This window comes from Tachysurus vachellii, chromosome 23 (assembly GCF_030014155.1).
Source record: "Tachysurus vachellii isolate PV-2020 chromosome 23, HZAU_Pvac_v1, whole genome shotgun sequence".
In the NCBI taxonomy this organism is placed as follows: Eukaryota; Metazoa; Chordata; class Actinopteri; order Siluriformes; family Bagridae; genus Tachysurus; species Tachysurus vachellii.
Genome location: NC_083482.1, coordinates 1,772,107 through 1,833,054, shown reverse-complemented (window position 1 = coordinate 1,833,054; position 60,948 = coordinate 1,772,107). Strand labels below are relative to the sequence as shown.

General features: G+C 39.3%; 7 protein-coding genes across 21 annotated transcripts in view; 4 read left to right on the top strand and 3 right to left on the bottom strand.

Moving 5' to 3' along the window:
- The first annotated feature begins 2,826 nt into the window (after positions 1 to 2,826).
- On the top strand, positions 2,827 to 7,325 carry LOC132839058 (CD276 antigen homolog). Its single transcript, XM_060859821.1, has 4 exons — positions 2,827 to 2,952; positions 5,901 to 5,941; positions 6,077 to 6,379; positions 7,285 to 7,325. The coding sequence occupies exons 1-4, from the start codon at positions 2,930 to 2,932 to the stop codon at positions 7,287 to 7,289; spliced, it is 372 nt and encodes a 123-aa protein (XP_060715804.1). The 5' UTR covers positions 2,827 to 2,929; the 3' UTR covers positions 7,290 to 7,325.
- Positions 7,326 to 7,509: 184 nt separating this feature from the next.
- Positions 7,510 to 13,836, top strand: LOC132839051 (uncharacterized). Its single transcript, XM_060859797.1, has 5 exons — positions 7,510 to 10,949; positions 11,055 to 11,405; positions 11,854 to 11,982; positions 12,389 to 12,480; positions 13,237 to 13,836. The coding sequence occupies exons 1-5, from the start codon at positions 10,925 to 10,927 to the stop codon at positions 13,336 to 13,338; spliced, it is 699 nt and encodes a 232-aa protein (XP_060715780.1). The 5' UTR covers positions 7,510 to 10,924; the 3' UTR covers positions 13,339 to 13,836.
- A 769-nt stretch (positions 13,837 to 14,605) lies between these two features.
- On the bottom strand, positions 14,606 to 19,148 carry LOC132839055 (renin receptor-like). 5 transcript variants are annotated; one of them, XM_060859815.1, is made up of 5 exons: positions 19,052 to 19,148; positions 18,472 to 18,525; positions 17,998 to 18,132; positions 17,562 to 17,681; positions 14,606 to 15,458 (listed from the first exon to the last, which is right to left on the bottom strand). In XM_060859815.1, the coding sequence occupies exons 3-5, from the start codon at positions 18,079 to 18,081 to the stop codon at positions 15,264 to 15,266; spliced, it is 399 nt and encodes a 132-aa protein (XP_060715798.1). In that variant the 5' UTR covers positions 18,082 to 18,132; positions 18,472 to 18,525; positions 19,052 to 19,148; the 3' UTR covers positions 14,606 to 15,263. The 5 variants fall into 5 exon arrangements, with proteins under 5 accessions (XP_060715798.1, XP_060715797.1, XP_060715793.1 ...); XM_060859814.1 differs by having other exon boundaries at positions 17,998 to 18,147; positions 19,052 to 19,115; XM_060859810.1 differs by having other exon boundaries at positions 17,998 to 18,147; positions 19,048 to 19,068.
- Positions 19,149 to 19,151: 3 nt separating this feature from the next.
- LOC132839059 (renin receptor-like) lies at positions 19,152 to 27,867 on the bottom strand. 7 transcript variants are annotated; one of them, XM_060859825.1, is made up of 6 exons: positions 27,757 to 27,867; positions 23,119 to 23,198; positions 22,292 to 22,345; positions 22,037 to 22,164; positions 21,613 to 21,732; positions 19,152 to 19,166 (listed from the first exon to the last, which is right to left on the bottom strand). In XM_060859825.1, the coding sequence occupies exons 2-5, from the start codon at positions 23,122 to 23,124 to the stop codon at positions 21,678 to 21,680; spliced, it is 243 nt and encodes an 80-aa protein (XP_060715808.1). In that variant the 5' UTR covers positions 23,125 to 23,198; positions 27,757 to 27,867; the 3' UTR covers positions 19,152 to 19,166; positions 21,613 to 21,677. The 7 variants fall into 7 exon arrangements, 4 of the variants coding, with proteins under 4 accessions (XP_060715808.1, XP_060715806.1, XP_060715807.1 ...); XR_009647694.1 differs by lacking the exon at positions 27,757 to 27,867 and having other exon boundaries at positions 23,123 to 23,817; XR_009647692.1 differs by lacking the exon at positions 27,757 to 27,867 and having other exon boundaries at positions 22,482 to 23,810.
- Positions 27,868 to 39,797: 11,930 nt separating this feature from the next.
- On the top strand, positions 39,798 to 46,717 carry LOC132839057 (butyrophilin-like protein 10). 3 transcript variants are annotated; one of them, XM_060859819.1, is made up of 5 exons: positions 39,798 to 39,844; positions 43,578 to 43,618; positions 43,754 to 44,074; positions 46,047 to 46,153; positions 46,431 to 46,717. In XM_060859819.1, exons 1-4 carry the CDS (start codon positions 39,822 to 39,824, stop codon positions 46,130 to 46,132), a joined length of 471 nt encoding a protein of 156 aa, XP_060715802.1. In that variant the 5' UTR covers positions 39,798 to 39,821; the 3' UTR covers positions 46,133 to 46,153; positions 46,431 to 46,717. The 3 variants fall into 3 exon arrangements, with proteins under 3 accessions (XP_060715802.1, XP_060715800.1, XP_060715801.1); XM_060859817.1 differs by lacking the exon at positions 39,798 to 39,844 and having other exon boundaries at positions 43,103 to 43,618; XM_060859818.1 differs by lacking the exons at positions 39,798 to 39,844; positions 46,431 to 46,717 and having other exon boundaries at positions 43,103 to 43,618; positions 46,047 to 46,169.
- Positions 46,718 to 50,356: 3,639 nt separating this feature from the next.
- On the top strand, positions 50,357 to 53,904 carry LOC132838820 (uncharacterized). 2 transcript variants are annotated; one of them, XM_060859415.1, is made up of 5 exons: positions 50,357 to 50,636; positions 50,759 to 51,109; positions 51,529 to 51,648; positions 52,524 to 52,615; positions 53,121 to 53,904. In XM_060859415.1, the coding sequence occupies exons 1-5, from the start codon at positions 50,612 to 50,614 to the stop codon at positions 53,232 to 53,234; spliced, it is 702 nt and encodes a 233-aa protein (XP_060715398.1). In that variant the 5' UTR covers positions 50,357 to 50,611; the 3' UTR covers positions 53,235 to 53,904. The 2 variants fall into 2 exon arrangements, with proteins under 2 accessions (XP_060715398.1, XP_060715397.1); XM_060859414.1 differs by having other exon boundaries at positions 51,529 to 51,657.
- Positions 53,905 to 57,852: 3,948 nt separating this feature from the next.
- The window catches only part of atp6ap2 (ATPase H+ transporting accessory protein 2), a 7,319-nt gene continuing 4,223 nt past the window's right edge, over positions 57,853 to 60,948 (bottom strand). For both annotated transcript variants that reach the window (XM_060859795.1, XM_060859796.1), the window contains exon 9: positions 57,853 to 58,735. In XM_060859795.1, the coding sequence (XP_060715778.1) occupies positions 58,541 to 58,735 (195 nt within the window). In that variant the 3' untranslated portion in view covers positions 57,853 to 58,540. The remainder of the gene's footprint in view (positions 58,736 to 60,948) is intronic.

The following is a 60,948-nucleotide window of genomic DNA, read 5'->3' as shown; positions in this document are numbered from 1 at the left end:
CCTGGAGAGGATTGTGAAACAAAACCCATTCAAAAATGTGGGGGAGATTCACAGAGTGGACTGCAGCTGAAATATAAGTTTCACTTTTTGAATGTAATTAGTGAAATAAATCTGTGTGTGACAGCACCTGTGTGAGTGTGTGTGTGTATATATATATATATATATATGTGTATATATACACACACACATACAGTCAAGCCCGAAATTATTCATACCCCTGGCAAATTCTGACTTAAAGTTACTTTTATTCAACCAGCAAGTTTTTTCTTGATTAGAAATGACACAGGCGTCTCCCAGAAGATAATAAGACGATGTGCAAGAGGCATCATTGTGGAAAAAATTAATACTCATCTTTTATTTACATTTGAACAAAAAGTGGCATGTCCAAAATTATTCATACCCTTTGCAAACTGTCACAGTCTATGGGAAAATCCAAAGATATATACGATTCCAAACAGTCCAATCTGTTCTAAAGCATCCTAATTACCCTGATTCATTGGGAATAGCTGTTTTAATCAACTCAACAGGTGAAAAACAGAAGCTCTCTGCTGTTGGTTTGTGACAGTCATGGCTAAGACAAAGGGACTCACTGAGGACCTGCGGCTGTGCGTTGTGGCTGCTCACAAGTCAGGAAAGGGCTATAAGACCTTATCTAAATGCTTTGAAGTTCCAATGGCTACAGTGCAAAGTATTATTAAAAAAATTCAAGACGTTCCGCACTGTGAAAAATCTCAGAGGACGTGGTCAAAAGCCAAAAGAGACACCTGTGCTGGCCAGGAGGATAGTGAGAGAACTGAAAAGAATCCAAGGATCACCACCAAGGCCATCCTGATAAATCTGGGCCCTGCTGGTGGTAACATCTCAAGGCAGACAGTCCAACGGACACCGCACACCACTGGGTTCAACGGACGCAGACCAAGGAGGACACCACTTCTCCAGATAAGACACACAAAAGCCCGCTTGGACTTTGCAAATGCTCATCTGGACAAAGAAGACTTCTGGTCTTCTGTTTTATGGTCAGATGAAACAAAAATGTAATTGTTTGGCCACAATGATGTAGCTTTCATTTGGTGTAAAAAAGGAGAAGCCTTCAACCCTAAGAACACACCATTCCCACTGTCAAACATGGTGGTGGAAACCTAATGTTTTGGGGGTGTTTTTCAGCTGGTGGACCAGGGAACCTAATCACAGTAAATGGCACCATGAAAGTTGGAGCTCGTTGCTAAAGATGAATGGGCAAAAATACCCATGGAGACATGTCAAAAGCTGGTCAGCAAGCGTTTGATTGCTGTAATAGCCAATAAAGGCTTTTCTATTGACTTGCTGGTTGAATAAAAGTAAGTTTAAGTCAGAATTTGCCTGGGGTATGAATAATTTCGGCTTGACTATATATATATATACACACACACACACACACACACACACACACACACACACAGCAAGAAGTGGCGGAACTAGAGTTTTATACATGGGGTGGCCAAGGCAGCTTTATGTATATTATGGCTAAACTGGTGAACAAACCGATCTCTCTTGTCTGATTAATCTGTTAATAGCGTCTAAAGTCAATTTATATAGCGACTTAACTTTTGAAATATTTTTCTGGAAAACTAAATCCTGATGTTTCAAAGTAAATCCTGATGTTCTCAAAATTGTAGTGATGGCCAGTTCGTGAACGAATCGTTCTTTTGAACCAGTTCACCAACTCGGACTGATTCTTTCTAAACAGTTCGCGTCTTGAGTCCACAATACTGTTCCACAAGTTACTAAAGTTACTCACTTTCGGTCATGCCTGACAGTCGGTTCGACTCTAAATAAACTAATATCCCGGAGTATATGAAACTCCTGTACACTAAACTGAGACATGTTGGGCTGAGAGAACTGTGAGCTAGAGCTTTGATACTGCGCATGCGTGAATTTCTGAACCGATACAGCAAATCATCAGTACAGAACTGAGAACTGCTTGTTTCGGACGTGTCCGAGAACCGATGAGCTGTTGATACTGCGCATGCTTGAATAACTGATCTGATACAGCGAATCATCAGTACACTGAACTGAGAACTGTTTGTTTCGGACGCGTCCGACATTCTGAGAACCTATTAGCTGTTGATACTGCGCATGCGTGAACCTTCAGCGCAAATTATACATACAATATTGGGATATGCATAGTAACTAGTCATAGGCTATTAAACATTTTTATTAAAAAAAAATCATACAACTGTTCACTCAATATGTGTCAGTTAATTTTACTATTGACTTGTGCAGGTTAGTCTGTATTTTTATATGCCGCTTTTTGTAAGTTGATGAAGATTAGTTTATTAACTTTATATCTTTAAGACAAGTAAAACATCCACGTTTGCACATCAATGCCTGTACTGGGTGTTTTAGTTGCAAAACTTAAATGTAAGAAACGTATTCAACTAAAGTTATGATTACAAAGAACTTTTCGAATGTGTAAATTTAGATTGTATTAATATCTGCCGGCAGCGGGATGATGGAATTTGCGTCATTACGTCATTACGTCAGGTCGTAAAAGAACTGGTGAACTGGATTTTTGAACTGGTTCATTAAATCGAACTGTCCGAGAGAACTGGTTCGCGGAAAAGAACCGAACTTCCCATCACTACAAAATTGACCGAAATTTGATGTTTTAGTATTCTTATCTACCTCTTAACTCTTTCTTGTCATTGTTTGGTGGATTTGAAATGTTGAGCGGCGCCGCGACCAAACGTCAAACGAAGACTTCTTTTGATAGGTGAAATGAGATGTCAATCATTAAACGTTTCAATGCTATCAAATAAACATTCGCGGTGCCACCTGGGGTGGCCAATCAGATGTCAGGGTTGTTCAGTACTACCCCGGACACCCCTCTGGCTGATTAAAATATTCGCCTTGTTGATTTTGTTCCTGTTTCCTAAAGAACCCTTTAATAATGTTCTACATCATGAACTGGAGGTATGTATAGAATACAAGTGACCGATTTAAGGCGCTCATTTAGTTAACAAACAATTATAAGGCCTTATTCGGGACCGCAAAGGAAGCTAGCTAGTAGCTGGCTAAGTGCTAGCTTTATGCTAGCTAAATGATGTGGCCGTTTATTATCAAAATTATCTCCTTAAAATGGCCTTTTCTGTCAGCGAATTGACGCGTTCCGTCTGTTAAACTTAAAATTAATGAAACTGATGTCCTGGGGTTCAGTCCGTGGTGTTTTACAGACTTACACAAAACAACTTAAATAAATAATTAGCCACCTCGTCAGGCACGTAGCTATGGATATGTGCGTGAGGATTGGACTTGCCTCACAGGTGGAGTTACTCCGGTTTATATTCAACCTCGAACCGCCCACATAAAACAAGAGCTTATCTGCAGAACGAGTCCAAACAGGTCGTTTAAACTCTCTTTTTGCTTTCATAGACTATGGGAAAGGCAGGATGTTAGTGAGAACATTATCATGGGGCAGTTAATAATAAACGACTTAAAGCTGTTTAAGGTGTGGCACATTGTGCTATTGTCACATGGTAAAGCTAACTGAGAGGCTAAAATCTTTACAGACTGTAAGGAAGAACATGTTATGAAGTAAACAGGGTTTAATATGTGCTTGAAATCACTAATGTACAGATTTTTTGAGATGTTCTTGTTTTTAAATTTTAGGATTTCTCACTTCTAAGAAAGTGGAATGTTCCCTTGACTAGTTTTGATCTTGACAAAGTAATTAAACTTTATCATATGTGTGAATACAATTAATTTTGTGGTAAGTTTCCCAAGAGGTTTTAAAATTTGTGTTGTAGTCATTAACCTGAGACAATAATAGAAACACCTGGAACAATTTGCTGATTTATGGTCTGATCTAAAGCTGTGTAACAAAGTAGTGTAGATAAATGCTTGTAATGTTTTTGGCCAAATGCGTCAGATTCCTGGTGACGACTTGATGGCTCTTTGTGACTGCTTTGTCTGCTGTAGCCATTGGAGGGACAACCTTGTCTTGTACATTGGATCACTGTCATGTTGGAACATCTAAGCTGGTTCCATGTGCAGCTTTCAAGCTGTAGAATGCAAATTGTTTGCCAGTATTTTCTGATAACATGCTGCTTTCATCTTGCCTTCAATTCTTCCTAGCTTCCTTGTGCCCCTGGAACTCACAAAGCCTCAAAACATCAACGATCCACCACCATGCTTTACAGTGGGGATGGTGTACTTCTTACTGTAGGCCTTGTTGACTCCTCTCTAAACATAATGTTTATGGTTGTGACTATAAAGTTCAGTTTTGGTCTCATCACTCCACATGACTCTGCACTAGAAGCTGAGAGGTTTGTCTAAGTTCTGTCTGGTGTACTGAAGGTGGGTCTTTTTGTGCCATGGGAGCAACCTTATTGTGCTCCTTGAAACACCCCTTTTCCCAGAGCAGCCTGTATTTCTCTCCAAGGTGTTTGTGGCTTTTTCTTAGTGTGCTGAACAATTCTACTGACAGTAGTGGGTGAAAACTTTCTTGCGCTACCTGACCATGGTATGACTCATGGAACCATGAGTCTGAACAGCACTGACTGGTATTTTCAATTGTTGAGATCTTTTTATATCCTTTTCCTGCTTTATGAAGTTCCTCTACCTTATTACACAGGTCCATTTGCAGTTCATTTGTCTTCCCCATGGTGCAGTATTGAGAAGTCAGTGCATCACCTCACGAGCTGACAAACTATGTACAGACACTAATTACCAAGCATATGTAAACTTTTCATCAGGTAACATTTTCATTGTTTAGGTGATTTCAGTTATCTTTAGGGTTTAAGGGTGCTTTCACACCTGCCTTGTTTAGTTCGGTTGAATCGTACCAGAGTTTGATTGCTCATTTGGTGCGGTTCGTTTGGGCAGGTGAGAATGCAGCAATCGAACTCTGGTGCGCACCAAAAGCGGACCAAACAAGCGGACCGAGACCTCCTTGAAGAGGTGGTCTCGGTACGCTTTCAAACGAACTCTGGAGCGGTTCGTTTGTGGTGAGAACACGATCCGAGATCGAACAGACCTAACTGCAAAAAGGACTTAAACCAGCTGCCATAGTCAGCGGCGCTGTGCATTATGGGATGAGGAAGTGCTTGTTGACAGTTTCTATTGGCAGTATTAGCACAACAATGGCAGGTCGCGGGATGCGTCTTCGCCGTTTGCAGTGCATTAAAATGATATTTTCAAGCCGCATCCGCGCTTCATTCTGAAAATTAAGACTTTGCATAGAGTGCTGTATACAAGCGATGTAGTAGATTACAACCACAAACATAATTGCAGCGCGCAGTCGTCTCTCCATGGTGTATGCTGTACTTTCCTCTTTTTGTTTACTTCCGGAGTTTCGTTGGAATTTCCCGCACGTTTATTCTGACCAATCGAAAAGCAGTTTAGGAAATAAGCTCAAAGACATGTGGCCAATGAGTGATGTGGATGTTATAACATGACTGCATTTTGGTTCGTTTCAACTGGTGCGGAACAGAACGATCAGTGTGGTGTGAAAAGGAACTAAAACTGCTAAAAAGCTACAATGTATCGTTTTTTGCTTTTGGTCCGGACCAAATGAACTGAACTATAAATGTGAAAGCACCCTAAAAAGGAGTCAAACAACTATGTGATAATGACTTCACGTGACCACAATCCTTAAATAAGAAATCATTATTTTACATAACCGGTCTTATTTTTCAAATAAATGGCAATGTTTAACAATTTCCTTCAGGGTATGCAAACATTTGAGCACATTTCATTGGGTCTTTAAAAACTTTATTTGCATTCTTTATGCAAAATTGGTGATTTTCATATTAGTTTCTCAAACTGAATAATACAAACCACTGTATGGAAACAGCTTTAACAGTAGCTTGTGTTATCATAAGATAAATGAATCCTGCCATTTCTCTTTTCCTTTTCCACAGATGTTTATTATTCTTCATGGTCCATCTGCTGATACACAATGGTGAGAGATTAACACACCTCTGAAAAACTGTCTGACTTCATTGATGATACACAATCCAGCAGGAAGTGGAGGGAACTGGTTACTAGTAGATTTCACCTACATTTAATTTCTTGTGTATTTGTGTTGTACTTTCAGTGTTGGTGCAGAGCATTGAGACTCGTGAAGCCATCGTAGGTGATACAGTCATCTTACCATGTTCCACTGTAGCGGGTGGGGATGTGTTTTGGCAAGATGATGAAGAAACAGTGGTGATTAATATCATCAAGAATGAAGAAAACTTTCTAAACCAGGACCCAAAATACAAAGGCAGAGTTCAAACTTTTCAAACTGAGATTGCAAAAGGAAACTTCTCCATCAAGCTGAGTAATGTGAAGCTCTCTGACTCGGGAACTTACACTTGTCACCCCACGGCTCAGCGTGTAGAACTGACTGTTAAAGGTTAGTATCATCTTTTTAATAGCACACATATTTACAGTGTTTTGATTCTTAAAGACAGTGTTAATTTAACCAGATTTTTTAATTTTAATGATTATGATGATGAATTCTATAAGTGTGGAGCTGTGGTAAGTGTAAAAATGGGTTATAATGTGTGAATTGGTTTAAGGCAGAGAAGGTAAACAGACTGTGTGCAAGTTTGTGTGATAAAATTCTGTGTGAGTGCTGCTATTATATTTATCTAAAATTAATCAAAATGAGGATGGCAATAGTTTGGGACAGCTACTAATATAGTAGTGAACAAAAAATGTTTGGTTTATTTTTTAATTTGAAAATAATTTTTTAGCCAGCCTATGTCTGAATTTTCTTAGATACAGAATATCCCACACTGAAGATCACCGATTGGACAAATGAACATTTTCATTTCCATCTTCCAGTCTCAAAGTACAACAGTGTAAAAGAAAATAAGTGTGAGAGTAAAACCCTGTATTTGGTTTGACAATTCACCTTAAAGTTAAAATCACTTGCAGAATGAACTCATCTCACTGACATCTGATAGTACAGAGTTTGAAGTATTAAAAAAAATACTAATGAACACACAAAACATGCTAATCTCCTTTAAAGACGGGCATCATGTCCCACAACAAAGATGTATATTATACCATTTGCCTGGTCATCAGTTACAGAATAAATAAATAACCTGTTCAGTAACAGCTAAAGTCACTGCTTCTTTAACTGCTTTAAATAAGACTCTCTTACTTCCTTGTTTGACTTGTCGTCTCTTGCCCTTGTCTCAGTGCCACATTCCATTCAGTCTATAGTAGTGTATGCTGTGTGTCATGTGTGTACAAATCTGTTAATCCTTCATGTTCAGGATCACTGTTTTTATAAATGTTTTTCCCATCAAGTTTAACGACCCAGTCTCCCACACTGCAGGGTCAATATACAAGTATGTTGTTAAAACCTTATTAACAAATAAAGGTATATTTTATTTTATCTTCTCTTCACTCACTTCTGCTTTTCTCTTTCACTTCCACATGCAGAAAAACCCACTCTAGGAAATGGTGACATCACAATAAGAGCAAGCAGCTTGTTCCTGCTGGGGTTCAGTCTGCTGTACAGTTTGGACTTTTGAAGACATGAAGCTCAACATGTATGTAAACTTATTAGGCAAACCTTTTCTGTTTTCCAGCTTTCACATAACCAACAATGTGGACTGATAGGATGTTAGTGACTGTTGTTCCTTGCAATATGACCTCTATATTTTTTATCTTTAAGTTCAGACAGTCACCCCTGTCCTCTAGAAGTTGATGTTCCTGACTGTTGGGTTTGTTGAGCTAAAGTACATTCTGTCATCAGCTGCTGTTCTTTTCTTTTTTTTTATTGTTTTATTGTTCATGCCCAATACTTTTGCAGTGCCTTTTTTGTTAATTTTTCCACTTTTCTCATCTTCAAAATGACCGGATGATTCTCCTGTCTTCGTTATTTATTTACGTTACAATGAGAGGAGCAAACGTGTTGGATCTTGTTTACACATGCATCCCCCTGCATACTCTCAGCATTCTTCACAAGCATTCCTCAGCATCCCTCAACAACTTCCAGCTTTTCTCCCTCTTCCAGCTCGGGAACACCACCATTCTGAGCACTGGAGCCCCTCAAGGCTGTGTGCCCAGTCCACTGCTGTTCACTGTTTTAAGCTTAAAGAAACAAAGCCATAAAATTAAGTCTTTGGCACCATTACAGATGTACATTAATTGAAATGGTTTCCTGTAACCACTGTCCCTTAGACACATAACATCGTAAACAATTTAACTTGTAATATCCCTTTCCCTATGGCTGAGAAATGTTAGGGTTCAGTACATTCACAACCAAGGCCCTCAGTACTCTTATCACATCCATATCTCCTGATAAAATGCTATTAATGCATGCCTTTCTTCCATTCTTTTATCTGCTTAACCGTCATCAGAAAACCAGATAGCCCATACTGCATTTCTTTAATAAACTAGTTTCAATTATAACCAATAATATCAAAGACATAATTAATCCTTTATTTTAAAGTGAAATAGTAATTTAACGCAAGTTCTGTCTGAGATGTGGATTATGAAAGATTAAAATGCCATCGCAGTTTAGAAATGTTTTTTGCTGTGTATGATGTGAATGGCTATTAGAAAATATGTTCAACTTCCTTGTGTAAAACGGTACAGACAGGGTGCATGCAGCATGAAGATCTGTTTAAAAGTATTATTGTAGGTGTAAACACATGCAATGAAACATCACACAAACTTTGACAATGAAAAGCAAACAAGTCGAATGCTTCAGCATATAACACCATAATCCATATTGTGTGTGAACAATATATACAAAATGTTGATCTTCATTAAGTCCTCATTCACAATTCCATACTGTACCTCTGAGTCTGTGATGGAGACAGACGAGCTCAAACTTAATCAGTACAGCTTTCTCACTAAAATTAGCTTGTTCTTAAGTATTGCTGTTATACAACAGTTTTATAAATGAGAAATTAATAATATAGAGCGACTGACAGTTCTGACACCTTGTGGCCAAATGTAATTTTTGCTCTGAGAACAGAAATAGATCTCAAGGAAGTCACACTCACTGATCGTCCTGTCACCTAGCTGGCTAGCGCACAGTATTTTGTGTATTTCCATTAAAGATCTCTGCTGATACTGGTTTCTCTTCTAACTTTTTATGCTCAGCTAACAGAGTTTTTTACGGTAGTTAGACATTTGTAGAGAGACCACCTGAGGGTTTGATCTTCTATGCATGCTGAGACGCATAGAAAATCCCCTTCCTGACAGTTTAAAGTTGGGGTGCACAATGTTTGAAAGCCAATATTGACGCAACTATTATGGCGGAACCTGCTGGGGCAGCTGGCCGATGGTATATTTTTATCAATAAATGAATTCAATGAGTAATACTATGGTAATACAAATGTGGTTTTGTAGTGCTGTGTATTGTACCGTGAAAGGTTTAGCTCCGTTTAACATGGAAGACGTTCAGTTCTCTCCAGCGCTGGAACGCTGATCCTATATTAACACGGGTCCTACTTCTTGCTTTATAGTCTTTTTTCGCTTTTCATTTTATCTGCCATGTCCATGTTTCAATCGATTTCTGCTAATGTCACACATGCGCACTGAACACTCTCTCTGCCGCATATTGACAAGACATGCCCCTTTAGTTTGTCGGCCCGACTCAGTTTTCTGAAGCATTTCTCAAGCAACGTACACCCCATCCATGTACACCCAAACCAACATGCCTGACCGCTGACCCCTCTTATCAACAAGGTGTTTCCACACACAGAGAGCTATTGCTCGCTAATTTTTTTTTTCATCCCATTCTGTGTAAATTTATAAAAAGAATAAAATTTGCAACTGTTTATTGATTAAGGAACATTATTATATGAGGAACATACTGAATCAGTCATTAATAGTAACTGATTATAATTATTTTGTGTCATTGAGTGTACATTGAGTGTTATTGTGGGAATAATTCTGTCCTCTTTTGCATAACTGAGTCACTGAGCTCTCTGATTCTGAGATGCTGCATATCACACTCAAATTGTGACTAAATGTAAATTAAGTCTTCATTTCAACAATTAAATATTTTTTTTTATATGCACACATACAATATATTGTTGTTAATGTTGTTAGAGTGTTAACCATGTTAATAATGTTGTTAAGAGTGTAACGTTTAAATAGGTTTAATGCCCAGCTCCTCTGTGCTGTTGAAACTCCCTGCTACTGGGAGTAAAATATTTCTGTTAAACTAAGGCTTCAGTCACAGTGTATAGACCGCACACCTGCAACCATTAAACTAAAGTGAATGGATTAATGCAAAGGTTATGTTATTTTTACCACAATAAGTTCTCTGAAATGTTTTACTCTTGTAACACCACAATTTCTCATATCATTCAGATAATAAACAACAAATCTTCTCTGTTTATACTCATGATAAATTTTCATGAAACACAACTTGGTGTTTGAGGAAAAACTCTTCTGTGCTAAGACTTGCCTGTGTCAGTGACTTTTCCCCCTTGTGTATTCACAAAGTATTTACCCCTGTGGTGTATTACATACGTTAGCTTCGTAAGCTTCGGCCCCTACATCTGTAAGCTTCTCCTTACAGAAAAGTTACAATCACACACATTTGTTAATTTGTTTATTATTAGCCTTAGGCTATATGAAGCGTTTACTATACTAGTCCCTGTGAATGAGCTGTTACTGTAGGAATGATTTATATTACAGTGAGGACTTCTGTCTGATCTGCTGCTGTTAGAGAACATGACTGTACACCTTCTGGTCTGGGAATCTAACTGTGATGTCATACATGAATTAATCTGACATTAATGTGACTGATGTTAGAGTGAGTTTTGAAGTGGGGATGAGGAAGGAAAAGAGTAGCTGTGGTTATAACTATATTGTAGACTTCCGCACACTTCTGCATCTGAACTTGAACAGAAGTGTTTCCTGACTTAATCACACTTACTGCAGTGTGTCTCGAGCGTCTGGACATCGTTCATCTGTCAGCATGAGGATCTTAGTGCTTCAGTTTTGTGAGTAGATTCATAAGTTTCTGATTAAATTGTGTAACTTTTCACTGCATAATTTTGTCTTACTGATTTTCTGTAAATTATTTTGTGTTTGTGTTTCCTGATCAGATCTACTTGTGTTCTGTGGAGCTGCTGAATGTTTCACAGAGAAGTCTGTAGATTTGGGACAAAATGTGACTGTAGCATGTGAAGTATCAGTAAATAATGTGTACTGGTTCCTGATGAAGGCGTCAGAACCTCCAGTGTTTATATTACGCTCTTTCTTCAGTATTTCCCTAACAGCAGATTACAGTAACACAACCTTCAACAAGAGATTCTCACTGCAGTATAACAGCAGTTTATTTATACACAATATCAGTACTAATGAATTAGGAGTCTATTATTGTATTTATACTCAAAAAGGTTCATCTCCAAACATCAGCCGTGGAATCAGACTTTACATCCAGAGTCACTCAGCTGGTGAGTTTATTTAAAGTAAAATTCTCTGAATATTCTCTAACTGTGTTGAACAGGATTTGGTTTGAAGTGACTGTTGTTTTATTTTAATGAATAAATGGTTCGTTTGTGTTACACATTTATTCTGAGACATGCCAAGAACTTGAATTTCTTCTATCAGTATGTAGATCTAAAATTCTGGTATGTTTTGTTTTTTGTTTTTTTTGTTGTTGTTTTTTAGATCAATGACACTCGGAATGTGATTTTTTTTTTCTTTACAATTAAACTGTAAATAACTCTGTATTCTCCAAGTTTTTATTATTACTGCTCACTTGAATGAGCTGTTTCCTCATTTACTTCTAAAGTAGTAGATGTGTGTGTACAAAGCTTAGACTTTCAACCATGTCTGATATAAAACATGTGGATAATAAAGTGAGTCGTTTGTTTAATTACCAAACTCTGTCCTTTTCAGAGAATCAGACATGTAACACTGAGTGTCTGCAGAATCAGACAGGCGCCGTATCTACAGGATCCGGGGTCCAGACGAGTCTCATCATCTCAGTAATAATGAACTGTGTTCTGGTCATTACAGGTGTCACAGGTGGGTTTTATTTACAGTGTGTTCTGGTGACATACTAACCAGATATTCAGATATATTTTAGTGGAATTGCGATGTTTAAAATTACATGTTTGTGGTATATTTTTGTGAATAAACCTCATGTACACAGTAACTACAGCTGATATTTGATCTCATTATTGTAAATTAAGTATAGTTTTAAACAGCTAAATACACCCTGAAGTCTAAAGTACCTCAAGATTTATTTACTACAGTTTTGACACTAGCTAAACTAATAATAATAATAAATCACATTAGCATTTCAGATCTAGTATGATTTACTGTTTAATCAATGTTATATTTCCTATCATTTATTATTGTTATTGAAACACAGGCCTCGTTAACGAGCTGCCGATTATCTCTGGGTTCATTCTGTATTTTTCTGTGTTAGTCTTTACAGTTCAGCGCTGCAGAAGATCTCCAAAAACTCAGACACAACCTCCTGGTTCATCACAGCAGCAACAAGACAACAGCAACCTCGTGGTAGGATTATTGCTTTTTAAATACTTTAGATAAACTTTATTTATACAATATTTCCAGTGTAAAACTGTGAGCTCATCCTCACATCATTAGCTCCTAAATTAAAGATCCCTGAGTGTGTCTCCATTTCCATCAGTGGTGTTTATTCAGAGATAAATGTAGTATTTGAGTCAGTGTGGATGTGAGGCATGATGTCGGTTGGTGTCGGAAAGTCCCACGTGCGAAAGTTGCATCGTGCCACAGACATGTTCATATGTGTGAGTGTGTTAAAGTTAAAACGTGTTAAACTCTGTTAAACTTTAACACGTTTGTGTGTGTGTGTTAAAAGTAGCATGTTAAACTCTGTTATAGAAACGCCACTTAATTTTCACTTAAAAAAGCAAATATCTTTATACTGTATACTTATAGACAAAACACACACTAATAAAGTGTATTTGTGCTTTAAAATAGAAAAGAGGCTAAACAAACTGATCTGTTCTACACTTTGACCTTCTAGCTCTCTAGCCAAATTAAACATTTTACACGGTGCCATAAACACCACATATAATGTCACATATGCTTGATCTGTCACTATGCTTATTGTATTTATAAGCAGTTTTGGATAAAAATGATCAATATAACTGTAGAATTGTTGTGTGGTTGTGTACCACTGCAGTGCGGCTGTGTACAACACAAACATGGCTCTGGCATCATCAGAGCAGTGTGACTGTACCAGTCTCTACATAATACCTCACTTTTGTATGTTTTTACACTGCGCAGTACTCTGAGGTGCAGTTCCCCATGACGACCAGACCCACCAGGACGTCTGACCAGGACTGCACGTACGCTCGTGTAAAACCCCGAACACGTGACCCGGCGTGACCCCACAGACTACACATTTCATCACACTGTATCTAGAGAAAAAAGACCCATTTCTGCAGCTACTGATTATATATAGTTGTCATTATCGTCTCTCTGGCTAAGCGATTTCCCATAATGCCCTGACAGTGTTCAGAGGTACAGACGTTTTGATCATTTCTGACCTCAGTGCACTCGAGCTACCAAGTGGTTGGAAACTTCTCTATACCATCTAACCACCATGAGCCCTGTGCATCTATCTACAACCTGCAGAGTCAGTGTTATAGATTTAACAAGTAAATGTAGTGGAACTCGTTTAAACATATGATGATTTTTTTTTTTTGTTGCATTAACTGGTGAAGTTGTGAGCTGAACTCGGTCTCGAGGAGACGGAGATGAAATCCTGAGGCTCTTTGTTTTTCCCCTAGTGAGATATTAGAAATGACACGTTATGACCTTTAGTTCAATGCTACATTTATGTAACTTTTTTTAAGTGCAATAAACTGTTATAAAATACCTTTAGCTCAGCTGTTTGTTTTGTGAGTTTTTACAAACATCACCCTCTTATCATTATTGATCAAAAACAAAAAAAGCTTTAAAAATCTGACTAAAGTTCCTCAAAAAACTTTTCCTTTGGTGTCTGATGGAGCTACATACAGATACTCAGACAATCAGTGACTGAAGAGTACAACGTTATATGAGCGGCCATCTTGGAAGTCAGACTGGTTTCGTTCCAAGCAACTGAAGAGGCGGAGTTTTATAACACGCTTCTGATCCCCTGAAGTCTGAACAGTGAACTGTAGCAGAAAACTGTGATATAGATAACGTATTAGTATTTCAATGGCAGGGAAAAAAAGAAATAAAAAGAGATTTAAATTGGAAAACGATACTTAAGCTGTGTGGATATGGATGTACTTAATGGATGTACCTGGATAAATACGAGAGCGTTCATCATCCCTGAGTCATCAGGAGTCTGTGATACAGATGTTAGTGCTGTCATGAAAGAAATCACACTGTTTTTCTTGTCTGTGGTTTTGCACCTCGAGCATTAGGTGAGAACCGAGTGACACAAAGGTACACAGGAAACAGCAGCAAGAGCTTTTAGTCCATGTGAGATTTGTGGGTAAAACACGTCGAGTCTCATATAAAGTTATTCTTAGACTTTATGAGCCGGAACACAATCGTCTATAGCGAGTGAGAGAGAGTGTGTGTTTGTGTGTGTGTGAGAGAGAGAGAGAGAATTCTCAACATGGCAAAGGTGAAGTTTTTGTGCATTAACACACGGAGCATGTGACTGTGACTGAAGACTTTATTAAGTAATAAGCGAACTGCACAGAGACGACGTCCTCTTTCACATTTCTCATTTCTCACTTTTTTCAGCTAACGTTCAATGGTACGATGGACGGCAGAAAACGAGTTTCAGGTGAACACACAAGAGGATGAAAGAAACTATGTAGAATGTCATTACTCCATTACTCCGTAACACCTCTGTGAAATTTACAACACTTGTACGTCGCCCCACCCTTACACATCAGTACCAGATATTAGGATCCAGTGCATTAGGAATAAAAACAAAACAAAAACCACAATAAATACAGATGATTCAACATGAAGCTCAATCAGGATCATGACACACAGCACCGCACGTGATCACAACACTAACGTGACGATTTCGCACTCGCTCGCCGATAAACACACAGGTTCCCGTTCGTTCGTTCACCCACAGTTTATATACATATATATTCGCTTCGATTTTCCGACAAAACAACAAGCATCAATAAATATTCATCATCCTTGCTACATATTCACAAAGCAACATTTTTGAGCTATATACACAAACTCTGAATGTATGGAATTGAGAAACCTGCACACACACACACACACACACACACACACACACACACACACACACGCAGCAGACAACAGTAACAATGCGTCGGAATGCACGGTTAATCCATGCGGATCTTCTGATTGGTCATCCTGTAGATGATGCTGTCGTAGCCTGGGTCCATGTTCCACAGGTTGTAGGAGATGACGATGACGGCGAGAGCCAACAGGATCATGAGCCACAGCACGATGTTAAACACTACGGCGTACTCGAAGTTGTACTTGTAGGCCAGATTGTAGGGGCTTCCTGGGTTACTCTGTGGGAGACAAAATAGTCTAAATGTTGTGTTTTAACAAACCGACACACAGCTTTATCACCTACAACCATATCAAAAGGGTGCATTTATTTATGAGCAGCTGTAAACAAAATTAGTGTTAAAGCCCAAAAGTGAACAACACAGGTTCTCGTGTCCCTGCACTGAGAACATGTTGGTAAGCGTGTGCATGCATCTGCATGCAGTCAGTACGTCTCTCGCTCAACACGTCTCAGCACGCAAGCTTCTGCAACTTAACATAAAACGGAAACGAGGTCAACTTTAATGTGGGGAAAGTTTAGAGAAACAAAAAGGACCTTCAGCACACTTGTTTGTACATGATGTGAACCACACGCTGTGGGTTAGCAAACTCTGACCATGTGTTTCTTTTTACAGCTAACCATCTACTTAACTGTCTGAAACCGGTAACCGTTTCCAAGCCCTGAACCACGTGAGATGTCACCTGCGTGTCTCCGCACACCTCGACCAGGTAAATCACCTACACTAACACCATGTGTCTGAAACGAGCAGGGAAATGTGGGCGGAGCCACAAAACAGACCAATAGAATCATCACAGATTGATGTCTGTAGTCACTTTTTAATTTACTATTCAGTAGTGCAGAGGTGATATATATGTATATACACACACAAGACAAACACCCTATGTAGTGACCTTGTGCCTTGTACAAACATGTGTGATTCAGCCACAGCAACGCCTGTGTGTGTTTGTATCAAACCCTATTTTCAATGTAGAGTAAAAATTATTGGCACCCTCTACACTGTTTGAGACCCCGAGACATGACCGTTTACTTGACCTGCTTAATTTCAACGCCAGATTAAATCTACGGAGGCGTCTGATCTCAGAACAGCTTACAAACTGTATTTTGTTCTCCCTGATGACCTCCAGAGAAACTCCTCCTGGAGCTAGAACAGGAAAGTGAGACGCACTTGTCCAGGATATGGGTAGTCCTGGGGTCGGGTTTGTCATTGAGGTGCACAGTTTGGTGTAGCAGCGAGAGATGTGTGTATTTGGTGAACGCGTCCCACTAAGACCAAACCACAAATGGTTCCGGAATGGTTACAAAAGTCTGTCCATAGTGGTGAGCGGCGGTCTTATGAACTTTTCAGACATAATCTAAAAGTCTGGCGAGTCACAATCACTAGTCACGTGACAATCAGAGTGAGTTTGAGTTTAAAGTCTTTGTATCTGGTGCATTAAACCACAAACTCCCGGTTCATATAAGCAAGCTAAGAGATTAAAGGTCTAAGAAGCAAAGATTTACAAACACTTACACATATGATGTACACAGGGATAAAAATGATTGTAGAGTTCACAGATTTCAGTATTGTTCAACAGAACTGTGTAGAACTGCAGTTTAGATATAAACTGGAACAAGACCTGCATCTAGGACCAGTGTTTTTAGACTATTAGACTTATTTTAGACTGTGTGTGTGCACGTGTGCACGCGTGTGTGTTTGTGTGCGCATACTGTATGTGTGCGTGTGTTTTTGTGTGCGTGTGTTTGTGTGCACATGTGTGTGCGTGTGTGTGTGCGCATGTGTGTGTGTTTGTGTGCGTGCGCATGTGTGTGTGTTTGTGTGCGTGAGCGCGCGTGTGTGTGTGCGTGTGTGTGTGCGTGCGTGTGTGTGTGCGTGTCTGACTGGTCTTGACAGAGTGAAGCAAAAATAAACTTGCGATACAGATGAGTCACATTGGTTATTGTTCATAACAGAAAAGATGACCGAGGTGTCTAGTGGTTTTGATTTGGACTTTTCAAATATAAAGCGAGATCAATTCTATAATTAAAGTTTCAATAACAATTTAAATGTCAGTTTGTTTGTTTTTTATAAAAACAGGTTTGTTATTTTTAACTAAAGTTAATATAAAAGCATCATTTCCACTTCTACTAGTCCTCTGCTTTAGAAGACAGCGTCCACATAGACTGAATCTAGTGTTTCTATTTAAGCTCACAGTCCACTGACCGTTACACTTCATGTAAAGTTCCACCCACAAACAGAGCTTAAGACCAGCGCGATAACCTTATAAGGTCGTGCAAACGTACTGACTTCAAGATTGTTTACTGTGGTGCACAATATAAAACTCACCATCTGCTTAGCCTCCAGGATGGAGCGCGTCTTCCTGCTCAGCGGCGTCTCGAACGTCTTCACCGTCACCACCTCCACCACTGCATTGCTGCCATAAACGCCGTAGACGTCATCAGCAAACTAGAAGACGTGATGGAGACAAAAGAGAGGTTTAAGGAAGTGTGACAACATGACTGGTCACTATTAATGTTAAATATCTCCTAGTTATAATTAAACGTGAAGACGAACGATTAAATCCCTGTTTCCTTGCGTGTGTGTGTGTGTGTGTGTGTGTGTGTGTGTGTGTGTGAGAGAGTGAGAGAGAGAGAGAGAGAGAGAGAGAGAGGTGTTTGTGGCTTAGTGACGATGTGCACGTGCAGGTTGAGGAAGAGTTTCCTCTCACTCAGCCACATGCAGAAGGATCTGAAAGCTGAACATATTTTCTGTGGTTTGTCACCTTCTGCAGTGCGGCAACCAGAATCTCACGAGCGTCCTTGAACTGAGGGGAATCTGTGCCGTAGCGCCGGGAGAGTTCCTCCATACCGGCAAGCTCCAGGGAGAAGAGATCAGGAGCCTGGTCCTTAGCCAAGTGCTTGTGTCTCATCAGCTAAAGAGAGAGAGAGAGAGAGAGAGAGAGAGAGAGAATATGAGAGAGAGAGAGGATATGAGAGAGAGAGAGAGAGATAGAGAGAGAGAGAATATGAGAGAGAGAGAGGATATGAGAGAGAGAGAGAGAGAGAGAGAGAGAGAGGATATGAGAGAGAGAGAGAGGATATGAGAGAGAGGGGGGGAGAAAGAAAGAAAGAAAGAAAGAAAGAAAGAAAGAAAGAGAGAAAGAAGAGAGAGAGAGGATAAGAGAGAGAGAGAGAGAGGTAAATATCTATTTCCTCACTACAGTAGTTAGTTATTCAGGTCTCTGTTGTTAACTTACCAGAGCAGAAATATCATGCAACACTTGAATCTCAGACAGGAAGAGCAGATCAGCCTGGAAACATACACATGATACTATATAAATAACTCAGTGTAAATGGAATAATAGATATGGAGAATCCAGTCAGATGTTTAAATATTACTCAGAGTTTAAATGTCCGTATTGAGGGACAGAAACTTCAGCCTGTTACCTCGTTGTTACGGCTCAGTGAGTTGAGCGGAAGTGATCATGAGCATTTTTATGCTTGTGACCATCGCCGTGTTTTCTCACGGTCTCTTTTTTGAAATGGTTAGTTCCTGTAATGAAATCCTTTTTCCCTGCTATTTCTTTCTCTGGAACAAAAGTCACAAAACATTTTCCGTGTTTCACGATCATACCTCAGCCATGAAAACTCTTGAATCCAAGAAGCTTTGAAATGTCTTTCGGCACGATGCTCATTGACTGACACGGAAAGATGATCTCCTGTGTCTGTGTCGTTCTCTCCAGCAGCTGGTGGCACAGCTGGAGCCTGCTTTTTTACAAGCAGGTGTGTCATCAGCGTTGGTGCTCGATGAGGATTTGGAGCCCTGCACTTACATACATCTTGAGCTTTATGTTGTCTTCAAAAATCCAGACTGTACAGCAGACTGAACCCCAGCAGGAACATGCTGCTTGCTCTTATTGTGACGTCACCATTTTTTGGAGGGATTTTTTTTCTGTATGTGTAAGTGAAAGAGAAAATCAGAAGTGAGTAAAGGTTTTATTAATATACTTGTATATTGACCCTGCAGTGTGAGAGACTGGGTTATTAAACCTGGTGGGGAAAAACATTCATCCTGAACATAAAGAAGTATTAACAGGAGATTTGTACACACACGACACACAGCATACACTACTATAGACTGGAGGGAACGTGGTACTGAGACAAGGGAAAGAGACGACAAGTCAAACAAGGAAGTAAGAGAGTCTTATTTAAAGCAGTTAAAGGAGCCATGACTTTAGCTGTAACTGAACAGGTCATTTATTTATTCTGTAACTGACAATCTAGACGATCTTACATAGTATATTATACAGCTTTGTGGAATATGTAGCCATAATTTAGGGTGTCTATTTTTTTTATTCTTCAAATTCTGCAATTTTAGGTGAAAGAGTTGAAAATACACTGCTTGTTTGGTGTGTGTATATTTCACAGTGTACATTAGTAGAACAGTTAAATTAGTGTTTATACAGATGTGCAGTTATATGGCAAGAATACAGGATTCTTGGTGCAAATGATTTTGAACTTTTAGGTGGATTGTTAAACCAATTAGTTACACTGTTCTTTTCACTTTTTGAGATGGAAGACATTTCTAGTTGTCCATTTCTAACGTGCCTTGGCAGTGTTCCGTCTTACTAAAAGAAATTCTGGATAGCTAAGATAAAAGATACTTGGATACTTGCTCTTTGTATTTGATGAAACTGAACAGAGGAGCTTTAGTGCACTACTCTACTGTTTGAGCAACAATAATGCTTTAATGTTCCAGTTTGACATAATGCTACTATACACATACATAAGTTGTTCTAAGCATATTAAATTTCTATAATTCCTAGTATTTTGTCTATTTATTTTTTTAACTTTTAAGTTATTTTTTCAATTTTGACAACCACAATAAAAAATTATGGCATGAAATTGACAAATTGGTTCTGCCTCACGCACGTGCTGGAATCTCGCGCACGTATCCATAGCTACTGCCTGACTATTTATTTATTCGGTTTGTTTTGTGTAAGTCTGTAAAACACATACCTGCAAACTCACAAGAGGTGAAAAGGGTGACAAGGTTTTAAATACCCCCCCCCCCCCCCCAAGAAAAATTGAGAACTTAAAATGAAGCACTCTGACAAGAACATAAAGGGAAAAGACAACATTTACTTCAAGTGAAAAAAGCACTTTTATTAATCCTATTTTTACCAAAATATCTTGGAAATAATTTTTCTCTGTACAATTTGAGTGCCTTGGAACCTTAATAAATTGATGAACACAAATATTGCTATGTCTTGAGTTTTTTGGCCGCCACAAGCCTTTCAAGTGCCCGTTTTCGTTGTTTATCAATGTGTCTCTTTATTGCTTTTTGTTCGTCCTCTGCGGCTTGAAGTGAGGGACGAAATAGGTGATTGTCTTATCTTGCTTCTGAATGCTGATTGGTCAAAAGACGCGAGGACGATTGAGACGTGAGGCGTCATCTGCTTACTAGTGCTTCACACTCCAGTCCAGTTGGTGGCAGTGAATGTACCAAAAGTTGGTTTGCCGTCCGCCATAAAAAGTCATTAGAAGTAGAGACGTGAAGCATCAGCTTGATAGATGGTATACTACCCCCCCCCCCCCCCCCAAAATGACACAAATGACATATTTTGATTAAAAACGGCAAATTTCGACTAGTTTGCAGGTATGAAAACACCACGGACTGAACCCCAGGACATTGGTTTCATTCATTTTAAGTTTATCAGACGGTTTAACGCGTCAATTTGCTGATAGAAAAGGCCATTTTAAGGAGATCATTTTGATAATAAACGGCCACATCTTTTAGCTAGCATAAAGCTAGCACTTAGCCAGCTGCTCGCTAGCTTCATTCCGGTCCCGAAAAAGGCCTTATAATTGTTTGTTGTGTGCGTGCGCATGTGTGTGTGTGTTTGTGTGCGTGCGCGCGTGTGTGTGTGCGTGCGTGTGTGTGTGCGTGTCTGACTGGTCTTGACAGAGTGAAGCAAAAATAAACTTGCGATACAGATGAGTCACATTGGTTATTGTTCATAACAGAAAAGATGACCGAGGTGTCTAGTGGTTTTGATTTGGACTTTTCAAATATAAAGCGAGATTAATTCTATAATTAAAGTTTCAATAACAATTTAAATGTCACTGTTTGTTTTTTATAAAAACAGGTTTGTTATTTTTAACTATAGTTAATATAAAAGCATCATTTCCACTTCTACTAGTCCTCTGCTTTAGAAGACAGCGTCCACATAGACTGAATCTAGTGTTTCTATTTAAGCTCACAGTCCACTGACCGTTACACTTCATGTAAAGTTCCACCCACAAACAGAGCTTAAGACCAGCGCGATAACCTTATAAGGTCGTGCAAACGTACTGACTTCAAGATTGTTTACTGTGGTGCACAATATAAAACTCACCATCTGCTTAGCCTCCAGGATGGAGCGCGTCTTCCTGCTCAGCGGCGTCTCGAACGTCTTCACCGTCACCACCTCCACCACTGCATTGCTGCCATAAACGCCGTAGACGTCATCAGCAAACTAGAAGACGTGATGGAGACAAAAGAGAGGTTTAAGGAAGTGTGACAACATGACTGGTCACTATTCATGTTAAATATCTCCTAGTTATAATTAAACGTGAAGACGAACGATTAAATCCCTGTTTCCTTGCGTGTGTGTGTGTGTGTATGAGAGAGAGAGAGAGAGAGAGAGAGAGAGAGAGAGAGAGAGAGGGGTGTTTGTGGCTTAGTGACGGTGTGCACGTGCAGGTTGTGGAAGAGTTTCCTCTCATTCAGCCACATGCAGAAGGATCTGAAAGCTGAACATATTTTCTGTGGTTTGTCACCTTCTGCAGTGCGGCAACCAGAATCTCACGAGCGTCCCGTAGCGCTGGGAGAGTTCCTCCATACCGGCAAGCTCCAGGGAGAAGAGATCAGGAGCCTGGTCCTTAGTCAAGTGCTTGTGTCTCATCAGCTAGAGAGTGAGAGAGTGAGAGAGAGAGGGTGAGAGAGTGAGAGAGAGAGAGAGAGAGAGAGAGAGAGGTAAATATCTATTTCCTCACTACAGTAGTTAGTTATTCAGGTCTCTGTTGTTAACTTACCAGAGCAGAAATATCATGCAACACTTGAATCTCAGACAGGAAGAGCAGATCAGCCTGGAAACATACACATGATACTATATAAATAACTCAGTGTAAATGGAATAATAGATATGGAGAATCCAGTCAGATGTTTAAATATTACTCAGAGTTTAAATGTCCGTATTGAGGGACAGAAACTTCAGCCTGTTACCTCGTTGTTACGGCTCAGTGAGTTGAGCGGAAGTGATCATGAGCATTTTTATGCTTGTGACCATCGCCGTGTTTTCTCACGGTCTCTTTTTTGAAATGGTTAGTTCCTGTAATGAAATCCGTTTTCCCTGCTATTTCTTTGCCCGCTCTGGAACAAAAGTCACAAAACATTTTCCGTGTTTCACGATCATACCTCAGCCATGAAAACTCTTGAATCCAAGAAGCTTTGAAATGTCTTTCGGCACGATGCTCATTGACTGACACGGAAAGATGATCTCCTGTGTCTGTGTCGTTCTCTCCAGCAGCTGGTGGCACAGCTGGAGCCTGCTTTTTTACAAGCAGGTGTGTCATCAGCGTTGGTGCTCGATGAGGATTGTTTAAAAAACTCGTATATTTTTTCGTTTTGACAGTTTTTCTGGCTCGGAAAGGTGACTAACTCAGTGAAATGTTCACGCGCAGCATCTCATTTTATTACGTCAACACAAATTATATGATAGGCTACTGTTCACAGAACACACACATAAGGTAAAAATTATATAATCATAACGTGTAAATTTGATTGGTCGCCATTGTCGCAAATTAATATTTTTAGTCGCAAATGCGCCTATATTAGGCGCAGTCTGGAGCCCTGCACTTACATACATCTTGAGCTTTATGTTGTCTTCAAAAATCCAGACTCTACAGCAGACTGAACCCCAGCAGGAACATGCTGCTTGCTCTTATTGTGACGTCACCATTTTTTGGAGGGATTTTTTTATGTAAGTGAAAGAGAAAAGCAGAAGTGAGTAAAAGTTTTATTAATATACTTGTATATTGACCCTGCAGTGTGAGAGACTGGGTTATTAAACCTGGTGGGGAAAAACATTCATCCTGAACATAAAGAAGTATTAACAGGAGATTTGTACACACACGACACACAGCATACACTACTATAGACTGGAGGGAACGTGGTACTGAGACAAGGGAAAGAGACGACAAGTCAAACAAGGAAGTAAGAGAGTCTTATTTAAAGCAGTTAAAGGAGCAGTGACCTTAGCTGTAACTGAACAGGTCATTTATTTATTCTGTAACTGACAATCTAGACGATCTTACATAGTATATTATACATCTTTGTGGAATATTTAGCCATAATTTAGGGTGTCTATTTTTTTTATTCTTCAAATTCTGCAATTTAGGTGACAAAGTTGAAAATACACTGCTTGTTTGGTGTGTGTATATTTCACAGTGTACAACCACAATAAAACAACCACAATAAAAAATTATGGCATGAAATTGACAAATTGGTTCTGCCTCACGTACGTGCTGGAATCTCGCGCACGTATCCATAGCTACTGCCTGACGAGATGACTATTTATTTATTCGGTTTGTTTTGTGTAAGTCTGTAAGACATGCAAACTCACAAGAGGTGAAGAAGGTGACAAGGTTCGAAACCCCCCCCCAAGAAAAATTGAGAACTTAAAATGAAGCACTCTGACAAGAACATAAAGGTAAAAGACAACACTTGCTTCAAGTGAAAAAAGCACTTTTATTAATCCTATTTTTACCTATTTAACCTATTTTTACCTATTTTTTAATCCTATTTTTATCTATTTTTCTCTGTACAATTTGAGTGCCTTGGAACCTTAATAAATTGATGAACACAAATATTGCTATTTCTTTCGTTTTTTGGCCGTCACAAGCCTTTCAAGTGCCCGTTTTCGTTGTTTAGCAATGTGTCTCTTTATTGCTTTTTGTTCGTCCTCTGCGGCTTGAAGTGAGGGACGAAATAGGTGATTGTCTTATCATGCTTCTGAATGCTGATTGGTCAAAAGACGCGAGGACGATTGAGACGTGAGGCGTCATCTGCTTACTAGTGCTTCACACTCCAGTCCAGTTGGTGGCAGTAAATGTACCAAAAGTTGGTTTGCCATCCGCCATAAAAAGTCATTAGAAGTAGAGACGTGAAGCATCAGCTTGATAGATGGTATACTACGCTGCGCGATTCACACAAATGACATATTTTAATTAAAAACGGCAAATTTCGACTAGTGTGCAGGTATGAAAACACCACGGACTGAACCCCAGGATATCAGTTTCATTAATTTTAAGTTTAACAGACGGAAGGCGTCAATTTGCTGACAAAAGGCCATTTTAAGGAGATCAGTTTGATAATAAACGGTTTGATGATAAATAAATAATCTAGCCATGGGGGTCACAGTCCAGTGACTTCTGTGCCGGTCCCAAGCCCGGATAAATAGAGAGGGTTGCGTCAGGAAGGGCATCCGGCATAAAACATTGCCAAATCTAACCATGCGAGTTGTCAGTAAGAATTTCATACCGGATCGGTCGAGGCCCGGGTTAACAACGACCGCCATCGGCGCCGTTGACCTACAGGGCGCCCGTGGAAATTGGGCTACTGTTGGTCGAAGGAGTAGAGGAGGGAGGAGAGTGCACAGACAGAGAGAGAAGAGGAAAGGTAAGAGTGTAGGACTGAGAATAGGGACTCTGAATGTTGGTACTATGACAGGGAAAGGTAGAGAGCTGGCTGATATGATGGAGAGAAGGAAGGTGGATATACTGTGTGTCCAGGAGACCAAGTGGAAGGGTAGCAAGGCTCGTAGTATAGGAGCAGGATTCAAGCTGTTTTATTATGGTGTGGATAGTAAGAGAAATGGGGTAGGTGTGGTCCTGAAGGAGGAGTTTGTGAGGAATGTTCTGGAGGTGAACAGAGTGTCAGACAGGGTGATGAGTCTGAAGTTAGAGATTGAAGGGGTGATGTTGAATGTTGTTAGTGGTTATGCCCCGCAGGTAGGTTGTGAGTTAGAGGAGAAAGAGAGATTCTGGTGTGAATTCGATGAGGTGATTGAGAGTATTCCCAAGGGTGAAAGAGTGGTGATAGAAGCGGATTTTAATGGACATGTTGGTGAGGGGAACACAGGTGATGAGGAGGTGATGGGCAAGTTTGGAGTTAAGGAAAGGAACCTTGAAGGACAGATGGTAGTAGACTTTGCTAAGAGGATGGACTTGGCTGTGGTTAACACGTATTTTCAGAAGAGGGAGGAACATAGAGTGACTTACAAGAGTGGAGGTAGCAGAACACAGGTAGACTACATCCTTTGTAGAAGAGGCAATCTGAAAGAGATTAGTGACTGTAAAGTGGTAGTGGGAGAGAGTGTAGCCAGACAGCATAGGATGGTGGTGTGTAGGATGACTCTGATGGTCTGTAAGAGGAAGAGGTCAAAGATAGACTTGGTGGTGGAATGAGGAAGTTCAGGATAGTATCCAGAGGAAGAGATTAGCCAAGAAGAAGTGGGATATGGACAGGATTGAAGAGAATAGACAGGAATACAAGGAGTTACAGCGCAGAGTGAAGAGGGAGGTGTCTAAGGCCAAGCAGAAGGCATATGAAGAGTTGTACACTAGGTTAGACACTAGAGAAGGAGAGAAGGACTTGTACAGGTTAGCTAGGCAGAGGGATCAAGATGGGAAGGATGTGCAGCAAGTTAGAATTATTAAGGATAGAGATGGAAGGGTGCTCACAAGTGAGGAGAGTGTACAGAGGAGATGGAAGGAATACTTTGAGGAGCTGATGAATGAGGAAAATCAGAGGGAAAAAAGAGTAGAAGGGGTGAACTCTGTGGAACAGGAAGTAGATAAGATTAGAAAGGATGAAGTCAGGAAGGCTTTGAAGAGGATGAAAAGTGGAAAGGCAGTTGGTCCTGACGACATCCCGGTAGAGGTCTGGAAGTGTCTAGGAGAGGCAGCAGTGGAATTTTTAACTAGTTTGTTCAACAGGGTATTAGAAAGTGAGAGGATGCCTGAGGAATGGAGAAGGAGTGTGTTAGTGCCGATCTTTAAGAATAAGGGTGACGTGCCGAGTTGCAGCAACTATAGGGGGATAAAGTTGATGAGCCATACAATGAAGTTGTGGGAAAGAGTAGTGGAAGCTAGGTTAAGGAAGGTGGTGGAAATTTGTGAGCAGCAGTATGGCTTCATGCCCAGAAAGAGCACAACAGATGCAATTTTTGCTCTGAGAATGTTGATGGAGAAGTATAGGGATGGTCAGAGGGAGTTGCACTGTGTGTTTGTAGACTTAGAGAAAGCGTATGACAGGGTGCCAAGAGAAGAGCTGTGGTACTGTATGAGGAAGTCAGGAGTAGCAGAGAAGTATGTCAGAGTGGTGCAGGACATGTATGAGAGGAGCAAGACAGTGGTGAGGTGTGCTGTAGGTCAGACAGAGGAGTTTACAGTGGAGGTGGGACTGCATCAGGGATCGGCTCTGAGCCCCTTCCTGTTTGCTATAGTGATGGACCAGTTGTCAGAGGAGGTCAGACAGGAGTCTCCTTGGACGATGATGTTTGCAGATGACATTGTGATCTGTAGTGAGGGCAGGGAGCAGGTGGAGGAAAACCTGGAGAGGTGGAGGTTTGCGCTGGAGAGAAGAGGAATGAAAGTCAGTCGTAGTAAGACTGAGTACATGTGTGTGAATGAAAGGGAGGGAAGTGGAACAGTAAGGTTACAGGGTGAAGAGGTGAAGAAGGTACAGGAGTTTAAGTACTTAGGGTCAACAGTCCAGAGTAATGGAGAGAGTGGGAAAGAAGTAAAGAAGCGAGTGCAGGCAGGTTGGAGTGGGTGGAGAAAGGTGTCAGGAGTTCTGTGTGATAGGAAAATATCAGCAAGAATCAAGGGGAAGGTGTACAGGACAGTGGTGAGACCGGCCGTGCTGTATGGTTTAGAGACAGTGTCACTGAAGAAGAGACAGGAGTCAGAGCTTGAGGTAGCCGAACTGAAGATGTTGAGGTTCTCTTTGGGTGTGACAAGATTGGACAGGATTAGGAACGAGTACATCAGAGGGACAGCCCATGTTGGACGTTTGGGGGACAAAGTTAGGGAGGCGAGATTAAGATGGTTTGGACATGTTCAGAGGAGGGAGAGTGAGTATATTGGTAGGAGAATGTTGGACATGGAGCTGCCAGGCAGGAGGCAAAGAGGAAGGCCAAAGAGGAGGTATATGGATGTAATTAATGAGGATTTGAAGCTAGTGGGTGCAAGTGTTGAGGATGCAGAAGATAGGGTTAGGTGGAGAGAGATGATTCGCTGTGGCGACCCCTGAAGGGAAAAGCCGAAAGAAGAAGAAGAAGAAGAAGTTTGATAATAAACGGCAACATCTTTTAGGTAGCATAAAGCTAGCACTTAGCCAGCTGCTAGCTAGCTTCATTCCGGTCCCGAAAAAGGCCTTATAATTGTTTGTTAACTAAATGAGCGCCTTAAATTGGTCACTTGTATTCTATACCTACCTCCAGTTCATGATGTAGAACATTATTAAAAGTGTTCTTTAGGAAACATGAACAAAATCAACTAGGCGAACATTTCTGATTCTGGTTTTAATACTACTACGTCAAATCAGAAGACTGGTTGTGTTTAACGCGCCCTCCTGCCCTTCTGACTTCTGCCCCCTGCTTTCCTACCCCACTGCCCCTCTGCTTTCCTATCCCACTGCCCCTGCACAAAAACATTCTTCCGTCAACAGCTACTTTGGCTTTACTGCTGTTGAGACGAGAGCAAACGTCATCTCACACGACCATGTCGAATTCTTGATCCTGATTGGTCAGGAGGTGTTGATTAATTCTCCGTATTCCCCAGCATGGTTTACTTCTGGAAAAAGATGACAACCATGTCAAAATGTGTGTGTTAAAGACTCGGGCAACTCATAATGTATATAAAAAGGAAAACGGGTTGTCTAAAAGGGAATTTTTGCGCTCGCTCTCTCTCTCTCTCTCTCTCTCTCTCTCTCTCTCTTAGAATGTGTGATGTATCATTCATTAATAGATCATTACTCTCAGTCATTAGAAACTGTTATATAAGTGGTATAAGAGTAATAAAACATTCCAGACCACGCTGCTGACAAGTCAGAACAGACAGATATTTAACATTAAATGTTGTAAATGTAAACGGCTGTACAGCGTGTCGAAACACGTCCGGACACATCAGGAACGTGAAAACTGATGCTCTGTGTAAATACTGGTGCTCACAGATGGATAAGTAGAATTTTGGTAGTAACTACAACATGTGATCCTGATCAAACAAGTGAAAATGGAGTACATCGATTCAGGACTTCTGTCTTTCCCCTAATGAGTTTGTTTCACTTCCGCTAATCTCATATTCATTATTTAATTTCAAATCAGTCTGTCAGAGACCCAATATTTATACACAAGTAACACGAGTGCAACTTTTAATAACAGGAAAGAAACTGCTAGCTATTTAGTCCAAAAATATGGAGAGGGCGTGATGGTCCAGCGGTTAAGGCGCTGGGATCTTGATCAGAAGGTCGGGATTCAAGTCCACAAGCTGCTGAGGCATCGACGTTAGGTCCTTGAGCATCGACGTCGGGTCCCTATGGCTTGACCCTGCGCTCTGACCCCATAACCTGGGATATGCGAAAACTTTTGGGGGAAGTCATGGCCTAATGGTTAGAGAGTCTGACTCGTAACCCTAAGGTTGTGGGTTCGAGTCTCGGGCAGGCCACGACTGAGGTGCCCTTGAGCAAGGCACCGAATCCCCCCAACTGCTCGCCGGGCGCCGCAGCATAAATGGCTGCTCACTGCTACGGGTGTGTGTTCACAGTGTGTGTGTGTGTTCACTGCTGTGTGTGTGCACTTTGGATGGGTTAAACGGCGAGAACAAATTCTGAGTATGGGTCACCGTACTTAGCCGTATGTCACATCACTCACTCACTATTACAGAACCGACTGTTCAAGTGTTATGTGTAGTTTTGTACTACTTAAAGGTCTTGTGTTCTGGTTACACCGACGAAGCTCTGATGAGATTTTTTTTCTGAAGTATATGACGTTTTATTGTGTTGCTGTTTGTCATTTAACATTTTTTTAATAAAAATCTAAACCTAGAGTGTCTCCTTTACTGTTCACACTTTATGTAATACTGAGTAGAAACACTTTTGAGTTGAATTTTATATGTGAACACCAGTTAAGTTCTAAAGGCTTCACAGGATCGTTAAAGCAAACAGGATCCACCTGAACTCAGTTTAGTCACTTTAGCCAATAAAGGGATTAAAATCTCTCTTTTTATTAAATTGTATTAAAAAGGAAGTATCTTACTAAATATCTTTACTGTTTTTTGTTCACAAGGACATTTTGGTGGCTATCAGAAAACAGGAAATACATAGCATACACAAATTTACGTACAATCACAGGTCAAATTTAAGTACTTTTAGCATTTTTTCCTCTGTTGACACCATGATTTTATTCCATCTCTGAATTCACAAACCTGTGCATTTGTCCTATTTTTGTAAATGAGTAAAATCACTCTAGATTCTGCTGAAACTTTGCTGACATGAATTCCAGCTAAATGTTACTTCAATGAGGAATCATTCCAACTTGCCTTCACAGAATGTTTGCGTATGATTACTTCAGAATGTCCCACAGCTTAAACACCATATTTAAAGTTTACCTTTTGTGCAGTTATGGAATGGATATAAGAGGAGCATCTAATGAAAAGAAAATGTCCTTGTGAATGTAACTTTAATTCTCTTTAAGTCACACAAACATTTCCTCCTTGCTTTACTTTGCCTGGATGGTTGATCAATACCTGCTTGTTAGAAATAACAAATTGTTTATAAAATATAAATTAAACAGAAGTTAAAGAGGATGTTTTACATGACTTTCCCACGTCCATGTCAGTTTTGCTTCTCATTGACCTTCTCAAATCCTGTATAATGGTTTCTGTCGTGCGCAGAGAGAATTTCCAATAAAGAAAAATGTGCTGAATCGCCATCTCCTGCCTCTTAAACACAAAAATCCTGCTTTAATTTTACTTTATTTTATTTCTGGTTCTAACACTTCATGACTTGTTGATTAACTTATTTCCAGCTCACACCAGTCTGTCCTCTCTCATCAACAGGGAAATGTCAGTGTCTGAAATACTCAAACCAGCCTAAAAATCTCATCTGCCTAAAAATCAGTATTTTGTCATTAAAAAAACATTTTACTTTCTTACCTTAATTTACCATTTGAATGGATTTCTCCTATTTCTCCTATTTAGTGTTGAATGCAGGATTTTTACATCTATAAGCCCATTTCTGTCTTACATGCAATTTTCTTGTCCAATGCAGAACTAGTGTGACGTGTATCACGTGTTCTGTGTCACACCTCACCTCATTCACTGCTCTGTTCTCATGCAAAGTACAAAATAAACACGTGCAATGTAGAAGACATGATCTACGTATTAAATATGATATAATAAATGGAATATAAACGTAAACAAACAAAACTGTGGAAAGTGAAATGAGTCCACTTGAGGAAACTAAAAGAAAAAACCTTTATAAAAAACAAACAAACAAAAAAAACTTTATTTGGACATATATGGATTCTGCATTCTGGTTGATCCAAAAACTTTTCAAAAATTCTTAATAATATGTTAATAAACTAAAATCCTTCGACTTCACGTGTTCTTAGTTAAATTGCGATAAAAAAAGTTCATCAAAGTGCAGCATTTAAGTCCTTCCCAGTGGAAACAAAGGGAAATCAACACTCACAAATTAACAAATAAATTAAACAATATTTCCGGGAAAAATGAATGAAAATGACATAAATCATGTTTATTAAACTGTAAGTCACACACACATTTGCATTTGCGCCCCCTTCTGTTAAAATATAAACGTAAAAAAAAATCACATTTCAAATTTATTGTTGTTAGAGCTGCTGTTATGGAAAATAATCAACACCTTTTGACCAATCAGAATCCAAAATCCAGATACACACACACACACACACACACATATATATGTATACTCATATATATATGTGTGTGTGTGTGTGTGTGTGTGTGTGTGTGTGTGTGTGTGAGTGTGTGTGTGTGTGTAGCTTTGGTTTCAGGAATTATTTATTGATCAGTTTATAAGGTTTTTCCACCCCCTCCAAATGTCGAAGTTGTTGTTGTTTGAATCTACGTTTTTTGTTTATTTCAAATATTAGACTCTATAGAATCCCTATGTTGTGGGGGTAAAAGAGGTAGACAACCTATATACATGTATACACACAGTTTATATACACACTGTCAGGACTCAGCCCGGACTTAGGCCACGTGCATTTGTTTATGTTTTGTGTCACGTGTCTGCCCCGCCCTTGTCTCTTCCTGCCCGCTTCTGCACACCTGTTCCTCATGTTTCTGATTGTCCTGTTTATTTAGTTGAGCCGCGTTGCCTTGAGCAGCGCGGAATCCTCTGTTGTCGTCCTGTCTCAAGTCTGTGTCTCTGTTTCGTCAGTTTTTTTTTGTTTGTTTTTTATTTTTAAGTTAATAAACCCCGTTTCTTTTAGCTATCCTGCATTTGGGTCCGTTTTTACTCCCCGCGTTCGTGACACACACAGTTTATATACACAGTTTATATACACACAGTTTACATACACACAGTTTCTTTCTAACTAGTTAAGGGATAACTAACGTTAACTAAATAAAAAATTGGCTGCTGTTAGAAGGATCCAAAAAGTCGCTGTTGAATTGATCCCACGTCTTTTAAAATAGCTAAAGAATCTGCCATAAAGTTAGTGAATAATGTTGTAGTGAATAATGTTCACCGCTGGAGGGCAGTATTTAGCGCCATTGTAAATCCAAACCTATGACTATAAAAGATTGGACCATATATCTGAAGCCGTGTGTTAGCTGGTTTTTAGTACACTTTACTCCGCTCATTCCCATAATAAAATTTCCCACAAATAGGTTTTTGGGATTATTTTTCTGTTATTAAAAATATAAAGTTCAGTTCCTATTGATAAAGTTTTTCCTTGCAGTGTTCCCTTAGGGTGTTTGCTACTGTAATCTCTAGAGCTTTAAGTACGTGTTGGAAAATTCATACAGAACAATAAGAAGAACGTTATGTGTAACTTAAAATGGATTTTTGGTTTGTTCCATTCTGTAACATGGGAATGAGTTTAGTTGTACTGCAGCCATCCACTAGAGGGCCTCAGTGAAATTTTATAGTCTCTAAACGCCAGACGTTTCATCCCAAACATTAGAATTTCATTCCTTGACCCAAACCCAAACCCTTAACCACTGAGCTCACATACCTGCTAATTCTCCTGATAGTTTGTATGACCCCGATTATTATCTCATATAGAAAGTGATTGAATATTTATTTATGCTTCAATCAAATATAACACTTTGCAAAATCCAACACCCTAAAAAGTATTGAAAGCAATCAGATTCATCTGGATGACAAACGACAGATTTCAGCCAGAAGAAAATAATATTTCTAAAATTAAAAATTCCTCATTTGCCATCAGACATCAGCGCACTTCCCTGAATTTTGAATCTCTTCCTTGATTATCCTTCTCATTTCTTCTTAATCCTGTTGTATAAAACACACAGACTTTTAGAAGTCATGAAAGAGTTCCACAGTTTGCAAGCACTATAGTACATTTTCCTTTTAGAGATGGTTTATTTATGATTCTGTGTTTTGCAGTATGTATATCCAGAAGAGGACCAATTAGACGCTTACTGGACCCTGAAATGCCCCTGTCTTGTCACTTGACACTTCAGAGCATTTCACTGGTTAAATTTTGACACATCAATCCCACAGGGCTGTGCGCTTCATCCACTGATGTTTTCCTCTGCTAACTCATGACTATGTTGCAATACATACCTCGAGCCACCACACCATCTAGTTCGCCGATGACACGACTGTTTTCTGTCTCATTGGCAAGAAAGATACAGAGAGGAGGTGCAGCAGTTGACAGCCTGGTCTTGAGCTAGCATCCTGCCTCTGAATATTACAAAACATATGAGATAATTGTCATCCAGACAGAACAGAACGACCATTTTCTGCTGAACAAAACCCCAGGCTTGTTTTTTCTACCCTTCACCCAGAATTTGATTTAAGAAATATGTTTAACTGCCTATGTGAAAGTGTGTCAGAGCAAAGGTCAGTTGTTGCTGTCACACAGAGTTTATTGTAAACTTGGGTGTATGGATACTACGTGACTCTGCAGCCCTTTAAAATAGTTCAACTATTTTAATCTGTTGTTTATTCATTTTTAGAGCTTTGTCTTTATGGACTTATCACTGGGAGAAAATTCTAGATTTAATGTGACATTATTGTGTTGTTGAGGTTTGATACAAGTGACCAGGACACCACTTTAACAACCGCTGGTCTATAAAGACAGACTATAGCATTAAATAAAGTTTTCAGAGATTAAAGTCTGAATTATAGTCACTTATTAAAGTCTGATTAAAGTCACTTTAATGAAATTGCAGTAAATAATTTTTAATAAACTCACCAGCTGAGTGATTCTGGATGTAAAGTCTGATTCCACGGCTGATGATTGGAGGTGAACCAGTATGAATACAATAATAGACTCTTAATTCATTAGTACTGATATTGTGTATAAATAAACTTTTTGTAAATAAGTCTTTTTGAAGGTTGTGTTACTGTATTGTGCATCCAAAGGTTTTCTTGTAAAAGAGCGTAATATAAACACTGGAGGTTCTGACGCCTTCATCAGGAACCAGTACACATTATTTACAGACACTTCACACTCTAGAGTCACATTTTGTCCAAAATCTACAGACTTCTTTGTGAAACATTCAGCAGCTCCACAGAACACAAGTAGATCTAGAAAAATAGAAAATAAAATAAAATAAAACCCCACACAAACACACACGTGTGTATTGCTGATAATCAGATAATCATCTGCGCAGACAGGAACAAACTGTAAAAACATAAGAGTAAAAACTGAAAGCTGAAGTTGTATAATCCTCATACTGAATGCAGCTCCACAGACACTGAGAACATTTCTGAGACAGTCAGTAATCATGTCAGTAGACTATTAGAGAGATCAGAATAACAGATCTCAATACATTCTCAAAGTACATCTTAAATAAAACATAAAGGGCCCTTTGTCTGTTTTAAATATGTTGTGAATGACTAAAATTTGTAGTGTAATAGGGAATATTTCTAGAAAATCTTCTGATTCAGTAAAACATTATTTTTGATTTTGTTTCCATATAATAAATGAGAAAAGTTTGTATAGTGTTGTGCTTTAATCATTCATCTAGATTTGTGTAGCTTGATCTATACAATACAGTTTATTATATTATATTATATTATATTATATTATATTATATATACTGCAATAAATCATGTTTTTTTTCTATTAGTTGATCAAAGTGGAAAACTATAACAGGAATAAACAGTAATAAAGTGTTGTTGTTGCAGTACCGCATGCCGACACTAGATGTCTCTCCTCAGTCACCGTGTCCTCACCTGCGGCAGGTACCGCAGCGCTAGGCTCAAGGCTAATCAAGTCAAGGCACTTATTTCCAGGGATTTCAGAACAGCGTAACAGATATTGCGTCATCGGGTAGGCGTGGCCTATTTGATAATCTAACTCTAACCATAACCGTAGTTTTTGGTTGTTTATTTGTTTTCTAAAATAAATCTACCTGTATGACTGTTTTGTCCTTCGTATAATGCTGGTTTTTTTTTTTGAAAGAGGTCGTTTTTCCAAGACCCCCGGAAACACGCCCACTTTACGTCGTGGTAACGAAACCCCTGGAATTTAGTGAATGCCGAGGGGAACATGATTAGTTCTGCATTGGACAGGAAAATTGCATGTAAGACAGAAATGGGCTTATAGCAGGGCTCCCAAGTTTTGAGTTCATCTTAGAGTGATCTATATTGGGGAGGGGCTTATGGAGGGGCGTGGTTTGGTGTGGAAAAAATACAAACACAAAATCCTTGCATTAGCAGAAATGTATTAAGTATATATTGATTGTCAAAATATTCGGTATCTGTACAGAATTTCTTGGTAGATTTACATTACATTTAATTTTCACAAACATTTTACAGAAATAGGATTAACATGTGATTAACATGTTCACAGATTAACATGTGATTAACATGTTCACAGATTAACATGTGATTAACATGTTCACAGATTAACATGTGATTAACATGTTCACAGATTAACATGTGATTAACATGTTCACAGATTAACATGTGATTAACATGTTCACAGATTAACATGTGATTAACATGTTCACAGATTAACATGTGATTAACATGTTCACAGATTAACATGTGATTGACATGTTCACAGATTAACATGTGATTAACATGTTCACAGATTAACATGTGATTAACATGTTCACAGATTAACATGTGATTAACATGTTCACAGATTAACATGTGCTCTATTGTAAGTGCTGGTGGCTGATTTTGCAGCCTTAATCATTGATTTGGATGCAGCTCCCACTTGAACCCTGACACTTTAGATAACATCCTATAACATAAAATTCAAATTTATCCATACTGACACCACCACCAGTCAAATATCTGGACATGATTGATGAGTTGTGATTGATATAAATAAAATCACTTTAATATGGGATGTCGTTGACATGACATTCTGTTCTTAGAAAACAATAATTAACATTAACTACTAGGCATGTCCAGATCTTTGTCATCTGGAAATGCTTTTGTACTGTTTTTTATGATAAAGTTATGTAAAATAACTGCTCAGTGCTGCAAAACAAACAACTCTGCTAACGCTAACTTAATTCTATATAAACTATATAACACATAGGCCTATTAGTTACTAGTCTAAACTGGGCGGAGACACGGAGCGCCCTGTAACTCACTGACCTTCCTGCGTTCACAATTCACACGGTGCAGATGGGAGGGAGAACGGCTGATTACACAGTTTATGGGAATAAATTGTGTATTTCCCTCAAAATTGTCACAAAAAACTCTCTACACTGTCTGTCTGGTCTCTCTGTGATTTTTTTTTCCCTCACTGCTGCACGAGTCTGCGTGAGAATTGAGTCAATTGCGTGAGTCTCACGCTGAATGCGTGAGAATTGGCAACCTTGGCTTATAGATGTAAAAATCCTGCATTCAACTCTAAATAGGAGAAATCCATTCAAATGGTGAATTAAGGTAAGAAAGTATTTTTTTTTAATGACAAAATACTGATTTTTAGGCAGATGGGCTGGTTTGACTTTTTCAGACACTGCTGACCTCCTGACATTTCCCTGTTGATGAGAGAGGACAGACAGACTGGTGTGATCTGGAAATAAGTTAATCAACAAGTCATTGTGTTAGAACCAGAAATAAAATAAAGTAAAATAAAACCAGGATTTTTCGGCGATTCAGTACATTTTTCTTTATTGGAAATTCTCTCTGCGCACCACAGAAACCATTATACATGATTTGAGAAGGTCAATGAGAAGCAAAACTGTTATGGACATGGAGAAGTCATGTAAAACATCCTCTTTAACTTCTGTTTAATTTATATTTTATAAACATAATTATTTTTTATTTCTAACAATCATAGTAAGTATTGATCAACCATCCAGGCAAAGTAAAGCAAGGAGGAAATGTTTGTGTGACGTAAAGAGAAATAAAGTTACATTCACAAGGACATTTTCTTTTCATTAGATGCTCCTCTTATATCCATTCCATAACTGCACAAAAGGTAAACTTTAAATACGGTGTTTAAGCTGTGGGACATTCTGAAGTAATCATACACAAACTTTCTGTGAAGGCAAGTTGGAATGATTCCTCATTGAAGTAACATTTAGCTGGAATTCATGTCAGCAAAGTTTCAGCAGAATCTAGAGTGATTTTACTCATTTACAAAAATAGGACAAATGCACAGGTTTGTGAATTCGGAGATGGAATAAAATCATGGTGTCAACAGGGAAAAAAGTACTTAAATTTGACCTGTGATTGTACATAAATTTGTGTATGCTATGAATTTCCTGTTTTCTGACAGCCACCAAAATGTCCTTGTGAACAAAAAACAGTAAAGATACTTCCTTTTTAATACATTCATTCATTCATTCATTCATTCATTCATTTTCTACCGCTTATCCGAACTTCTCGGGTCACAGGGAGCCTGTGCCTATCTCAGGCGTCATCAGGGATCAAGGCAGGATACACCCTGGACGGAGTGCCAACCCATCGCAGGGCACACACACACACACACACACACTCTCATTCACTCACACACTACGGACAATTTTCCAGAGATGCCAATCAACCTACCATGCATGTCTTTGGACCGGGGGAGGAAACCGGAGTACCCGGAGGAAACCCCCGAGGCACGGGGAGAACATGCAAACTCCATACACACAAGGCGGAGGCGGGAATCGAACCCCCAACCCTGGAGGCATGAGGCAAACGTGCTAACCACTAAGCCACCATGCCCCCCTCCTTTTTAATACAATTTAATAAAATGAGATATTTTAATCGTTTGATTGGCTAAAGTGATTAAAGAGTCCAAACTGAGTTCAGGTGGATCCTGTTTGCTTTAACGATCTAACGATTTAGTAGTACAAAACTGCACATGACACTTGAACAGTCTGTTCTGTTGTTAGCTACTGTCCATATTTTTGGACTAAATAGCTAGCAGTTTCTTTCCTATTATTAAAAGTTGCGCTCGTGTTACTTGTGTATAAATATTGAGACGCTGACAGACTGATTTGAAATTAAATAATGAATATGAGATTAGCGGAAGTGAAACAAACCCATTAGGGGAAAGACAGAAGTCCTGAGTCGATGCCTTCCATTTTCACTTGTTTGATCAGGATCACATGTTGTAGTTACTACCAAAATTGATCTAATCCATCTGTGAGCACCAGTATTTACACAGATCAGTTTTCACGTTCCTGATGTGTCCGGATGTGTTTCGACACACTGTACAGCCGTTTACATTTACAACTGTAAGAAATTACAGAAATTGCACCCAAATTCCACTCCGAGGTACACATCTAAAAGAGCTCATTCCTAAAAAGGTTTAAGTATCATAAGGTAATACGTTTAGGACTCTAAACGTATAAACTTGATTCAATTATAAACATGGGAACGGCAGCAGGACATTAAGCATCACCACGAACAAAGGGTCTACGTGACTGCGATTACCATTTAAAGTGACCACTTGGTTGATAACAATTGTAACAGTACCAAGACAAGGTGTACGTGACCATGATTAACATTTAGAGACAATCAGCTAGACAACAAGGTGTAGCCCAGCCATTTGGGAGACATTCAATTCTTACACTCAACACACATTCAAAGCGGAACTTCATTTAAATTACCAAAAGGGAAAACTGTATAAAATGCTTGAGCAGGATTTGCTCTGGGTTCTTATTGACTCCGATGAACCCAAAGTACGTCAGGTATTTTGTCACTGCTATGCTGGAATAAACTTCTTGTTCTTCATTAAGATCTTCACCATCATCGTCTTATTTTTACACTACGCATTTTTTATTTCTTACACAACATTTAATGTTTGTTTAAATATCTGTTCTGATTTGTCAGCAGCGTGGTCTGGAATGTTTTATTACTCTTATACCACTTATATAACAGTTTCTAATGACTGAGAGTAATGATCTATTAATGAATGATACATCACACATTCTAAGTGGTTACTGGTACATTTAATGTTGTGATATGTGCAGAAAAAGTAATGTTTTTATGTTATAGTTATAGTAGATAGAAATGTCCACACATCAACCTCTAAACCAGACAGAGAGAGAGAGAGAGAGAGAGAGAGAGAGAGAGAGAGAGAGAGAGAGCAAAAATTCCACCGTCTTTAGACTTTCTGTGTCAGGAAACACAATGTGCAAATGGTACTGGAGACTCCTTCCATAAATGTAATTATCTGTCACCTTACAGAATACTTCACTACATCAACAATTTTTCCAGAAGTAAACCATGCTGGGGAATACGGAGAATTAATCAACACCTCCTGACCAATCAGGATCAAGAATTCGACATGGTCATTTGCTCTCGTCTCAACAGCAGAAGTCAAGTGGGCGGAGCTTCCACTGTACTTTTTATACTCGGTTTGAGCCAAAGTAGCAGTTGACGGAAGAATGTTTTTGTGCAGGGGCAGTGGGGTAGGAAAGCAGGGGGGCAGGAGTCAGAAGGGCAGGATGGCAGTGGGCTGAGGGGTAGGAGGGCAGTGAACCCTGAGCAGTAGCGCCCTCACCAGGTTAACATGGGTTCGATTGTACAACATATATGAGGTCATGTCTTTAGGTCTGTCGTTCTACACGAGCGAAAATAAACATATTTCGTTAACAATTAAAATTGTTAGTGAACATTCCCTTTATGTGTCCTCTTGCGTGTGCGGTTCTGCGTATGCGCGTTAAACACAACCAGGCTTCCGCCTTGACGTAATCCGTATTAGAATAAGAATCAGAATCAGAATCAGAATCAGCTTTATTGCCAGGCATGTTTTCACATGCGAGGAATTTGTTTTAGTGACAGAAGCTCCACAGTGTAACAGACTGACATATATTCGCCTAGTTGATTTTGTTCGTTTCCTAAACAACACTTTTAATAATGTTCTACATCATGAACTGGAGGTATGTATAGAATACAGGTGACCAATTTAAGGCGCTCATTTAGTTAACAAACAATTATAAGGCCTTTTTCGGGACTGCAGGTGAAGCTAGCTAGTAGCTGTATGCTAGCTAAATGATGTGGCCGTTTATTATCAAAATTATCTCCTTAAAATGGCCTTTTCTGTCAGCAAATTGACGCGTTCCGTCTGTTAAACGTTTCTTGGTTGTATAAAATAGAGTAAATAAATGAAACTGATGTCCTGAGGTTCAGTCCGTGGTGTTTTACAGACTTAGACAAAACAAACGGAATAAATAAGTAGTCACCGCGTCAAGCACGTAGTTATGGAGACGTGCATGAGACTCCAGCACGTGCGTGAGGATTAGAACTGCCTCACAGCTGGAGTTACTGAGGTTCAAGTTTATATTCAACCTCAACCTCGAACCGCCCACATAAAACAAGAGCTTATCTGCAGAACGAGTCCAAACAGGTCGTTTAAACTCTCTTTTTGCTTTCATGGACTATGGGAAAGGCAGGATGTTAGTGAGAACATTATCATGGGGCAGTTAATAATAAACGACTTAAAGCTGTTTAAGGTGTGGCACATTGTGCTATTGTCACATGGTAAAGCTAACTGAGAGGCTAAAATCTTAACAGACTGTAAGGAAGAACATGTTATGAAGTAAACAGGGTTTAATATGTGCCTGAAATCACGATTAATGTTGTACAGATTTTGGAGATGTTCTTGTTTTAAAATTTTAGGATTTCTCAATTCTAAGAAAATGAAATGTTCCCTTAACTAGTTTTGTCCTTGAACAATTAAACTTTATCATATGTGTAACATTATTTAATAGAAATAAATTGTGCTCAAAAGTTTGCCTACTTTGGGAGAAATTGCAAGGTGTACCTTTTTTATTAAAGACAAAAATGTATTTTATTTCTTATAGGACTCAAGTTAATATGTAAGGCACAACAGAATGACAGAATCAAGCAAAAAATAAAAAGGAAATAATCCCTGTTCAAAAGTTTGCATGCCTTTAGTTCTTAATATGGTGTATTTCCCCCTTTAGCATCAATGATAGCATGCAGCCTTTTGTAATAATTGTGCATGAGGTCCTTATTTCTCTCAGGTGGTTGAGCTGCTTCTTCTTCATGGCAAAATGCTTCCGGTGACTGTCAAGTTTTGTTTTTTTTCTTTAAAAATATGCACGTTTGAAATCTCCCCAAAGTGGCTGAATGATCTTGAGGTCAGGAGACTTTTTCTGCTTTAGTCGTTGGAGGGACAACCTTGTCTTTTAATTTGGATCATTATCATGTTGGAACATCTAAGATCATCCCATGTGCAGCTTTTGTGATCTAGAATGCAAATTGTCTGCCAGTATTTTTTGATAACATGCTGCATTCATCTTACCATCAGTTTCTTCTCACTTCCCTGTACCCCTGGAGCTCACACAGCCCCAAAACATCAGAGATCCACCACCATGCTTTACAGAGGGGATGGAGTACTTTTTACTGTAGGCCTTGTTGACTCCTCTCCAAACATAATGTTTATGGTTGTGACTATAAAGTTCAGTTTTGGTCTTATCACTCCACATAACTCCAGAAGCTGTGAGTCTTGTCTAGATGCTATCTGGTGTACTGAAGGTGGGTCTTTTTGTGCCATGGGAGCAGTAATCTTTCTCCTGGTAACTCGACCATGCAGGTCATTTGTGTTCAAGTCCCTCCTTATTGTGCTCCTTGAAACAAGAACACCACTTTTTCCCAGAGCAGCCTGTTTGTGGGATTTTTTTTGTCTCCTGGACAATTTTTCTGACAATTTTTCATTTTTCTGGAAATTGTAAATAAAAGAGGAAAAGTCAGCTCGCCAGTATGGCAGTTTTTTGGATATTATAACTAGGGCTGAAACGATTCCTCGAGTAACTCGATTACAAAATTGTTCGAGGCAAATTTCTCTGCCTCGAAGCCTCTTATGTAGAATCGGAAGGAGACGCGAGGAGTTAGCGGTCTTTTGATTTGAGAACGCGTGTTAGTGCGGTCTGCAAAATGGAAGGGCGCGATAACAATGTCAATGAGCAAAGAGAAGAAACAAACAGGAGAAAACGACAGAAAATGTCCAGGTTTTGGGACCCTATCAGAGCGTCTGTTTTCAGCAGCAGGAAACATTTCTTCGACGCGCAGGGCAAGCCTCAATTCTGAGCATGTTGATACCTTTTTTCATTGCAATCACATGCTCCTTTAAAGACTTTTAAAGCACACACGTTGAGAGAGAGAGAGAGAGAGAGAGAGAGAGAGAGAGAGACTTTTCTATTCTGATTAATATATATATATATATATGCTTAAAGCACTCAGTGTGAAACCATGCATGGCCTCTAGGTCCAAGTTCCTGGCCATGTTTTTTGCCTCTGAAATACCACAAAGCATTCCAAATTAGACAGTAAAGGTTTGTTATGCCTGAGCTGTAGATTTTGAATCTTTTAGTTCTGAAAGTTATGTGACTTAAAGGCAGTATTTTTGTATTATTATTACTATTTATTTTAATGTATGCCTTAGTTTTGATACTTTTAAAAAAGTAATTTGAAAATAATTAATAATTTTTGTTTTTGCATCTCAGAAAAGGGTTCATTTAAAGCCCAGAATATTTGGCACTTAAATGTACTTAATTCTTCTCACTCAACTTTATCATTGTTCACAGTACAAGTACAGACAGAGAAACAATGGGTAATATCTAAATGTTTATTTGTGATAGAAAATATTGTTGTATGCATTGCATACTATGCATTTAAAAAATAAAAGTTTTTCTAAAAAGGAAACTAATCAGTTGTTCATTTTAAGAGACCCGTCTTATTTTCTCTTGTATATTTAATATTGCTCTTTAATTAAGCAAAAACACATTTTATCAGATTACTCAATTAATTGGGGGCGGGGCGGCGCTTCTTTGTGAGATAGACCACAGACTCTGTACTACATTTAACAATTATTTATTTAACACTAAACATAAAATTTAAAAAACATATAATAATAAATAAGAAAGTGCAAAACAACATTCAAAATTTTGCGGACACACGTTTTATCAACTGGCTAGTTATCCTCCAGACAGTGACAACCACGTCTTTCTCTCATTTCGGCCGTGTGGCGCGTAATATGTAATAAATGTAATATATTTTTCACCTGGTAATTATTTTAAATGGGTCACAAAAATATCAATAATTATCGATATCGACCGATATGAAACACTGATATCGTGATACAGTTTTTGGCCATATCGCCCAGCCCTAGTACAGACACTAATTACAATGAGTCACTGGTGTGGAAACTTCCCTTTAATAGCCATTTAAACCTCTGTGTGTCGACCTGCGTGTTTATAAAATGGCCAAACATTCAAGCCTATGTAAACTTTTCATCAGGGTTTCAGTTATCTTTAGGGTTTAAAAAGGAGTCAAACAACTATGTGATAATTAATGACTTCAAGTGACCACGATCCTTAAATAAGAAATCATTATTTTACATAACCGGTCTTATTTTTCAAATAAAATAAACAAACGTTTAACAATTTCCTTCAGGGTATGCAAACATTTGAGCACATTTCATTGGGACTTTAAAAACTTTATTTGCATTCTTTGTGCAAAATTGGTGATTTTCATATTAGTTTCTCAAACTGAATAATACGAACCACTGTATGGAAACAGCTTTAACAGTAGCTTGTGCTGTTATCATAAGATAAATGAATCCTGCTATTTCTCTTTTCCTTTTCCACAGATGTTTATTATTCTTCATGGTCCATCTGCTGATACACAATGGTGAGAGATTAACACACCTCTGAAAAACTGTCTGACTTCATTGATGATACACAATCCAGCAGGAAGTGGAGGGAACTGGTTACTAGTAGATTTCACCTACATTTAATTTCTTGTGTATTTGTGTTGTACTTTCAGTGTTGGTGCAGAGCATTGAGACTCGTGAAGCCATCGTAGGTCATACAGTCATCTTACCATGTTCCATCAAAAGCACTCTAGAGGGTGGGGATGTGTTTTGGCGAGATGAAAAACAAGCCACGCTGGTTGATTTTGTCAAGGGTAAAGAAGATTTTTCTGAGCAGAGCCCAGAATACAGAGGCAGAGTTCAAACTTTTCAAACTGAGATTGCAAATGGAAACTTCTCCATCAAGCTGAGTAATGTGACGCTCTATGACTCGGGAGATTACACCTGTCATCTCCCCCCTGGACCTGTTCAGAGTGTAAAACTGAGTGTTAAAGGTTAGTGTCATCTTTTCAATAGCACACAGATATGTAGAGTGTTTTGATTTTTAAAGACAGTGTTAATCCAACCAGACCTTTTAATGTTAATGATTATTATGATGACGTCTAAGCGTGGAGCTGTGGTGTAAAAATAGTTTATTGAATTGGTTTAAGGCAGAGAAGGTAAACAGACTGTGTGCAAAATTAATCAAAATGAGGATGGCAATAGTTTGGGACAGTTTATAATATAGTAGTAAACAAAAGTAGTGATTATTTTTATTTATTTTAGTTATTCATTTATTTATTTTTTACCTGGCCTATGTGTCTGAATTGTCATACAGATCAAAATCAGATTTATTGGCCAAGTGTGTTGACACACACAAGGAATTTGGTTCCAGCAGTTTGTGACTCTCAAAAGTACACACATAAATAACACTGTACTATACAAACTATACAAGAAAACAATGCAGACGATGGGATACAATATAGACAGAATGAGTATAAAATGTGAATATAGAATGAATAAAATGTATAAAATATGAATATAGAATATGAACGATCAGTTATGTACATAGTGTTGGAGTGAAAATAAGAATATTGTGTAATATTATGCTTTTAGTACAATATACAGCAGCAGTAGTGTGTAATATATACAGATGATGTGATGACTGACAGTCCTGATAATGCAGCTCTTATAGATATGAAGCAGTGAATATAATTATGGTGAGGTGTTAATCAGGGTGATTGTCTGGGGAAACAAACTGTTCCTGTGTCTGGTAGTTTTAGTAAGTAAAGTTCTGTAGTGCCCGAGAGAAGGGAGGAGCTGAAAGAGGTTGCGTCCAGGGTGTGAAGGGTCAGTAGTGATTTTTCCTGCCCAGTTTCTGGCTCTTGCGTCATACAAGTCCTGGGGGGTGGGCAGGGGGGGGGCACCAGTTATTTTTTCTGCTGTTTTTACTGTGCGTTGCAGTCTGTTCCTGTCCTGTTTAGTTGCTGCACCAAACCAGATGGTGATGGATGTGAACAGGACAGATTCAATGACTGCAGTGTAGAACAGCATCAACAGCTCCTGTGGCAGACCAAACTGCCTTAATTGGCGTAGAAAGTAGATCCTCTGCTGGGCCTTTTTGATGATGGAGTTTATGTTGCACTCCCATTTCAGTTTTTGGGAAATGGTAGTGCCCAGAAACTTGAAGGCCTCCACAGATGACACCGGGCTGTTAGATATTGTGAAGGGGAGTAGTGTTGAGGGGTCTTTCCTAAAGTCCACAATCATCTCATACTGAAGATCACCGATTGGACAAATGATTACACGTTTTTTACAATTTAAAAAATTTTAGCTAGTCCAGATTTCGGTTAGTGACAAGGCACATTGTCTCCACACCGCTTTTATTTGTTTAACCAGAAATGTCTCCATCTTCCAGTCTCAGAAAGTACAACAGTGTAAAAGAAAAGAACAGTGTAAGAGTAAAACAATGTATGTGGTTTAACAATTCACCTTAAAGTTAAAATCGTTTGCAGAATGAACTCATCTCAATGTCATCTGATAGTACAGAGTTTGAAGTATAAAAAATACTAATGAACACACAAAACATGCTAATCTAATATAAAGATGGGCATCATGTCCCACAACAAAGATGTATATTATACCATTTACCTGGTCATCAGTTACAGAATAAATAAATGACCTGTTCAGTTAAAGCTAAAGTCACGACTCCTTTAACTGCTTTAAATAAGACTCTTACTTCCTTTTTTGACTTGTCATCTCTTGCCCTTGTCTCAATGCCAAGTTCCCTCCAGTCTATAGTAGTGTATGCTGTGTGTCGTGTGTGTACAAATCTCCTGTTAATCCTTCTTCATTATAAGGATGAATGTTTTACAAATGTTTTTCCCACCAGGTTTAATAACCCAGTCTCTCACACTGCAGGGTCAATATACAATGTTACTAAAACCTTTACTCACTTCTGCTTTTCTCTTTCACTTACACATACAGAAGCACCAAAAAATGGTGACATCACAATAAGAGTAAGCAGCTTGTTCCTGCTGGGGTTCAGTCTGCTGTACAGTTTGGTCTTTTGAAGACAACATGAAGCTCAACATGTATGTAAATGCTGTGAGGAGGTCATTAGGCAAACCTTCATACAAAACAGAAAAGGTTTGTATGGTTTGCATGAAGGCCAAAGTACATTCTGTCATCAGCTGCTGTTGTTTTTCTGTTGCTCAGTACATCAGTGTTTCTTTCTTTTTCCTTTTTTTTAAATTGTTTTATTGTTCATGCCCAATACTTTTGCGGTGCCTTTTGTTAATTTTTCCACTTTTCTCATCTTCAAAATGACCAGAGATTCTCCTGTCTTTGTTATTTATGTATTTTACAAAGAGGAGCAAACATGTTGGATCTTGTTTACACATCCATCCCCCCTGCATACTCTCAGCATTCTTCACAAGCATCCCTCAGAATCCTAATGAAAAGCAGGATTTGAACAGCTCTACCGGCTCAGGAACACCACCACTCTGAGCACTGGAGCCCCTCAAGGCTGTGTGACTAGTCCAATGTTGTTCACATTTCTGACTCAATGTCCAGCTCAAACCACACCATCAAGTTTGGCCCAACAGTAAACAGCATTGTCTAGAGCCAGCAGCCTGTCTCGGTATGTTGACAAAACGAGTGACCTCCTCCATTGAGATTGTGTGTAAATTAAAGTGTTTTAAGCTTAAAGAAACAAAGCCATAATGTAAGACTTTGGCACCACTAGGGATGCACATTAATTGAAATGGTTTCCTGTAACCAATGTCCATTAGATACATACAGTATTGTTCAAAATAATAGCAGTACAATGTGACTAATCAGAATAATCCAGGGTTTTAGTATATTTTTTATTGCTATGTGGCAAACATGTTACCAGTAGGTGCAGTAGATTATCAGAAAACAAACAAGACCCAGCATTCATGATATGCACACTCGTAAGGCTGTGCAATTGTGCAATTAGTTGAAAGGGGTGTGTTTTAAAAAATAGCAGAGTGGCATCAATTTCGTGAAAAAACAGGTGTGAATCATGTTGTCCCTATTTAAAGATGAAGCCAGCACTTGTTGAACATGCATTTGAAAGCCTGAGGAAAATGTTCAAGACATTGTTCAGAAGAACAGCCTACTTTGATTAAAAAGTGGATTGGATAATAGAAACCCTATAAAGAGGTGCAAAAAATTATATGCTGTTCAGCTAAAATGATCTCCAATGCCTTAAAATGGAGAGCAAAACCAGAGAGACGTGGAAGAAAACGGAAGACAACCATCAAAATGGATCGAAGAATAACCAGAATGGCAAAGGCTCGGCCAATGATCAGCTCCAGGATGATCAAAGACAAGTCTGGAGTTACCTGTAAGTACTGTGACAGTTAGAAGACGTCTGTGTGAAGCTAATCTATTTTCAAGAATCCCCCGCAGAGTCCCTCTGTTAAAAAAAGGCATGTGCAGAAGAGGTTACAATTTGCCAAAGAACACATCAACTGGCCTAAAGAGAAATGGAGGAACATTTTGTGGACTGATGAGAGTACAATTGTTCTTTTTGGGTCCAAGGGCCACAGACAGTTTGTGAGACGACCCCCAAACTCTGAATTCAAGCCACAGTAGACAGTGAAAACAGTGAAGCATGGTGGTGCAAGCATCATGATATGGGCATGTTTCTCCTACTATGGTGTTGGGCCTATTTATCGCATACCAGGGATCATGGATCAGTTTGCATGTCAAAATACTTGAAGAGGTCATGTTGCCTTATGCTGAAGAGGACATGCCCTTGAAATGGTTGTTTCAACAAGACAATGACCCCCAACACACTAGTAAATGAGCAAAGTCTTTGTTATGGAGTGGCCAGCACAATCCCCGCACCTTAATCCAATCGAGAACTTGTGGGGTGATACCACAAATGCTGTTTCTGAAGCAAAACCAAGAAATGTAAATGAATTGTGGAATGTTGTTAAAGAACCATGGAGTGGAATAACAGCTGAGAGGTGCCACAAGTTGGTTGACTCCATGCCACACAGATGTGAAGCAGTTTTAAAAAACTGTGGTCATACAACTAAATATTAGTTTAGTGATTCACAGGATTGCTAAATCCTATAAATAAAAACGTTTGTACAAAATAGTTTTGAGTTTGTACAGTCAACGGCAGACACTGCTATTTTTTTAAACACACTCCTTGCAACTAATTGCCCAAGTGCACAGCCTTAAGAGCGTGCAAATCATGAATGCTGGGTCTTGTTTGTTTTCTGAGAATCTACTGCACCTACTGGTAACTTGTTTGCCATGTAGCAATAAAAAATATACTAAAAACCTGGATTATTCTGATTAGTCACATTGTACTGCTATTATTTTGAACAATACTTTAACATCTTAAACATTTGAACTTGTCATATCCCTTCCCCTATGGCTGAGAAATGTTAGGGTTCAGTACATTCACAACCCTCAGTACTCTTACCAGATCCATTCTGCTTTTAAAATGCAAACCATATCTCCTGATAAAATGCTATTAATGCATGCCTTTCTTCCTTTCTTTTATCTGCTTCACCTTCACTGTCATCAGAAATCAGAAAACCAGATAGTCCATACTGCATTTCTTTATTTAACAAACTAGATTCAATTGTAAACAAAAAATGTCAAAGACTGAATCCTTTATAGTAATTTATAGTAATTTAACACAAGTTCTGTCCGTTGAAATGTGGATTATTAAAGATTAAAATGCCACTACATGTCGCAGTTTGGAAATGTTTTTTGCTGTGTATGATGTGAATGTGGATGTGAATGGCTATTACAAAATCTGTTTGTCTTCCTTGTGTAAAAAGGTACAAGGTGAATGCAGAAGATCTGGTTACACCCACAACACTACTTTTAAACACATGCAATGAAACATCACACAAACTTTGACAACCTCCAGTTTTTTTTTAAAGAAAAGCAAACAAGTCGAATGCTTCAGCATATAACACCATAATCCATATTGTGTGTGAACAATATATACAAAATGTTGATCTTCATTAAGTCCTCATTCACAATTCCATACTGTACCTCCGAGTCTGTGATGGAGACAGACGAGCTCAAACTTAATCAGTACAGCTTTCTCACTAAAATTAGCTTGTTCTTAAGTATTGCTTTTATACAACAGTTTTATAAATGAGAAATTAATAATATAGAGCGACTGACAGTTCTGACACCTTGTGGCCAAATGTAATAAAAATAGATCTCAAGGAAGTCACACACACTGATCGTCCTGTCACCTAGCTGGCTAGCACACAGTATTTTGTGTATTTTCATTAAAGATCTCTGCTGAAACTGGTTTCTATTCTAACTTTTTATCTTCAGCTGTCAGAAGTCTGAGTAATGTATTGTCTTCCATGTCCTCTGATGATGTTGCTAACTCTGCTGAAGTAACTGCTGTAGTTTCTAGAAACCAGGACTGATTTTAAGTGTATACATTTAAATAAATAAAAAAGACAAGTAGTAAAGGATAATAAACTCAGAGACACAACCCTGATCAGAGGCAAGTAGCAGGTCATTAACCACTTTAACCAGTGCTGCCCGTGTCCTAGAGGCCTAAATCCTGTCTGATGCATTTCATGAATGTTATTGCTGTGTAGGTCTGAACATAACCGCTGTGTTAAAACCTTTTCTAGGATTTTTGCAATAAAGGAAGTTTTTTATGTTGGTCTGTAGTTAGATATTTGTAGAAAGACCACCTCAGGGTTTGATTTTCACTCACAGTGGTTGTAAAGGGTGTTTACCCTTCCTGACAGCTTAAACCAATTTTCCTCTGGACTTTATCAACAAGGTGTTTCCACACACACACACACACACACACACACACACACACACACACACACACACACACACACACACACAGCTGTTGCTCACTCATTGTTTTTGTTTTTTCACCACATTCTGTATATGTTCTAGATATGTCTGAAAATCCATGGTGCCCATTTGGCCCTAACTGCCATGCCACAATACAAGTCGCAGAGATCAGACTTCCTCTGATGTTTAATGTGAACATTACCTGTAGATCTTGACCTTCATCTGTATGACTTTATGTATTGTGCTGCTGCCACATGACTTAAAAAGTTGATGGCGAGTGTGTAGCAACTATATAAAGATTAAACATAAAAAGAATAAAACTTGCAATTGTTTATTGTTTATATAAGGAACATAGCACTGAATCGGTCATTAATAGTAACTGATTATAATTTTCAGGCCATTGAGTGTACACATTTTGGGTGAGTGTGTCTTCAAGTGTTGTGTCTTCAAGCATCTGCTGCTGTTAGAGAACATGACTGTACACCTTCTGGTCTGGGAATCTAACTGTGATGTCATACATGAATTAATCTGACATTAATGTGACTGATGTTAGAGTGAGTTTTGAAGTGGGGATGAGGGAGGAAAAGAGTAGCTGTGGTTATAACTATATTGTAGACTTCCGCACACTTCTGCATCTGAACTTGAACAGAAGTGTTTCCTGACTTAAACACACTTACTGCAGTGTGTCTCGAGCGTCTGGACATCGTTCATCTGTCAGCATGAGGATCTTAGTGCTTCAGTTTTGTGAGTAGATTCACAAGTTTCTGATTAAATTGTGTAACTTTTCACTGCATAATTTTGTCTTACTGATTTTCTGTAAATTATTCTAATCTGACATCTTGTGTGTGTTTGTGTTTCCTGATCAGATCTACTTGTGTTCTGTGGAGCTGCTGAATTTTTCACAGAGAAGTCTGTAGATTTGGGACAAAATGTGACTCTAAAGTGTGAAGTGTCTGTACATGATGTGTACTGGTTCCTGATGAAGGTGTCAGAACCTCCAGTGTTTATATTACGCTCTTACTCCCGTATTTCCCTGGCAGCAGATTACAGTAACACAACCTTCAACAAGAGATTCTCACTGCAGTATAACAGCAGTTTATTTATACACAATATCAGTACTAATGAATTAGGAGTCTATTATTGTATTCATACTCAAAAAGGTTCACCTCCAAACATCAGCCGTGGAATCAGACTTTACATCCACAGTCACTCAGCTGGTGAGTTTATTTAAAGTAAAATTCTCTGAATATTCTCTAATAACTATGTTGAACAGTTTTTGGTTTGAAGTGACTGTTGTTTTATTTTAATTCTAATGTATAAATGGTCCGTTTGTGTTACACATTTATTTTGAGACATGCCAAGAACTTGAATTTCTTCTATCAGTATGTAGATCTAAAATGCTAGTATTTTTTTTTTTTTTTTAGATAAATTTTTATTTACAATTAAACTGTAAATAACTCTGTATTTTCTAAGTTGTTATATTTATTATTACTGCTCATTTGAATGTTTCCTTCAATCTAAACATTTACTTCTAAAGTTGTGTCTAAAAAGCCTAAACCTTCAACCATGTCTGATATAAAACATGTGGATAATAAAGTGAGTCGTTTGTTTAATTACCAAACTCTGTCCTTTTCAGAGAATCAGACATGTAACACTGAGTGTCTGCAGAATCAGACAGGCGGCGTATCTACAGGATCCGAGGTCCAGACGAGTCTCATCATCTCAGTAATAATGAACTGTGTTCTGGTCATTACAGGTGTCACAGGTGGGTTTTATTTACAGTGTATCCTGGTGACATACTAACCAGATATTCAGATATATTTTAGTGGAAATGCGATGTTTTAATGATATATTTTAATTATATTTATTTAGTTATATTTATTGTGCAGAATAAACCTCATGTACACAGTAACTACAGCTGATATTTGATCTCATTATTGTAAATTAAGTATAATTTTAAACAGTTAAATACCCCCTTAAGTCTACCCCAGGATTTATTTACTACAGTTTTGACACTATCTAAACTAACATAATAATAATAATAATAATAATAATAATAATAATAATAATAATAATAATAATAATTCATTCATTCACTCACTCACTCATTTTCTACCGCTTATCCGAACTACCTCGGGTCACGGGGAGCCTGTGCCTATCTCAGGTGTCATTGGGCATCAAGGCCGGATACACCCTGGACGGAGTGCCAACCCATCGCAGGGCACACACACTCACGCACTCACACACTACGGACAATTTGTCCAGAGATACCAATCAACCTACCATGCATGTCTTTGGACCGGGGGAGGAAACCGGAGTACCCGGAGGAAACCCCCGAGGCACAGGGAGAACATGCAAACTCCACACACACAAGGCGGAGGCGGGAATCGAACCCCCAACCCTGGAGGTGTGAGGCGAACGTGATAACCACTAAGCCACCGTGCCCCCCAATAAAAATACTAATAATAATAATAATAATAATAATTCTTTATCCAGGGGAAAATAGAAGACATATTAATCACATTAACATTTCAGTTGTGTTTTCTATAATTTATTATTGTTATTAAAACACAGGCCTCGTTAATGAGCTGCCGATTATCTCTGGGTTCATTCTGTATTTTTCTGTGTTAGTTTTTACAGTTCAGCGCTGCAGAAGATCTCCAAAAACTCAGACACAACCTCCTGGTTCATCACAGCAGCAACAAGACAACGGCAACCCCGTGGTAAGTCCCACGTGCCACAGTTGCATCGTGCCACAGACATGTTCATATGTGTGAGTGTGTTAAAGTTAAAACGTCTTCAATGGTCTTCAATAACCCCGAAGAATTTTCGCTCAAAAAGCAAAATATATCTTTATACTGTATACTTATAGACAAAACACACACTAATAAAGTGTATTTGTGCTTTAAAATAGAATTAATTTCAATAAACAGGCTAAACAAACTTATCTGTTCTGAACTTTGACCTTCTAGCTCTCTCTATTCAAATGAAACATTTTACACGGTGCCATAAACACCACATATAATGTCACATATGCTTGATCTGTCACTATGCTTATTGTATTTATAAGTCATTTTGGATAAAATTGTCTGCTGAATGATCAATATGGATGTAGTATTGTTGTGCGGATGTGTACCACTGCACTGCGGCTGTGTACAGAGTAGCGTGACTGTACCAGTGTGTACATAATACCTCACTTTTATGTTTTCTTTTTTTTACACTGCGCAGTACTCTGAGGTGCAGTTCCCTGTGACGACCAAACCCACCAGGACGTCTGACCAGAACTGCACGTACGCTCTTGTAAAACAGCGAACACATGACCCCGGCATGACCCCGGTGTGACCCCACAGACTACACATTTCATCACACTGTAGAAAGTGAAACGTTCTGATCATTTCTGGTGCACTCATGCTGCCAAGTGGGTGGAAACTTCTCCATTCCAGCTAACCGCCATGAGTCCTGTGCATCTATATATAACCTGCAGAATCAGTGTTCTAGATTTAACAAGTAAATGTAGTGGAACTCATTTAATCATATGATGATTTTTTTTTTTTTTTTGCATTAACTGGAAAAGCTGAGGGGGCACAGTGGCTTAGTGGTTAGCACGTTCGCCTCACACCTCCAGGGTCGGGGTTCGATTCCCGCCTCCACCTTGTGTGTGTGGAGTTTGCATGTTCTCCCCGTGCCTCGGGGGTTTCCTCCGGGTACTCCGGTTTCCTCCCCCGGTCCAAAGACATGCATGGTAGGTTGATTGGCATCTCTGGAAAATTGTCCCTAGTGTGTGATTGCCTGAGTGAATGAGAGTGTGTGTGTGTGTGTGCCCTGCGATGGGTTGGCACTCCGTCCAGGGTGTATCCTGCCTTGATGCCCGATGACGCCTGAGATAGGCACAGGCTCCCCGTGACCCGAGGTAGTTCGGATAAGCGGTAGAAGATGAATGAATGAATGAATGGAAAAGCTGAAATCTAAGATGAAAAATCCTTTGGCTCTTTGCTACATTTATGTAAATTTAAGCGAAATAAACTGTTATAAAATACCTTTAGCTCAGCTGAGCTGTTTGTGTTGTGAGTTTTTACAAACATCTCCCTCTCATTATTGATCAAAACACACATGCTTTAAAAATTTGACTAAAAAAGTTCCTCAAAACTCAATTCCCACTTTTACTCCAAAAAAACCTTTCCTTTGGTGTCTGATGGAGCTACATACAGACACTCAGACAATCAGTGATTGAAGAGTGCAACGTTATATGAGCGGCCATCTTGGAAGTCAGAAATGTGGGGCAGGGGCAGTCAGAAATGTGAAGGGGGCATCATGTGTACACATCATGTTCGAGCACTGTTTTTTTCCCCTGTGCTTAGAACTACAGTGTGGGGCTGGGCTTTACGTAGGGGTCTGTCAGACAACGGTAATTTGTCTTTAGTCTGTCAAATTCAGCGGACGTGGACTCATCGCTGTGCTCGTTGTAACTGAAAAAACGCTGCAGCTTCTTCAAAGTCTTTCCACTCCGTGACCGTGCTGAAGTCCGACACGACACTACGTAAGGCTACGTCTTCACCAGGGCCGTGCACAGGGGGGTGGCCGGGTGGCCAGAGCCACTGCCCCTCTGCCCTCATCGACTGAGGTGCCATTGTTCCCCACCCCCACCCAACCCAACCCAACCCAACCCAACCCCCACCCCAACCAAAGCATTCCGATAATCCGCTCCAGGTTTTCCAGGTCTCTCCGCACGCCGCAAGCGCAGCATCACTCACAGTAAGTGTCTGCGGCGCTCTCTTGAAACTAGGACTGAACACGACACGAAAGTTCACGAGTTCACGAAAGCTGTCGCATTAACAGGTAGGCTATGCAAGACAGTGGTTGAATCTGCGAAATTTTTTTTTGTATTTATGTCGGTAATGTTTTGCTCTTGATCTTCTACTTGTGCTAACAACTTGTACAACATGTGGGGGATGTGGTAGCCTAGTGGTTAAGGTGCTGGGCTACCAATCAGAAGGTTGTGAGTTCGATTCCTACGTCCACCAAGCTGCCACTGCTGGGCCCCTGAGCAAGGCCCTTAGCCCTCAATTGCTCAGTTGTATAAACAAATGAGATAAAATGTAAGTCGCTCTGGATAAGGGCGTCTGCTAAATGCTGTAAATGTAATGTAACATAATCACATTCTTAGAATTAGCTGTTTGTCTAATCAAATGATTGTTCTCTCGATCAGATCTACATTTTCTGTTGTTACAGCAAATAGTTTCTGTTATTATCACCAATGTGTAATTGTGAATCATAAAAAAATTTGGTTATCAAGATCTTTCAGGACATGGAACCAAATAAAAAAGTGTTGCTGTAAATGGAACAGGTAAATATATAAAAATGTAAAACAGCAAATAGTTTCTGTTATCAGCAATGTGTAATTATGTTCTATCAAACCATCTACAATAAAGTCTAAAATGTATTTGAGCGCGTGCTATCTTCTCTTTTAATCGTACATTTTGTAATAACTGGATAATTTGTGTTAACAAGCAACCACCCCCTTAGTGCCCCCTTTTTTGGTTTAGGCCACTGCCCCTCAAAATGTCTGTGCACGGCCCTGGTCTTGACTCATTTGCATACGGACGGTGATTGGATGTTTACCGAGGGCTCAGGGGAGGTGTGTGTGTGTGTGTGTGTGTGTGTGTGTGTGTGTGTGTGTGTGTGTGTGTGTGTGTGTGTGTGTGTGTGTGTGTGTGTGTGTGTGTGTGTGTGTGTGCGTGCGTGCGCTGCAGCCTGTGAATGAATACACACAGGGGTAGGGACAGAGACATGAGGGAAATCTAATACCAGAGATGGGGGACTCGAGTCATATGACTTGACTCGAGTCAGACTTAAGTCGCAAATTTGAGACTTGCTTGACAAATATTAAAAAAAGACTCGACTTGACTTTGACTTGACATTCATGACTTGAGACTTGACTCGGACTCGAGTTAAATGACTCGAAATAACTTGTTTTTTGTTTTTGTTTGATCTTTTTTGTCTATTTTGTTTTTAAATCTGTTTTTAAACGCACACAAGATCGTAATCTAACCACGTGACACAGCAGGCAAGCAGAGGGAGCGCGCGCACTAACTAATAAACCTTAACAGTCGTGACGAAACATGGAAGGCGCTACAACAAAAATTATTAAGTTCAGGTACCGGGATTTTGTGCAAGATGAGAAGAGAAGAGCAGCAGAATGCGACCACATCGTTCACAATGGAGTGACAAAGTTCTATCAAATTAATTTATTAGTAAGTGCAATGTAGTGTAAATGTTTGGTCACTGTTTATGTGGAAATGTCAGCTGTTATACAATAACACTTATAATTGGTCTTCAGTGTTAGGCTTTGTGTGAAAAGTGTATGGATCGTTTATGGGGATGTACATATATATATAAGAAACATATATATAAATATAAAAAACTTCAGAGTTGCAAGCACAGCCATATTCTTGTCTCGCATGCACACACACACACACACACACACACACACACACACATTCAATTTAAAGGGACAGTTCACCTAAAAATAAAAAAAATCTTTTATCCAAACCATTTATGAGCCCCATTCACTTCTATAGTATTCTTTTTTTCCCCACTATGGAAGTGAATTGGGCTCATGAATGGTTTGGTAACAAACAGTCCTCAAAATATCTACAAAGAAATTTATACAGGTTTGTAACATCATGAGGGTGAGAAAAAGACAACAGAATTTTCATTTTTAGGTGAACTATCCCTTTAATATTAATAAATTACACTCACTTCAATCATCTCTCTCTCTCTCTCTCTCTCTCTCTCTCTCTCTCTCTCTCTCTCTCTCTCCAATAGTTAATTCACTTCAAGGTTTGTGTGATTCAATAATTTACGTTTTTTGGTTGACGTGATTGATTGTTGTTGTTATTCTGTTGTTAAAAAGGAAGGATCTAATTTAAGGATGTGTTCATGTCCCATTAAAAGGGAAAAAAAAAAAATTTGGTTGCAAAGAAACCATTGTACTTTTATATATATATACTTTCCCATGGTCTTCTGCCATGTTTGAGGCATATTGAAACTTTTCATGCTTTTATGTTGGCCTTATTTCAGTTACATTTACATCTTATTCTTTGTAGTTTATTCATTTTTAGATTTTTATTGTATTTACAACTCCCCTGTATGTGGACACCTTTTAAAAATAAATGCATATAATCATTTTTGTTGCAAATAAAACTCATAGTAAATATTAAATCCATAAATACTGTAGATTTAATTTTGTTTAATATATACATTTAATTAAATCATCAAACATCTGTATGACTTGCCAGTGACTTGCTTGACTCAAGCTACGACTTGACTTGCTTGACATAAAGCAGTGACTTGACTTGACTTGACTCACAAAAAATGACTCAGACTTGAAGGTTAAGACTTGAGACTTACTTGTGACTTGCACATGTGACTTACTCCCACCTCTGTCTAATACCGTATTGTGTAGTGTAGTGACGCAGATCATTTTATCAACTTGTAATATATTCATTTTGTGAGTATATTAACATGTGCTTTCTCAACATTTCAAATTTTTGATTTGAGGGGGCAAGACATTTATTTGCCCCTGCGTAGATCCGGCCTCGCTGTGATACAGATGTTAGTGCTGTCATGAAAGAAATCACTGTTTTTCTTGTCTGTGGTTTTGCACCTCGAGCATTAGGTGAGAACCGAGTGACACAAAGGTACACAGGAAACAGCAGCAAGAGCTTTTAGTCCATGTGAGATTTGTGGGTAAAACACGTCGAGTCTCATATAAAGTTATTCTTAGACTCACACTTTATGAGCCAGAACACAATCGTCTAAAGCACCAGTGTCAAGCTGTTCAACCACAAACATGTCTATAGTGAGTGAGAGAGAGTGTGTGTGTGTGTGTGAGAGAGAGAGAGAGAGAATTCTCAATATGGCAAAGGTGAAGTTTTTGTGCATTAACACACGGAGCATGTGACTGTGACTGAAGACTTTATTAAGTAATAAGCGAACTGCACAGAGACGACGTCCTCTTTCACATTTCTCAGTTAAACACTTTTTTCAGCTATCGTTCAATGGTACGATGGACGGCAGAAAACGAGTTTCAGGTGAACACACAAGAGGATGAAAGAAACTATGTAGAATGTTAGATTACTCCTCACTCACAACTCAGTGTGTCTCAGATAACAGAAATTATATATAGAAATTTACTGCATGCACTTGTACGTCGCCCCACCCTTACACATCAGTACCAGATATTAGGATCCAGTGCATTAGGAATAAAAACAAAACAAAAAACACAATAAATACAGATGATTCAACATGAAGCTCAATCAGGATCATGACACACAGCACCGCACGTGATCACAACACTAACGTGACGATTTCGCACTCGCTCGCCGATAAACACACAGGTTCCCGTTCGTTCGTTCACCCACAGTTTATATACATATATATTCGCTTCGATTTTCCGACAAAACAACAAGCATCAATAAATATTCATCATCCTTGCTACATATTCACAAAGCAACATTTTTGAGCTATATACACAAACTCTGAATGTATGGAATTGAGAAACCTGCACACACACACACACACACACACACACACACACACACACACACACGCAGCAGACAACAGTAACAATGCGTCGTAATGCACGGTTAATCCATGCGGATCTTCTGATTGGTCATCCTGTAGATGATGCTGTCGTAGCCTGGGTCCATGTTCCACAGGTTGTAGGAGATGACGATGACGGCGAGAGCCAACAGGATCATGAGCCACAGCACGATGTTAAACACTACAGCGTACTCGAAGTTGTACTTGTAGGCCAGATTGTAGGGGCTTCCTGGGTTACTCTGTGGGAGACAAAACAGTCTAAATGTTGTGTTTTAACAAACCGACACACAGCTTTATCACCTACAACCATATCAAAAGGGTGCATTTATTTATGAGCAGCTGTAAACAAAATTAGTGTTAAAGCCCAAAAGTGAACAACACAGGTTCTCGTGTCCCTGCACTGAGCACATGTTGGTAAGCGTGTGCATGCATCTGCATGCAGTCAGTACGTCTCTCGCTCAACACGTCTCAGCACGCAAGCTTCTGCAACTTAACATAAAACGGAAACAAGGTCAACTTTAATGTGGGGAAAGTTTAGAGAAACAAAAAGGACCTTCAGCACACTTGTTTGTACATGATGTGAACCACACGCTGTGGGTTAGCAAACTCTGACCATGTGTTTCTTTTTACAGCTAACCATCTACTTAACTGTCTGAAACCGGTAACCGTTTCCAAGCCCTGAACCACCTGAGACGTCACCTGCGTGTCTCCGCACGCACCTCGACCAGGTAAATCACCTACACTAACGCCATGTGTCTGAAAATCCACCAAACTTAATGGTCGCACTGCTGAGCAGGGAAATGTGGGCGGAGCCACAAAACAGACCAATAGAATCATCACAGATTGATGTCTGGAGTCACTTTTTAATTTACTATTCAGTAGTGCAGAGGTGATATATATGTATATACACACACAAGACAAACACCCTATGTAGTGACCTTGTGCCTTGTACAAAGATATGTGTGGAGGAGTTTAAGTATCTTGGGGTCTTGTTCACGAGTGAGGGAAGGATGGAGCTGGAGATTGACAGGCGGATCGGTGTATCTTCTGCAGTGATGCGGTCGATACACCGGTCTGTTTTGGTGAAGAAAGAGCTGAGCCGCAAGGCGAAGCTCTCTATTTACCAGTCGATCTACGTTCCTACCCTCACCTATGGTCATGAGCTTTGGGTCATGACCGAAAGGACAAGATCCCGGATACAGGCGGCCGAAATGAGTTTCCTCCGCTGGCTGGGCGCTCCCTTAGAGACGGGGTGAGGAGCTCGGTCACTCAGGAGGAGCTCAGAGTAGAGCCGCTGCTGCTCCACATCAAGAGGAGTCAGCTGAGGTGGCTCAGGCATCTGTTCCGGATGCCTCCTGGACGTCTCCCTGGGGAGGTGTTCCGGGAATGTCCAACCGGGAGGAGGCCCCGGGGAAGACCTAGGACACGCTGGCGGGACTATGTCTCTCGGCTGGCCTGGGAACGCCTCGGTATTCCCCCAGAGGAGCTGGAGGAAGTGTCTGGGGAGAGGGAAGTCTGGGTGTCCCTGCTCAGACTGCTGCCCCCGCGACCCGGCCCCGGATAAGCGGTAGAAGATGGATGGATGGATGGATGGATGGGTAGTCCTGGGGTCGGGTTTGTCATTGAGGTGCACAGTTTGGTGTAGCAGCGAGAGATGTGTGTATTTGGTGAACGTGTCCCACTAAGATGAAACCACAAATGGTTCCGGAATGGTTACAAAAGTCTGTCCATAGTGGTGAGCGGCGGTCTTATGAACTTTTCAGACATAATCTAAAAGTCTGGCGAGTCACAATCACTAGTCATGTGACAATCAGAGTGAGTTTGAGATTAAAGTCTTTGTATCTGGTGCATTAAACCACAAACCCCCGGTTCATATAAGCAAGCTAAGAGATTAAAGGTCTAAGAAGCAAAGATTTACAAACACTTACACATATGATGTACACAGGGATAAAAATGATTGTAGAGTTCACAGATTTCAGTATTGTTCAACAGAACTGTGTAGAACTGCAGTTTAGATATAAACTGGAACAAGACCTGCATCTAGGACCAGTGTTTTCAGACTATTAGATTTATTTGACTGTGTGTGTGTTTTTGTACTTGTTTGTGTGTGTGTGTGCATGTATGTGCGCGTGCGTGTGTGTGCACGTGTCTGACTGGTCTTGACAAAAATAAACTTGCGATACAGATGAGTCACATTGGTTATTGTTCATAACAGAAAAGATGACCGAGGTGTCTAGTGGTTTTGATTTGGACTTTTCAAATCTAAAGCGAGATTAATTCTATAATTAAAGTTTCAATAACAATTTAAATGTCAGGTTTTTTTTTTTTTTATAAAAACAGGTTTGTTATTTTTAACTATAGTTAATATAAAAGCATCATTTCCACTTCTACTAGTCCTCTGCTTTAGAAGACAGCGTCCACATAGACTGAATCTAGTGTTTCTATTTAAGCT

What these genes read in the sequence shown, in the direction of transcription:
- LOC132839057 (XM_060859817.1), top strand. Translation starts at nt 43,543, where the DNA reads ATGAATCCTGCTATTTCTCTTTTCCTTTTCCACAGATGTTTATTATTC. An exon ending in CCATCTGCTGATACACAATG is followed by an intron (nt 43,619 to 43,753) that starts GTGAGAGATTAA and finishes TTGTACTTTCAG; the next exon opens with TGTTGGTGCAGAGCATTGAG. An exon ending in TGTAAAACTGAGTGTTAAAG is followed by an intron (nt 44,075 to 46,046) that starts GTTAGTGTCATC and finishes TTACACATACAG; the next exon opens with AAGCACCAAAAAATGGTGAC.
- LOC132839055 (XM_060859810.1), bottom strand. An exon ending in TGCATGATATTTCTGCTCTG is followed by an intron (nt 18,148 to 18,471) that starts GTAAGTTAACAA and finishes CTCTCTCTTTAG; the next exon opens with CTGATGAGACACAAGCACTT. An exon ending in TGGTTGCCGCACTGCAGAAG is followed by an intron (nt 17,682 to 17,997) that starts GTGACAAACCAC and finishes CACGTCTTCTAG; the next exon opens with TTTGCTGATGACGTCTACGG.
- LOC132839051 (XM_060859797.1), top strand. Translation starts at nt 10,925, where the DNA reads ATGAGGATCTTAGTGCTTCAGTTTT. An exon ending in GATCTTAGTGCTTCAGTTTT is followed by an intron (nt 10,950 to 11,054) that starts GTGAGTAGATTC and finishes TTTCCTGATCAG; the next exon opens with ATCTACTTGTGTTCTGTGGA. An exon ending in AAGACAACAGCAACCTCGTG is followed by an intron (nt 12,481 to 13,236) that starts GTAGGATTATTG and finishes TACACTGCGCAG; the next exon opens with TACTCTGAGGTGCAGTTCCC.
- LOC132839058 (XM_060859821.1), top strand. Translation starts at nt 2,930, where the DNA reads ATGTTCTACATCATGAACTGGAG. An exon ending in TTCTACATCATGAACTGGAG is followed by an intron (nt 2,953 to 5,900) that starts GTATGTATAGAA and finishes CCTTTTCCACAG; the next exon opens with ATGTTTATTATTCTTCATGG. An exon ending in CCATCTGCTGATACACAATG is followed by an intron (nt 5,942 to 6,076) that starts GTGAGAGATTAA and finishes TTGTACTTTCAG; the next exon opens with TGTTGGTGCAGAGCATTGAG.
- LOC132839059 (XM_060859822.1), bottom strand. Translation starts at nt 22,831, where the DNA reads ATGACACACCTGCTTGTAAAAAAGCAGGCTCCAGCTGTGCCACCAGCT. An exon ending in CAAGAGTTTTCATGGCTGAG is followed by an intron (nt 22,346 to 22,673) that starts GTATGATCGTGA and finishes GTATGTTTCCAG; the next exon opens with GCTGATCTGCTCTTCCTGTC. An exon ending in TGCATGATATTTCTGCTCTG is followed by an intron (nt 21,733 to 22,291) that starts GTAAGTTAACAA and finishes CACGTCTTCTAG; the next exon opens with TTTGCTGATGACGTCTACGG.
- LOC132838820 (XM_060859414.1), top strand. Translation starts at nt 50,612, where the DNA reads ATGAGGATCTTAGTGCTTCAGTTTT. An exon ending in GATCTTAGTGCTTCAGTTTT is followed by an intron (nt 50,637 to 50,758) that starts GTGAGTAGATTC and finishes TTTCCTGATCAG; the next exon opens with ATCTACTTGTGTTCTGTGGA. An exon ending in GGTCATTACAGGTGTCACAG is followed by an intron (nt 51,658 to 52,523) that starts GTGGGTTTTATT and finishes TTTCTGTGTTAG; the next exon opens with TTTTTACAGTTCAGCGCTGC.